Source organism: Schistocerca serialis, chromosome 8 (assembly GCF_023864345.2).
Source record: "Schistocerca serialis cubense isolate TAMUIC-IGC-003099 chromosome 8, iqSchSeri2.2, whole genome shotgun sequence".
In the NCBI taxonomy this organism is placed as follows: domain Eukaryota; kingdom Metazoa; phylum Arthropoda; class Insecta; order Orthoptera; family Acrididae; genus Schistocerca; species Schistocerca serialis.
The window spans coordinates 399,286,972-399,359,060 of NC_064645.1; positions in this window are offsets into that span (position 1 = coordinate 399,286,972).

The following is a 72,089-nucleotide window of genomic DNA, read 5'->3' on the forward strand; positions in this document are numbered from 1 at the left end:
GTCGACGATAATGGACTTGTTATCTCATTTGCACCTGATATCCAGCATGGTAGCCAGTCCGTCGTGGTGGGCCGCCATGTACCATGTTGGTTGTAGCCCCCTGACCAGACAGGGATCGCTCTGCTGATCTCTGTGCCGTTAATTCCTCATCTATCCGAAGAAGTAGATGCCCGTCACCCTGCAGCTTCAGGACTCCTGGCAATGGCCATCCTGCTAGGTGGGCTTTGCTATGGCTGGGTGGCGCCCTTGGGGAGGGCCCCTGGTCAGAGTGAGTGGCATCAGGGCGGATGAAATGCCATCAAGCGCAGTATGTCATCTCTTGCTGGTGGTCAGACACAAACAAAGCAGTCAAGGTCTAGCTTCAATCCTGCGAAATACGACCCGAAATCGTTCCTCCCCCTCTTCCCTTGCCCCTTGCCACACCATGGGAGGAACGCTAGGGATGGAGCGAAGTTTATTCACCCAAGTGCCTTGTATGTACGAGAATTAATGGGGAATCTTTCTTGTCAAAGAAACCTCAGATTTTTTTTGAACATTTAGAGGACATGTTTGGGGAGGTGAAGGGCTTGTCCAAAATTTGATAAGGGTCAGTCTTGACTAAAACAGCATCCTTTGCCGAGTCATGGGCACTACTCACCTGTGACAAGTTGGGGGATGTTTCTGTTTCCATCTCGCCCCATAAGAGCTTGTATATGGTCCAGGATATCATATTTCAAAGGGACCTAGTTTTGCAGTCTGACAATGAGCAACGCGCCAATTTAGAGTGGCGAGGTGTCCATTTTTCCCACGCGTCCACCGGGTTCGAAGGGATAATCAGGTTGCCACTGGTGCCTCGTCTTGGCATTCGTGGGTGACACATTACTCAAGAAATTCAAGGTGATGGTCTACCGCTGTGACGTGAAGCCATATGTTCCTCCCCCGATGCGGTGCTTTATGTGATGGAAGTTCGGCCATATGTCTTTGTGCTGTACTTCTAGCGTCACCTGTCGGGACTGTAACGTTCTTCACATCACAATACCGCCTGTTCCCTGGGTCCCATCTGTGTCAACTGCAGAGAGGACCATTTGCCTTGCTCGCCAGACTGCAGTATTCTCCAGAAAGAACGATAAATAATGGAATACAAGACCCTGGACCGACTGACCTACACTGAGGCTAAGAGAAAATATGAGAGGCTACATCCTGTGCATATGACGTCAGCGGTTCTACCATCTTCCATTCCGCCACATACAGTTGGCTCTCAGAGTTGTTAGACTCCACATGCCCCCTTGATGGTAGGGGGCACTTCCCTCCCTGTTGCTCCTGCACAACCTACTTCAGGAGCAACACCCCAGCAACCACTGGGGACATCAGTCCTCACTTCTCAGCTGGAGAAGTGTAAGTCCTCTCGTTCACTACACGCTTCAGTGAATCCTAGAACGCCCGATTTACAGAGGTGACCTCCTGAGCGCCCATGCACATTGCCCCGACACAGCTTCTGGGCCGGATCGGATCCACAGTCAGATGATTAAGCATCTTTCGTCTGACTACAAGCGACATTTTCTCGTCTTCTCCAACAGGATCTGGTGCGATGGTGTCTTTCCATCGCAATGGCGGGAGAGCAATATCATTCCGGTGCTCAAACCTAGTTAAAACCTGCTTGACGTGGATGGCTACCGGCCCATCTGTCTCACCAACTTTCTTTGTAAGCTGCTATAACATACGGTGTGTCAGCAGTTGGGTTGGTTCCTGGAGCCACGTGATCTACTGGTTCCATGTCAGGGCATCTTCTGCCAGGGTCGCTCTACCAATGATAATCTTGTGTCCCTCGAGTCTGCCATTCATACAGCCCTTTCCAGACGCCAACATCAGGTTGCAACCTTTTTTTACGTACTCCAAGCATATGACACGACCTGGGTACGTCGTATCCTTGGCACATTTTATAAGTGAGATCTCTGGGACCCGCTCCAGATTTTTATCCATAACTTCCTGTCGCTCCGTACTTTCTGTGTCCAGATTTTGTACGTCCGTCCTTTTGGCAGGAAGTCTCTGGGACGACGGCCGTTTACAATTGTGACAAAATAAAACACCTACTGCCGTCCTTATGATTTTATTTCATTTTGAAGCAACCTGTTTCAACTCTTCTATGCATCATCTTCAGGCTGTCGTTGATGTGGTACGGGTTGATATGATCCCTATATACATCTAATCATTTGCCAGCATTACTGGATATGCACATAATGTTGCAACAAAATAATAAGGACGGCTGTAGGTGTTTTATTTTGTCACAATTTCCGTGTCTGTGCCTCCCATAGTTCTCTCCAAAATTCAGGACAATGGCGTTCTGCAGGGCTCCATATTGAGTGTCTCTGTATTTTTACTGGCTACAACCGGTCCAACAGGAGCTGTAGGGCCGTCGGTCTCACCTTTTCTGTATGCGGAAGACTTCTGCATTTCGTACTTCTCCTCCAGTGCCGGTGTTGCTGAGCGGCGCCTACAGGGAGCCATTCACAAGGCGCAGTCATGGTCTCTAGCCCACGGCCTCCAGTTTACTACCGCGAAGTCGTATGTCACGCATTTGTGTCGGCGTCGCACCGTTCATCCAGATCCAGAACTTTACCGTAATGACGATCCACTCACCGTACCAGGACGGCTCGATGGCTGATGGTCACGTAGGCTTTGCGTGTGTTCATGGAGGACATATTGAACAGCACTCCTTGCCAGAGGGCTGCAGTGTTTTCACTGCAGAGCTGCCGGCCATATCTCGTGCTCTTGAGCACATCCGTTCATGCCCTTGCGAGTCATTTCTCCCGTGTACTGACTCCTTGAGCAGCCTACCCCTTAACCGTAATCGTGGGTCATTTTGGACCCACCGACAACAATAAAACCGTATAACAATGGAAACGCGCGGAGTTTCTATTTCGAGCGCCAGTGTAATCTCAGTACATTGTGAGGTGGACCAGGGGCCGGGAGCTCGCTGCTTGAAATATACTAGAAGTGCAGGTAAGTGCCATCTCGGGGTCCAATTTGACCCGCGATTCCATATACGGGATTTCTGAGGTCAGTGTATACCGATTTATTTTGTGGTGTTTCAGGCACTTTATTGCCACAATGCAGCGGGGTCTCACTGAAAAAGAAATCTGTGAACTATTATTAGACGAAAATTATTCAGACACAGAATCTTTAAGTGATTTTCAACTTGTGATGAAGAGAACGTAAGTGACAATGAAAATACACAACAAGAAATTTCTTCTGATTCAAGTAATTCATCATCTGGTGATTCAGTAGAGAGAGATAGCTGGCTGTCAAGTAGTGCATATTTTAGTGGCAAAAATCGATTCAAGTGGTCTACTCATCCACCAGCTAGGTCCAGAGTCAGAAGCCACAACATCATCACTTACCTGCCTGGTCTTATCGGTACAGTTCGCGAAAAACGGAACATGTCACCAATTGAATGATGGCAGTTGCTGATATCAGATGAAATGATCACAATTGTTTGCACTCACACTAATCAGAAAATAACAGAATATTCAGAAAAGTATAAAAATAATGCTACTTACACTAACCATGTGAGTATTATGGAAATGATAGCATTCTTTGGGTTGCTGCTATTATCAGGTGTATTCAAATCTGGCCATGAAGATATAGAAAGTTTATGGGCAACTGATGGAACTGGCTGAGATATATTCAGAATAACGATGTCGGTAAAGCGATTTATGTTCCTGTTATCTGATTTGAGATTTGATGATGTGAATTCTAGGGAAGAAAGAAGAACTAATGATCGCGCTGGTCTCATCTCAGAAATATTTGGAAACTTCATTTAGAACTGTCAGAAAAACTATAGCTGCTCAGAATATTTGACAGTTGATGAAATGCTTTGCCCTTTTAGAGGGAAATATTTTTTCAGGGTTTATATGAAATCGAAGCCTGCTAACTATGGCATCAAGATTATGTGCCTTTGCGACGCTAAAACACAATATTTATACAATGCTTTTATCTATACGGACAAAGGTATCACTAATAAAACAAGCCAACTCTCAGTTCCAACACAGAATGTACTGCAGCTTGCAGAACCCTTATTTGGAACAAACAGAAATACAACTGCTGATAACTGGTTCTCTTCTGTGGAGTTGGTTGACAAACTGATTGAAAATGGTTGACCTAAGTTGGAACGATGCGTAAAAATAAAAGGGAAATACCACCAGAATTTTTAGCCAATAAACGACGGGTAGTACGATCTACTTTATTTGTTTTTGTGAAGGATAAAATATTGGCATCTTATGTCCCAAAAAAGAATCTAAGTGTAGTGGTAATCTCATCAATGCACCATGACAATTCAGTCAATGAAAACAGTGGAAAACCTGAGATAATTGAATTTTACAACAGAACAAAAGGTGGTGTTGATACATTAGATCAGAAATGCGCCAATTATTCAGTCTCTAGAAGAAATCAGCGAAGGCCATGTGTCATTTTTTCAGCAATATTGAATATTGCAAGTGCAAATGGATTCGTATTATGGAAGGCATCAAATAGTGAAAAACGTATGAAACGTAGTCATTACATAAAGAAATTGGACTGAATTTCATAAGGCCATTTATCACAGAAAGGAAGATGGAGTTTTCTTCATTTTCAGTAGATTTGAAGAGTAGAATTGATAATTTTCTAGGGGCAGCTGATGAACTACAAAATGACCTACGACTAGAAAATTCACCTTGCAATCAAAGTGGCTCACGAAAACAAGGAAGATGTTTTTTATGTGGTCCTAACACTGACAGCAAACAATCACAAAAATGTGACAGAAGTCTTAAATTCATCTGTAAACGACATCCAGAAAAAAAGTGTTGTGTACCAAGTGCCATTCTTAGTTCAGGTTCTGATATAGATAACATTTGGACACTTCCAAGTTTCGTTGTCATTATTTTTGTTTCTGAGTGATGTCATAAAGAATCCCTATTTATGTTAAGGGGAAGTTATGAGAAACCCCATGCTATATCTAGGTTTTTTAATCCAAGCCTTTTTTGTAATCATGGAGCATTCCAAAGTAAGGTACTAAAAATTCTTGTAAAATATAAGACATAGGACTTAATGATTAAAAAATAATACTATGAAAAAGTTTTGCTCAATAAACGTTGATTTATGTTTGAACAAAACTTATTTTAATACAATCATTACATATTCACATATGAATTATATCTTTTATGGGGATTATGTTGAATTTTTATTCAAGCGTCCATTTGGACCCGCGATTCCAGTTCTGTTTGTAAAAATATCGATTCCGGTTAAGGGTTAAGGAGCCTACAAGCTATCGACCAGTGCTCTCCTTGACATCCATTAATAGCGTCTTTTCTGCAGCCCATCTACGTCCTGGAACGGTCCCGTCGTTCGGTGATGTTTGTGTGGATCCCAGGACACGTTGAAATTCCAGGTAACGAACTTGCTGACAGGCTGGCCAAACAGGCTACTCGGAAGCACCTTCTGGAGATGGGTATCTCCGAAACTGACCTGCGTTCTGTCTTACGCCGCAGGGTTTATCGGTTTGGGAGACGGAATGGCATAACAGTATGCACAGCAAACTGCGTGTCATTAAGGAGAGTACGAATGTGTTTAAGTCTTCCATGCGGTCCTCTCGCAGGGAATCAGTTGTCCTCTGCTGGCTCCCCATTGGCCATACGTAGCTGGTGCGTGGTTACCTCCTCCGTCACGAGGACCCACCTCGGTGTCGCTGTGGCTCACAAATGACGGTCTGCCACCTCTTGTTAGACTGCCGACTTTTTGCCCCTTTGCGGAAGACGTTTAACTTTCCTAGCTCCGTACCTTTGGTATTGGGAGAAAAAGCCTCAACAGCAGCTTTTGGTTTATGTTTTATTCGTCAGGGTGCTTTTTATCAAGTTTCAGCGCATGTGTCCCCAACCCTAGTATTTTTATGGTGAAGGTTTTAATGTGTTACAGAGTGGCTGGCTTCTCCTTTCTATTCTCTGGTCAGCCTACCATGGTAACCTGCTCTTTGTTTTGATCTCTTCTACAAATTTCTTGCGTCTCTCTGTGGTTCTGTTGTCCAGTTTTGTCCATTTTAGTGTTTGTTGCCCTTCTGTCATTCTTGTGGTGTTCTCCTTTCTTCCAGCAGTGTTTTGTATGTCACGATTATTTTACTTCCACCCTTGTGGAATTATTTTAATTGGATCGAGGGACCGATGACCTAGCCGTTTGGTCCCTCCCACCCCTCTTCTAAATCAACGAACCAACCAAGCCGAAATCCTACGATCGCATGGCCCGTGGTTTGGCGTTCTGTGCACAATGTGTACCATGTCCTCGACACGAGCGCTCATGCGGTTGGTATCTATCTGGTCGTTAATTGATAATACATGACACAACTTCGTCTACATGTCATAAAAATGACAGCTTCGACGCTGTGTCCTCGTTGTCACACGCTTGATACGGACGAACATCGACTGATGTGTGGATCTTCTGCAGACGTGTGGCAGCTGTTCCCAGATGAGACTTTTTTCCCACTTGCGAAGTCCAAAGCTGTGATCTGGATAAAAGACCTCTCGATCTCTTATATGTTCCGTGAAGGTGATAACAGTGTTCTTGATCTTTGGACGTTCTTGCAAGATCGCTTTATTTTTTTAGTGCACCATCCGCGATACCGTCAGTACTATGACAACTTTCTTGGTAGTGCCTTCTTCGATCCCCCCCCCCCCCCCTGTAGCTGGAGTGTCCCAGGTATGAGAAGGTTATTTCAGTATGATTGTGTGTAATAGCAGGACTTGGTCCATTGTAGCGACAAAATGGAATATTTTTCGCGAAGACGTGGCTGGTACATGCCTGACTGCCTTGGGATTCAGAGTGCGTCTACCCACAAGTTCGTGAGCAAAATCTCATATGTGTCTCCTCGACCAGATGGCATTACGAACCATTGTATAATGAAGACCGCGAGTCAGAAAGATCATAATACACTGAAGCGCCAAAAACACTGGTATAGCTATGCGTATTCAAATGCTGAGATATGCAAACAGCCAGAATACGGCGCTGCGGTCGGCAACGCCCATATAAGAAAAGAAGTGACTCACACAATTGTTAGATCGGTTACTGCTGCTACAATGGCTAATTATCAAGATGTAAGTGGCTTTGAAAGTGGTGTTATAGCCCGCTCCTAAGGAATGCAACACAGTATCTCGAAGTTAGCGATGAAGTCGGAATTTTCCCGTACGACCATTTCACTAGTGTACCGTGAAGATCACGAATCCGGTAAAACATCAAATCTCCGACATCGCTTAGGCTGAGAAAAGAACGTGCAAGATCGGGACCAACGACGACTGAAGAGAATCGTTCAGCGTGACAGAAGTACAATCCTCTCCCAAATTCCTGCAGATTGCAATGCGGGGCCATCAACAAGTGTCAGCGTGCCAACCATTCAACGAAACATCATCGGTATGGGCTTTCGGAGACGAAGGCCCACTCATGTACCCTTGATGACTGTACACACGACGCTTTACGCCTAGCCTGGGCCCGTCAATAGTGACATTGGACTGTTGATGACTGGAAACATGTTGCCTGGTCGGACGAGTCTCGTTTCAAATTTTATCGATCGGATGGACTTGTACGGATAAGGAAACAATCTCATGAATCCATGGACCCGGCATGTCAGCAGGGGACTGTTGGTGGAGGCTCTGTAATGGTGTGAATCGTGTGCAGTTGGAGTGATATGGGACCCCTGATACGTCTGCATACGAGTATAACAGGTGACCAGTACGTAAGCGTCCTGTCTGATCATCTGCATCTGGTACGTCGATCCCTTTTCGTACCACACTTACCCACCATGTCTTAGTTTATTGACATAGCCCCCCCCCCCCCTAAACCATGGACCTTGCCGTTGTTGGGGAGGCTTGCGTGCCTCAGCGATACAGATAGCCGTACCGTAGGTACAACCACAACGGAGGCGTATCTATTGAGAGGCCAGACAAACGTGTGGTTCCTGAAGAGGGGCAGCAGCTTTTCAGTAGTTGCAAGGGCAACAGTCTAAGTGATTGACTGATCTGGCCTTGTAACAATAACCAAAACGGCCTTGCTGTGCTGGTACTGCGAACGGCTGAAAGCAAGGGGAAACTACGGCCGTAATTTTTCCCGAGGGCATGCAGCTTTACTGTATGATTAAATGATGAAGGCGTCCTCTTGGGTAAAATATTCCGGAGGTAAAATAGTCCCCCATTCGGATCTCCGGGCGGGGACTACTCAACAGGATGTCGTTATCAGGAGAAAGAAAACTGGCATTCTACGGATCGGAGCGTGGAATGTCAGATCCCTTAATCGGGCAGGTAGGTTAGAAAATTTAGAAAGGGAAATGGATAGGTTAAAGTTAGATATAGTGGGAATTAGTGAAGTTCGGTGGCAGGAGGAACAAGACTTCTGCTCAGGTGAATACAGGGTTATAAACACAAAATCAAATAGGGGTAATGCAGGAGTAGGTTTAATAATGAACAGGAAAATAGGAATGCGGGTAAGCTACTACAAACAGCATAGTGAACGCATTATTGTGGCCAAGATAGATACGAAGCCCACACCTACTACGGTAGTACAAGTTTATATGCCAACTAGCTCTGCAGATGACGAAGAAATTGAAGAAATGTATGATGAAATAAAAGAAATTATTCAGATACTCAAGGGAGACGAAAATTTAATAGTCATGGGTAACTGGAATTCGAGTGTAGGAAAAGGGAGAGAAGGAAACGTAGTAGGTGAATATGGATTGGGGCTATGAAATGAAAGAGGAAGCCGCCTGGTAGAATTTTGCACAGAACACAACTTAATCATAGCTAACACTTGGTTTAAGAATCATGAAAGAAGGTTGTATACATGGAAGAATACTGGAGATACTAGAAGGTATCAGATAGATTATATAACGGTAAGACAGAGATTTAGGAACCAGGTTTTATATTGTAAGACATTTCCGGGGGCAGATGTGGACTCTGACCACAATCTATTGGTTACGACCTGTAGATTAAAACTGAAGAAACTGCAAAAAGGTGGGAATTTAAGGAGATGGGACGTGGATAAACTGAAAGACCCAGAGGTTGTACAGTGTTTCAGGGAGAGCATAAGGGAACAATTGACATGAATGGGGGAAAGAAATACAGTTGAAGAAGAGTGGGTAGCTTTGAGGGATGAAGTAGTGAAGGCCGCAGAGGATCAAGTAGGTAAAAAGACGATGGCTATTAGAAATCCTTGGGTAACAGAAGAAATATTGAATTTAATTGATGAAAGGAGAAAATATAAAAATGCAGTAAATGAAGCAGGCAAAAAGGAATACAAACGTCTCAAAAATGAGATCGACAGGAAGTACAGAATGGCTAAGCAGGGATGGTTAGAGGACAAATGTAAGGATGTAGAGGCTTATCTCACAACGGGTAAGATAGATACTGCATACAGGAAAATTAAAGAGACCTTTGGAGATAAGAGAACCACTTGTATGAACAGCAAGAGCTCAGATGGAAACCCAGTTCTAAGCAAAGAAAGGAAAGCAGAAAGGTGGAAGGAGTATATAGAAGGTCTATATAAGGGCGATGTACTTGAGGACAATATTATGGAAATGGAAGAGGATGTAGATGAAGATGAAATGGGAGATATGATACTGCGTGAAGAGTTTGACAGAGCACTGAATGACCTGAGTCGAAACAAGGCCCCCGGAGTTGACAACATTCCATTGGAACTACTGACGGCCTTGGGAGAGCCAGTCCTGACAAAACTCTAACATCCGGTGAGCAATATGTATGAAACAGGCGAAATACCCTTAGACTTCAAGAAGAATATAATAATTCCAATGCCAAAGAAAGCAGATGTTGACAGATGTGAAAATTACCGAACAACCAGTTTAATAAGTCACAGCTGCAAAATAATTACACGAATTCTCTACAGACGAATGCAGAAACTAGTAGGAGCCGACCTCGGGGAAGATCAGTTTGGATTCCGTAGAAATATTGGAACACGTGAGGCAATACTGACCTTACGACATATCTTAGAAGAAAGATTAAGGAAAGGCAAACCTACGCTTCTAGCATTTGTAGACTTAGAGAAAGCTTTTGACAATGTTGACTGGAATACTCTCTTTCAAATTCTAAAGGTGGCACGGGTAAAATACAGGGAGCGAAAGGCTATTTACAATTTGTACAGAAACCAGATGGTAGTTATAAGAGTCGAGGCGCATGAAAGGGAAGCAGTGGTTGGGAAGGGAGTAAGACAGGGTTGTAGCCTCTCCCCGGTGTTATTCAATCTGTATATTGAGCAAGCAGTAAAGCAAACAAAAGAAAAATTCGGAGTAGGTATTAAAATCCATGGAGAAGAAATAAAAACTTTGAGGTTCGCCGATGACATTGTAATTCTGTCAGAGACAGCAAAAGACTTGCTAGAGCAGTTGAATGGAATGGACAGTGTCTTGAAAGGAGGATATAAGATGAACATCAACAAAAGCAAAACGAGGATAATGGAATGTAGTCGAATTAAGTCGGGTGATGCTGAGGGAATTAGATTAGGAAATGAGACACTTAAAGTAGTAAAGGAGTTTTGCTATTTGTGGAGCAAAATAACTGATGATGGTCGAAGTAGAAAGGATATAAAATGTAGACTGGCAATGGCAAGAAAAGTGTTTCTGAAGAAGAGAAATTTGTTAACAACGAGTATAGATATAAGTGTCAGGAAGACATTTCTGTAAGTATTTGTATGGAGTGTAGCCATGTATGGAAGTGAAACATGGACGATAAATAGTTTGGACATGAAGAGAATAGAAGCTTTCGAGATATGGTGCTACAGAAGAATGCTGAGGATTAGATGGGTAGATCACATAACTAATGAGGAAGTATTGAATAGGATTGGGGAGAAGAGAAGTTTGTGGCACAACTTGACCAGAAGAAGGGATCGGTTGGTAGGACATGTTCTGAGGCATCAGGGGATCACCAATTTAGTATTGGAGGGCAGCGTGGAGGGTAAAAATCGTAGAGGGAGACCAAGAGATGAATACACTAAGCTGATTCAGAAGAAGCTTGCACAGGATAGAGTAGCATGGATAGCTGCATCAAACCAGTCTCAGGACTGAAGATCACAACAACAACAACAACAACATTGACATTACGCCTTTTAAGGAATTCGACAATTACAAATTGTGGACGAGCCACTAGATAAAGCTTTGCAAATACAGTTAGAAGCCCAACGTAAACAGTTCCCAGATGACCAGTCCCTTAAGAAAAAGTTACAGAAACCTTAAGCATAGCAGTTATGATTTACTTCACATAGCCACTTCATCAAACTCCTTAAAACCAGTTATTACACTAAGATGGCCACACTTAACATTCTTCACTAAAATACCCTTATAAATTTTCTATTTCAATCCGTTAAAGAAGCACTTGTTAAAATGTAAATTACAAACTTAACGTTGTCGGGCACCAATACCCCTCGATTTATTTTCCCTTGTTAAGAAAACAGATTTACTGACAAACTTCAGAAATTCAAACTACCATGTAGGATTTCCCTCAAAATACATATAATGAAAACAGTTACCAATAAAGAGTGACTTAGTGGCACTTCAAAACTAGTTCCAAGCTAAGATCGAATTACATAACATGATAGAACCACTTACATAAAAATCTATAGGAGAAACGATGATATTTAAAAATGAATGTTCACGTGCTCACACGTGTTAATAAAAGACTACTAGAAAGAGTTGCGCAAGGAACTCAGCAGATGCTACGCAATTTAAAGTTTAGTCAGTTGCCAGTCGCTAAGGAAACAGATTCGTATAAGAACAGGTTACATAAAATGTATATTTATATATCTACCAGCTTCACCCGCCTTGGTGGAAAAGAAGAAGATAAATACTAGACTTTGGAAGGCGGTATGTGAACAACTTCCGGTAGTGGCCAGGTTCTTAAACGCTGCCAGGCCTAGACCTCGGATGGCATTTCACTCCCCACCAAGGCGATGGCAAAATCAAAGGTTTTTGCGCGAAACACAAAGACATTCGAATAACTCTGAAACATAGAAAAAATCGGCCGAACCTTTGACTCGATAGATGGGTAAGCGTGTAAAGGAACACGTTACACTTCTGACAAATTCGCAACTTTGACCTTCAGCATTTTACACATGGACAACTGTATTACCAGAGTGCTGGCTATGAAAACGCCAACATAAAATCATTTCATTACAAGAAACACAGAGCACTAGTAAAACTTACGAGAAAAACTTTCAAATAACGGCCACCATTTAACTAGGTCATCTGAACTCTTCCACACCATCTTAAAGTTCGACAACGAAAGTCTCAAACGGCTCTAAGCACTATGGGACTTAACATGTGTGGTTATCAGTCCCCTAGACTTAGAACTACTTAAACCTAACCAACCTAAGGACATCATACACATCCATGAGCGCGGCAGGATTCGAACATGCGACCGTAGCAGCTGCGCGGTTCCGGACCGACGCGACTAGAACCGCTCGGCCACAGCGGCCGGCTATGAAATTATCACAATAATAGTAAAATTTAAATGCGTCTGAGTGCGTCGGTCAACAAAACACAGTTACGACAACTTATTTCATATCACGTACACAATACTAAGGAGCGGGTTCCACAGCTTACCGCTTCACTTCAAATTTTGATCTCAGCGAAGTCCCAGAACTTGTATCTCCAAGCTGCCCATGTCACCAAAACGCCCCACCAATTTCACACCACAACATAACGGTCATCATGCTTGTTCGGCCGCCGTTGACACTCGTCTCCCAGCGAATGTCACGAGATCTTGAGGGTTATCCGTCGAAGGCTAACAACCCAATCCCTTCGCCCGCCAACCCGGAAGATAAAACACGCAAAAAGTGAAGATAGCTTAGCTCAACCGCAATCGATCCCAAAGATACACGAACAAAATAACACTGGCGGCAGGTCACCACGGCTCTGTAATGGTACGGAGCGTGTGCTGTTGGAGTGATATAGGACCCTTGATATGTCTGCATACAACTCTGAGAGGTGACACGTACGTAAGCATCATGTCTGATCACTTGCTTCCATTCATGTCCACTGTGCATTTCGACGGACTTGGGCAATTCCGGGAGGACAATGCGACACCGCACACGTCCGGAATTGCTACAGAGTGGCTCCAGGAACGCTCTTCTGAATTTAAACACTTCTGCTGGCCACCAAACTACTCAGACATGTACATTATTCAGCACATCTTCGATATCTTACAACGTGCTGCTCAGAGAGATCTCCAACCGTCGTAATCTTGCGGATTTATGGATAACCCTGCAGGATTCATGGAGTCAGCTCCCTCCAGCACTACTTCATACATTAGCCGAGGTCGTGCCACGTCGTGTTGCGTGCAAGCCGGGGCGCTACACGATATGAGGCAGGTGTACCAGTTTCTTGGGCTCTTCAGTATACTACCGAGTGAGTATTTGGGATTAGTGTACTTGTGGTAAGATTTACTGCAGCACTGAAACGGACTGATTGTTGCACAGGCATCACACAGAGCAGGCATAAACGCATGGGTGCCATCATAATGGCTTCTGAATCGCACAATACGAAAGTGGTGGGGTTTGTAGAACATTTAAAGAAAATATTACAGAGGCCAACGCGTCTGCGGAATGTATGTCACTTTTACCAGAATTCCATTACTTTCTTTAATAGTGGCAAACCCACTTGCCTGCATTAGCCTTATACAGAATTCACAGGGTGGTGAAAAATGAACGATTGACATCATTGCAGGTGAAGTCAGGTAATTTACAGACCGAAAGAGTGCGGAGGCTGCTAAGCTGGTCATGTACAGGCAACTCAGACAGGGTCTGCCACTCATCCCTCTAATGCTATGTCTTACCGAACAGTTAGGCAAGCTGGTCCAGCTGCGTTGTTACGTAGGGAATCTTTTCTCATGTCTGGACGGGGATGTGAGTTCTCATTTTGTTCTTAGCCAGTTAGGATGAGCGGGGTGTTCCTCTTCAGAGAGCAGGCCGTGACGTAATGTTACGAGATCTTTCTGCATTTTTAACTCTATATTTCTAAAGAAGAGGTAGTCTCTTCTGAGTCTGCTGAAAGTGGGCAGTGCGACACCACCAGGAGTTTTAAAACGCAGGTGGTCGCCACAGCGTCTCCCCCCCCCCCCCCCCCCCAACTGATTGTCCTAGCCAGACGTCTCTTGCCTCCCATCTCACAGGCTGAGTCCGGTAGGTTCCCAGGTTCCCAAACGGAAATCTCGTCGTAAATTCCTCTCCTTCCTCCAGCACGGAACAACAGAACTAGTCTCCTGGCAACTGTATCACATGCACTGACGTTGCACTAAATGCAAGAAGAAAGTAAGCAGATGAAACCAACTGAAGAGCCCACTACACAAGTGATCTGCCAGAACATTATGACCGCCGACCTACTGTCGATATAAAGCAGTCCAGGTAATAGCTGTGTCACCTGGTGAGGAATGACTGTTGATCAGACAAACGCACGGTGCACGTACTATAGTGAGCGTGGTGGTCGTGTGGCGAATGGGGAAGGCGCGCGAACTATTTGACCGCTGCCAGTTTGTGATGGAACGGAGGCACGATCATTTCAGAAACTGCAAGACATGTCGGATGTTCGAAAAGTGCTTTGGTTAGTGTCTTCAACACGTCCTGAAACCAAGACGAAACCATGTCCAGACGTCGTGGGGTTGGGCGGCCATTCCTCATTGCAGATGTTGAACTTTGTAGGCTGGAGAGACTGTTAACACAGCACTGGCGGCGAATTGGGGAGCAGCTAACATCAGACTTTATTGCTGGGCAGAGTACAAGTGTGTCTGAACATACAGCACACCGAACTCTCCTAACGATGGGCCTCCATAGCCGACGTCCAGTGAGTGTGCCAATTTTAACACCACGACTTCGCCAACTACTACTGAAATGGACACATGATGATCGGCACTGGACGCTGACACAGTGGCAGAGCATTGCATGGTCTGATGAATGGAGGTGTCTTCTCCATCACGCAGATGGAAGGCCGCGAATCCGCCTTCTTCCAGGGGAACAACTTCTTGGCACCTGTATTGCGAGACAGAGACAAGCTGGCAGCGCCCCCATTATGCTCTGGGAAACATTCCAAGGATCCAGTCGAGTTCTTGCAAGGCACCATGACTGCCAAAGAGTACCGTACACTGGTTGCAGATAACGTACACCCATTCGTGACGATTTTGTTTCCCGACGGCAGTGACATTTTTCAACAAGACAGTGCGCTATGTCACACGGTCAAAAGTGTGATGCAGCGGTTCGAGGAACACAGTGTCGAGTTCCAATTCATATGCTGGCCTCAGTTCGTCACATCTGAACCCTATAGAACACATCTGGGATGTGATTGAACGTGGCGACAGAGTTCATCGCCCCCTCCACGGAATTTACGAGGATTAAGTGACTTGTGTTTACAGATTGGTGCCAAATCCCTCCAGCGACCTACCAAGGCCTCATTACTTCCATTCCATGACACATTACCGCAGTTACCAGCCATTGGGCATGTGGTCATAATGATCTGTCTGATCAGTGAATGAAATTCGTAATCACTCGTTCTTTGTTTGTAAATTAATCTGACAGTAAATAAGAGCAAAGTCATGTAAAACCGCTTTCGCTTTAGTGACATACTGTATTAAAACTAAGATCAGGAGCCCAAACGTAGCTGACACCTCTCAAGCGTATATACGTTATAGTGCGTTAGACAGTACCACAGCTATTTTAGCAAGTATATTGTAAGTTATTACATGTAATATAAGTAACATTTTGTTGAGTCACTGCTTTTAACCTTAACCAAAAAACAGTCTTCTGAAAATCTAGTATTGTTTTAAAATAATGTAGCATAACTAATATTCCGTATATTCACTGCTTGTAACAATAACGAATAATCGTGTGATGAAGATCTAAGATTGTTAAAAACTTTTAAAAGAGGACTTGAAAGTGGCCTAAAGGAAGAATTGTACAGCAACATGGAAATAAAACAAAATAACGAAATTAAAAATAAAGGTTGTAATCTTCCGAAAATTTCCTAGCATCTATGGATCCACGTTGAAACAGAATCTTCAAAAACTTGTTACAAGACACACTTACACAAATTGCATAATTGCTTTGAAGCTCTGCGAAAAAATCAGGCATTACATAAAATTGGTGACAAGGTATAGCTAACAATAAGTACATCAGTTCGTTCCCCTAAGAAATTCGTCAGTGGAGTAGTAGCTGACTATCAGTAAATCATATAATCCTCCTTTAAGCTGTACCTTATTAGTATCTAAACGCTTTACGGTGCTCATAAGTCTTTGAAAGTGTGTATGCCTAAATAACTGACATCTCCAGACATAAGAAAGGGATTTTACGCATTTATGAAGGCTGAACGTATTTCTAGTAATGATTCTGTGAACGTAAGCCAACTGCAATTATCAACCGCGAACTTGCCAGCATGCTGGTAGACGCTAACATCACAACACTGCAGTACCCACACATTCTGGTCTGTTGGGCCACAGTGTACAACACACAGAAACAATAATCTTGTTTTCTAGACTGACGAGCCGGGATAGAGTTCATACCTTAGTAAAGGACATCATAATACCTAAAGTGAATGTGATATATGAATGCGCTGCATGCTTGAGTGTTGGTGGGTTACCGTGAGTTGCGTTGGCGCTCTGATGACGCCACAGACAAGAACACAGCATTTGGAGAATTTCGGGTTTATGAAGTATCCAAATTAGCTCTTCAGTGGGATCCAAGGAATACAATTTGCTGCATATCATACCACTGTATATTTACAATGAATGGATTACGAGTGCACCAAAAACTCTCAATTGTTAATACACTCCTATCTGAAAGACTGTGGAACGTAAGATTATTTTAGTTCACAGTACGCATAGTTGTTGACATAGTACGCGTTTTGGGTAATTACTCTGTTCAGAATTTTTGTAATGATTATATCTCCCCCATAGAGTGACAGTGGAAGATCTACAAAACATTCTTCTGCAACTGACGTAACCTTCTGATTGGTCCAATAACTTATTAAGATGTAGCGTTTCTAAATTAAAAAATATTTGCTTGTTGTGAACTAAATCTTGACTGGACGGCTTCCCTATCTTAAACTCCGTGTATCTGTGTTGTTATCCTGAACAATGCCAGTAGTATGGTTCATATGGCTCTGAGCACTATGTGACTTAACATCTGAGGTCATCAGTTCCCTAGAACTTGGAACTACTGAAACCTAACTAACCTAAGGACATCACACACATCCACGCCCGAGGCAGGATTCGAACCTGCGACCGTAGAGGTCGCGCGATTCCAGACTGAAGCGGTTAGAACCGCTCGGCCACAAAGGCCGGTGGAACTAGCATAATTACGGAAACTCTATATTACTAGATGAATCACAATGCTATCTAAAACCGTCTTACTGTATTGTATTAAATATAACAAAACGTGAAATGCAGCAAACAGTGCCAAAATTCGTGGGTTGTAATTCCAACACACAAAACAAATAGAATGAGAAATGCTACATAGAATTACAAATCGAAGTTTGAAAGGATATATTTGCAAAATGGTTCTGTTAAAATGCCTTGTGTATTTACGTGCACAGTAAGCGATGCTGTGCATATTGTGTGCCCAGTAAGCGATGTCTGAATTGATGACAGTCTTTGGCCAACGAGAGCTCAATGCAGTTTCGCACCGGTAAGGTACCGACAGCCTTCAAATTGGAGACGGAAAGACGTGAGAGACCTGCAAGGGTCTGCTGTTCGACGCTTGGATACATGGCTTTAAGTTTGCAGATATGTGTTTGTAATTTTTCCTCCTACCTATGTAATTATGTTGTTATGTAGATCTCAATTCGTTCGAGCAATCAATCAGTCATAATAGGAAACACAGTCATAACTCAGTCACTCAAAATTATTCAGAAATTTTACTTGTTAGAATGAAATCAGGCGATGATTCTTCTTCTCTGCAGGCTCATGCCTTGCGGCAGTCTGCTAATCTGTACAAATAAAATGCCTCTTATTTTGGGAGCGTTGTATAATCAGTCGGAAAACCTCAGATCAAGCGGATATTTGGCTTTGATGAAGTTTAACCTTCCGAAGAAGTAATGGAGCTCTTGGATTATTAAATGCAGTTTCGTATCCAGTCTTTCGGAAGTTCCCTTCTGATTAACAACTACGATGAATACCATTAATTCTCAAACGTCAAATAATGTAAATTGTTACACACCTTTTGTATGAAGGAGCAATATATATATATATTGTGGTGTCACCGCCAGACACCACACTTGCTAGGTGGTAGCTTAAATCGGCCGCGGTCCATGTAGTACATGTCGGACCCGCGTGTCGCCACTGTGATCGCAGACCTAGCGCCACCACCAAGGCAGGTCTCGTGATAGAGAGAGCACTCGCCCAGTTGTACGAGAACCTAGCTACCGACCAGTTGTACGGACAACAGCTAGCGATTGCACGTGCTAAGCCTTGCTCTCATTTGCCGAGAGATAGACAGTGGAATAGCCCTCTGCTAAGTTAAATAGCGACCACCTAGCACGGCGCCATTTGTATCAGTGCCTATAGCTTACGAGTATTCAAGAGAGATGTATTCCCAGGACTAAATAAAAGATAAGTAATAAGCATCTACATACTTTTCTTCTTATTCATTTATAAGTTCTCATGTTCCAGACTTCACGCCCGTCTGCTTTATGCCGTGCGTGCACTATCGGCTACAGCGTTAGTCTAGAGTTCATTTTCAGAAATCTCAACTTCACGGTGTCGGCCCAGCTACCGACACAACATTTATTGGCGACGAGCAAAAGAGTTTGTATTAATTCGTTTACAACATTGGCGACGATTTACAGTGTTATTTCTGATTGCTTACATTTAATTGTGTCATGGCTTCGCCACATTCTCCAGATGTACTGTCCGAATTTTATCGCTTGCAGAATCAGCAGACGCAGGCGTTACTGGATGCCCTTGGACAGCTCGTCCAGGGTCAACGTACCATTCAAACCGATGCGGCCGCCGCCGCTTCTTCGCTACCGCTGCCACTAAACGCTGTTGCACCTCCCTTTCGACCATACGTGGCAGCCGATGAGACGTGGCAAGAGTGGTCTCGCCAGTTCAACTTTCACCTCGCTGCCTACAGAATTCAAGGTAATGAGCGGCAGCCGTTTTTGCTTTCTTGTGTCGGTGTGTCCACATACCGTGTGATAGTGAAATTGTTTCCCCGACGCGACGTCGCAACTCTGTCCTACGAGGAAATTTTGTCTGCATTAGATGCCTATTTCAAAGAAACAGTTAATGTGGTTGCAAAACGGTATACGTTCTTTCGTACAAAACGTACGGCCGGTCAAACTAATAGGGAGTGGGTAGCAACATTGCAAGGACTTACTAGGGACTGTGCCTTTGACTGTGACTGTGGTCTTTCTTATTCAGATACAATGGTGCGTGATGCAATTGCACAGAACGTTTCTGATGTTCGCATACGGGAGCAAATTTTGAAACTGGTTAATCCCTCCCTTCAACAAGTGATATACATATTGGATAGACAGGACACACTTGACTGTGCTCAGGAATCTTTTGAAACTTCGCCAGCCGTGTGTAACATTAACCGGCCCGCTGGACGCGCTGCGCGGCCCGGTAACCGGGCCTTGCGCACGTCGACACAGCGACCGCCGCGTGCTAAGCCAGGTGTGCCACGCCAGCCCACAAATGCAGTGAAATCATGCCCGCGGTGTGCTACTAGACATTCGCGTGAACATTGCCCGTCACGCCAAGCTATTTGCTTTTTCTGCAATAAGAAAGGACATGTTCAAAGTGTTTGCCGGAACAAGCTCAGATCAGACAATCACAATCATTCCAGGCCCTTTGCTTCGCGCCGGAATCGAACCAAGGACACTCAGGCTCGTGGACCTTCGCCTATGGACATTCATGTCGTTAATTCCGCTTCGTCCAGTGACATTTTCTCTAACAGTGACTGTGATCGTCCCACAAAAACTGTGCGTCGACGTCGCCGGAAATCACGTCAATTAGCAAGTGATTCTGTACCAGTGTCTATTCCAATTGCACAAAACAGTCGCTCTTGTCGTCAGCAGGACAATAAACTTTTTGTGGACTTAGACTTTGAAGGCAAAGTGATACCATTCCAGCTCGATACCGGAGCTGCAGTTTCATTGCTCAATCACGACACGTACAAACAACTGGGCAAACCTCCGTTGCGTTCCGCAAATGTTAAGCTAACTACATATTCCGGACAGACAATTCCTGTGTTAGGACAGTGCAGCCTTCTTGCAACATACCAGGGACAAACAAAACTTGTGTCATTTTACGTTCTTCGTTCTTCTTCTGCAGTGAACTTGTTTGGTCTAGATTTATTTAAGTTGTTTAACATGTCTATTGTAAATCAGGTCCTATCACTGAATCAGACTGTGCCTACAGACAGTGTTTCTAGTGTATGTGAAGAATTTGCAGACATTTTTGCACCGGGCTTAGGTTGCGCTAAAAACTATGAAGCACATTTGGAACTGGAAGGAAACGCGCAACCGAAATTTTTCAGAGCGCGCAATGTTCGCCACGCATTGCGTCAGGAGGTCGCAAGCACATTGAACAATGTAGATTCACAAGGTGTGAGTGAATGTGCGCAATGCCTCTTTCATTTCAGCTCCGCTTCATCGCTTACGCCGTCCAGGTGTTCCGTTTCTCTGGACGACGGAATGCGAACGCGCCTTTCGCCAGTTGAAATCGGCGTTGCTTTCTAATACTTGCCTTACGCCATTCGATCCCCAGAAACCCCTTTTGTTGATGGTAGATGCATCGGATTTCGGGATCGGTGCTGTGCTTGCGCACAAAGTTGGCTCCCATGATCGCCCTATTGCCTTTGCGTCCAAATTGCTCTCGTCTGCGCAAAGAAATTATTCACAGATAGAGAAAGAAGCTTTGGCTCTCGTGTTTGGTGTTACTAAGTTCCATGATTTCTTGTATGGTCGTCACTTTACCATCATCACAGACCCCAAACCTTTGACATCGCTTTTTCATCCGACCAAGCCTGTACCTCCACGTACAGCGCAGAAATTCATTCGCTGGTCTATTTTCCTCTCGCAGTACCGCTACGATATCTTGTATCGGTCCACTGCTAAGCACGGAAACGCCGATGCGTTGTCCCGTTTGCCTGTTGCTGAGGATAATGCATTCGATTCTTCCGAACTTGCTTGCATGTTCATTGATTCGGAAACCGATGAAGTGGTCGAATCGTTTCCGATTGATTTTCGTCGTGTCGCTACAGCCACAGCTGCTGACCCTGTCCTTGCTACTGTTTTACGTTTTGTTGCTACGCAATGGCCTTTGTCAAAGTCTCGGATCGTGGATCCGTTGGTTCGCCGATTTTTTGTTCACAAGGAGAGACTTTTTGTTCGACGTGGTGTTTTGTTGTGGCGTTCTGATAATGATCAGTCCAGAGTCGTGGTCCCACGTTCGTTACAGTCCTCTGTTTTACGGCTTCTTCACCAAGGACCTTGGGGTATAGTGCGAACGAAACAACTTGCTCGTCAGCACTGTACTTGGTTCGGAATCGATGCTGCGATTACGAATATGTGTTCTTCGTGCCCGGCGTGTGCCGAACAACAGTCCGCACCGCCGCGGAAAGTCTTTGCGTGGCCAAAAGCCACTTCCCCTTGGCAACGCTTGCACATTGATTTTGCTGGTCCATTCTGGAATGCTCGATGGTTGGTTCTGGTCGATGCCTTCAGTAATTTTCCTTTTGTTGTCCGGATGTCTTCCACGACGTCCTCCGCCACCATCCAAGCGTTGTCTGCTATCTTTTGCATTGAAGGTCTTCCGCAGACTATTGTTTCCGACAATGGCCCACAATTCATGTCCGCAGAATTTCAGTCATTCTGCCAGGCCAATGGTATTCAACATCTGACATCCGCGCCGTTTTCGCCTCAGTCCAACGGTGCCGCAGAACGATTGGTCCGGATTTTCAAGTCACAGATGTTGAAATTGAAAGAGTCGCATTCTCGGGAGGAAGCATTGTTGCTCTTTTTGTCTTCGTATCGCTCTCAGCCCCGAGATGGTCGCTCGCCGGCTGAGTTGCTCCACGGTCGTCCTCATCGCACCTTGATGTCTTTGCTGCATCCGCCGCATCAGGTTCCTGTGCAGCGGCAGACTCCTGCTTTTGCTCCAGGCGACGTTGTATTTTATCGCAACTATCGAGGTTCACGGCGTTGGCTCGCAGGGCGCATTCTTCGCTGCCTCGGCCGCGCGATGTATTTGGTTTTGGGGGCCTCTGGTGAGGTGCGTCGGCATCTCAATCAGCTGCGCCTCTGTCGTCGCTCGGGTTCTGCCGCTCCCCGTCTGCTTTCAGCGACGGTGCCGTCCGGTCAGCGCCCTGGGGACCCATCTACTGGCTCGCCTCATCCCCAGGTGTTACCGACGATGCCTTCCATTTTGCCCCATGGCGACGCGCCGCCGCCGAAGCAGCAGCAGCAGCCGCCGCCGCCGTCGCTTGTTTTCCCGCCGGCGCCGCCCGCATTCGACGCTTCGTTGCAGCCGCCAAGCGCCTCCCAGGGTCACGCGCCGCCGATCGCTTCCCGTGGCCAGCTGTCCTCCGCCATGGAACTCCCGCCCGCTCCGGACCACATGACGTCATCGCGCGTCGGGTACCCCGACGCAATGGAGATCGACCCTCCGGTCACGCCTGTCTCTTTACGGGCGCATACACCGCATGTTGACGTGCACCCTGGACTAGTTTTTCAGGCGTTTCCTAGCTCCCCTCGGACCGTATGGCCGGGTGCGGGTGGCACAGCCTCGCCTGTTGTTAGGCTCCCCACCTCATCGCATACGTCAACATGTGGTCCTCCCCACGGCGGGCGGAAGCCTTATCACACGACCGTTCGCCGATTTGCGGGGGAGGAATGTGGTGTCACCGCCAGACACCACACTTGCTAGGTGGTAGCTTAAATCGGCCGCGGTCCATGTAGTACATGTCGGACCCGCGTGTCGCCACTGTGATCGCAGACCTAGCGCCACCACCAAGGCAGGTCTCGTGATAGAGAGAGCACTCGCCCAGTTGTACGAGAACCTAGCTACCGACCAGTTGTACGGACAACAGCTAGCGATTGCACGTGCTAAGCCTTGCTCTCATTTGCCGAGAGATAGACAGTGGAATAGCCCTCTGCTAAGTTAAATAGCGACCACCTAGCACGGCGCCATTTGTATCAGTGCCTATAGCTTACGAGTATTCAAGAGAGATGTATTCCCAGGACTAAATAAAAGATAAGTAATAAGCATCTACATACTTTTCTTCTTATTCATTTATAAGTTCTCATGTTCCAGACTTCACGCCCGTCTGCTTTATGCCGTGCGTGCACTATCGGCTACAGCGTTAGTCTAGAGTTCATTTTCAGAAATCTCAACTTCACGGTGTCGGCCCAGCTACCGACACAACATATATATATATATATATATATATATATATATATATATATATATATATATATATATATACCCTAGCCGAGCCTCAGGTACAGGGCGGGTCGCAGGTGGCGGATAGCGAACGATCCATCAGATATGGTGGACAGCTGCGAATAAGGGGAAACCCAAATAAGCAGTCCCGGACCGAGGCGGCAGCATCACGAGGGTGTGGGAGGGTGACTTTTGGCAAGGGTCACACTCATTCAAAAACCACAGAACCTGAAGACGTTGCTGTGTCATGGCTAGTAAGTGCCGCCATTACAATAAGCACTGTCAACACCCAAATCCAGGACGCGTCTGAAGTGGGAACCATCGGCATCCTGGTCAGCGTCTGTTCACACAATGTGCGGCTGGTCATAATGCGCCAGGAACTAACAATCCCTGGTTCTAAACACCCAGTGGAAACACTGGACCAACGTGATTACAAGCAAGTATGACTCGTGCAAGTAATAACAACATTAGCCCAGGTGGTAACCAATCCACCCATCAACAGATGGCAACCAGGAATTCGGCTTCTGGGGAACCTTGACTTACACGATTACATCAGCGAAAGTCGGAGCTCTCTGGCAAACTTCCACTTAAAACACCTACATACATTGGAACCTTTAACATAAATACATTAATCCAACCAGGAAAACTTCTAAACCTTACAACAGAACTTGAAAAGCAAAAGATAGTAATACTAGCCTTACAGGAGACACGTTTTACAGATGAAGAAACATCATATTATGGCAACTATCGCATCTTTAAGAGCAAGACGGATAAACGAATCGGAAGAGGAGCCCCCCATCTCGGGATGGCGTTTATCATACACAAGAGCGTGCTCAGCTCCATCAAGGAAGTTACTCCCGTAAATAATAGGATAATGACGATGCGCTTACAATGTGCCAACAAAACATACACAATGGTTAATGTTCATGCTCCCACAAACGGAGACAACAAGAAAAACCCCATAGAAACAGAAAAGTTCTGGGAAAATTTGGAGAATATAATGGCCAAGATTCCAAAAGATGATACAAAAGTTCTACTCGGCGATTTTAATGCCCAAATTGGTAGAGAGAAAATCCACCAAAAAACCGTAGGCAAATATCCTGCACATAAATTTACCAATAAAAATGGTACATGGCTCGTCGAACTATGTAAGCAGAATAACCTGAAGATAATGTCAACATCTCTAAGAAAATGTCCAAGAAAACAAAAGACATGGAGATCTCCTATACAACAAATTGGCGAGTTTCAAATAGATCATGTGGCGATTTCATACCCAGTACAAAAAGAAATTTACGACGTCCAAGTACGCAGAGGAGCAAACATTGATTCAGACCATTACCTAACTAGAATTAAAATCAAGTTTACAGCACGAAGAAGTCATCAGAAGAAAACAGAAATACAGAAATATGACACCAAGAAGATTAAAGAATCTAAAGTAAAAGAATAATGGGAGGAGGAAAAGGCAAACACATGGGAAGAATTTCATTCTAAAATCACGCGAATAGCTAAGGAAACTATTCCCTCGAAAAAGATATTCAAACACCCTTGGTGGGATTCAGATTGTGAAAATGCATTGGAAAGGAGAAAAAAGGCATTTCAAGAATATACAGTAAAAAATCACAAGAAAGTCTACATTTATTTAACAAGGTTAGAAAACAGGTTTCAAAATCTATTAGGCAAGCAAAAAGGAAGTACACAAAGGCACAACTGGATGCCATAGAAGAAAATTTCCAAAACTATAATACAAGAGACTTCTACGGAACTTTCTCAGATAAAATACGAGGATATATCCCTCAAAATTTATGTTTCAGAAAACCAGATGGTAAATTAGCCCTAACAAACCAGGAAAACTGTCAAGTATTGGCTCAATATTTTTCTAACCTACTAAATTGCCCAGAACCTAGTTTAAGGTTTCCCAAAGAAATCTGTGCCAACGCTCAACCGGATTCATTACCACCAACACAGGAAGAAATCAAATGTCACATTAAAAACTTAAAAAATAATAAAACATCTGGCGAAGATGGCATTGTTGCATAGCTATTAAAAAACCTAGGACCAAAGACGTTGCAAGAGCTCACAAAAATAATAACAAAAATATGGGAAACAGAAAAATTACCAGAGGATTGGAAATGTGCCCTTATTCACCCGTTACATAAAAAAGGAGACAGAACAAATGTCAATAACTACAGGGGAATCTCACTTTTACAAGTCACCTACAAAATTCTCTCAACATGCCTGCTGAAAAGAACACAAGAGCAGCTGGAACGCCAAATTGGTGATTATCAAGCAGGCTTCCGCCCCGGTCGCTCATGCATAGAACAAATATTTAATTTAAAGACAATATTAAAACACAAAGCAATTAGAAATGCCCCCATAATTTGTACATTTGTAGATTTTAAGAAAGCCTATGACTCAATTGACCGGCAATCTTTGTTTAACATTTTAGAGGAATTTGGAATTGACTCCAAAACACTAAGGCTTATCAAAGAATCACTGACAGACACTGTATCTAAAGTTAAATTCAGGAGAGAAATCTCTGAACCTTTTCTCATAAAAACTGGAGTACGTCAAGGTGACGGGCTATCTCCACTTCTGTTTAATATAGTCCTGGATAAAGTCATTAAGGAATGGAAAAAAGAACTAAAAAATCAATCCTACTGGAAACCAATCATCTTGGTAGAACCAAAGACAACGTGGAGATATCTTGTTTAGCATTCGCGGACGACTTGGCCATACTTGCAGATGATGAAGAAATCGCCACCAAACACATAGAGATCCTTAAGGAATGCGTGGATAAAGTAGGTTTACAAATTTCGTTTCAAAAGACAGAATTTTTCTGTACGAAATTTCATATACACAGTTTGAACACAAAATATGGAAAAATAAATAGAGTAAAACATTTTAAATACCAAGGTAAAATTTTGGAGCCAACCGGAGGAGAGGAAGTTGCACAGAAGATCAGACAACAGAAAATGAAGAGAGCATATGGTATGACACATGAAATATACAATAAAAAATGCATCTCCTCGAACACAAAAATCAGACACTACTGCGCAGTAATTAAGCCAGCAGCACTATATGCTAGTGAAACGCTCACACTCCACACAAAATGTGATTTAGAAAAAATACTAAAAGAAGAACGCAAAATTATGAGAAAGATTTTAGGTCCAAAATTAACAGAAGAAGGATACCGGATACAATCAAGAAGAACCACAGAAACTATATCAAACCTGGCAGCAGACATAAGAAGGCGAAGATTAAAATTTTATGGACATGTCACTAGACTTCCCCCCACACGACTCACCAACAGAATTCTCACTTACATAGAAAAAGTCAAATCAACAACACCATGGATTAGCCAAGTAAAATTAGATTTACAAAAAGCAAATACTGAACTTACAGATGTCAAAGATAGAAAAACTTTTAGAAATAAGGTGGAAAAGTGGATTGTATTGTCGGAGAAGGAAGCACTAAAGAGACCAGGAACAAAATGGACAGAAGAAAGAAAAAGAAAACATGGAGAACGAATGAAAGAAGTATGGAAGAAACGACGTCAGAAAGCTTTGCGTGATCCTTCTGGGTCCATTCGCGATAAGTAAGTAAGTATATATATATATATATATATATATATATATATATATATATATATATATATATATATATATATATCCCTTTTAATCGTACAATTTCGTATCAGTTATCTTTTGTTATAAATCTCAATATTCAGATTACAATTCTTCAAAAACTGCTCAGGCTAATCGGCACGAAGACAATCTCGGAAGCTTTCTTTCTAACAACCCCCAGAGAGAGTACTACAAAGAATAATTATGCGCTCATGGCATAGCTATTGTATGAAACTACTTTGCGCATGGATTCTGTGGGTATGAAGATAGAAAATTAGTAAACGTCATTCAAGGGTAGAATTGTATCAGAATAATTCATCGAATATAAAGAGATATTACATGTTGATACTTGCTTAATGGAGCAGAGTGATGGGATAATTTGGCATGAGACTGTTTTTTGCAAACTTGTTGTGGAGTCCTGCCCACTCGTCCAATATAGGGCGCCTAGGATACAATTCAAACAAATCTTATTAATGAAGTTTATACAATAAATTGAATTGACAATGCTTAACTTTGCCTTTTTACAAAGAGGTGTCGCAAGCAATTGGCGACATGCGAATAACCAATATCCGCCGATATACACAAGTTCCATGCAATCAATTAACACAGATCACAAGTCACGGCTAAATCGTTTCGATCACGGCTCGTCTTCTACTGCCGGTCTTCTAGAGCGGCCGAGGCTAGCCGAAGCGGTGCTTACACTCTCTTCGTATAGGTGCTGCTCCTGTCGTGGTGTTGTCCTAGTCAGCGTTCTATTGGCTGGCGTCTCATAGCCTTCTCTGGTGTATAGTTCCAGGCCGACGAGCCGGCGCTTAATGTTACGCCGGAACACTTATGTTACGAACTACGAGTTACGGTGAGGTGAAACCTATCGGGACACAGCCTAGCGTATCACTTCACTGGAACGAGACATTACAAAAGGTAGGATGTAATGTGCCTTGTGCTGTGGGATAGTATCGATTCACGTGGGTCAGATATGTGTTTCTGAATACTGCATCCAAATCGTAGGTTAGCTACGTAAATCACATTCTCATTCATTTAACTTTTCTTGGTAGCTTCGTAGGATTCTTGAACAATGTCTGCGAAAATTCTCTATTACGTGTTGACATAGAGTTTCACGTGCTTCCTTATGAATAATTGCATTCTACCTTGTACTATGAGCTGTCTTGAGATGGAACCATCATTAACTTGAGTACAATTTCTTCGAATTTATTTGCATTCACTTGCCATTGTCAAATTGATTGTATTGTGTTGTATTGTATATTAACCGGGGGCCTAGAAATGACGGAGTGGATCCGTCCCCGCCGCAGCTACAGTGGTCCACAACCCCTCGACGACTACCGTAGTCCACTTCAAACCTCCGCCGCCCCACACCAAACCCAGGGTTATTGTGGCGTTCGGCTCCCGGATGACGCCCCAGGGAACTTCTCACACCAGACGAGTGTAACCCCTATGTTGGCGTGGTAGAATATAGTGGTGTACGCGTACGTGGAGAACTTGTTTGCGCAGCAATCGTCGACATAGTGTAGCTGAGGCGGAATAAGGGGAACCAACCCGCATTCGCCGAGGCAAATGGAAAACCGCCTAAAACCTCGACACAAGTCCGCCGGGCGGATTCGTACCGGGGACCAGGCGCTCCTCCCCTGTCCGGAAAGCCGTGCGTTAGGCCGCACGGCTAAGCGGGCGGGCGTGAAATTGATAGATGAAACACAACTATTCAGAGTGACATGCCCTGGTCTCGGACACTTCATAACTGCTGTAAAGGCTCTACTACGATCATTTTACTTCAGCAGACGTGTTTATTCATATGATATGCTTTCGCAGTCAACATTTATTTCGTTAGCAGCATGATTACTTCTAGCTTCTTTGCGAGATCTTTGAGGTTTTTGAAAATGAGTTACGTCGAGATTTTCGACGATATCTTAGGCTCCATTCAGGAGCTTAAACGTAGCGTCCAACTTTAGAGAAGTCGACGGCTGTCAGTCAATTACTTATAAGCTCTTTTGACTGGCTAGTTGAAGAGCAGAGGTGAAAGACTGACACCCTGACTTACAGAGTTCTTAATAAGAAATCAACGGCACAAATCAAATACGAGAATTCTTATAAACCAAACTAATTATACATTAATTTCTAGTACCGACAGAACTCCCAAACCAAAGATTTTTTGGCTACATTCTATTACAATTTCTGCATAAGAACAAATCACACACGCTATACGCAGGTCTAAAAGTTTTACCAAGGAAAAAATTAATAATATCGAGTTAAACCTTCACAGTGTTTATAGTAATATGAAGAAAACAATATTTCGCTATCAGCGCCGTAACTCGGGCTAGAAGAAAGCTTTTCTTTTACCTTTTGTGAAGCCATATCTCTGAATAACAGCAGCTGCTCATATAGCAGGGATTTACTGCTTGTCAAAGTATTTTCGAAGATCTTCAAAGACATTGCCTCTTCAGGATTGAACTTTCGTGTTAGGAAAATATTCTAGATGTCTTTAGGTAGCTGATAAATGGAAAACGCAAAGATTGAGCGAGTGATTCTCAGTGATGCCACTGAATGGGATATTTTGTTATATTTCACGATTCTGGGGACAGTAAAGTATCACAATGGCAACGGAAATGAAGACTAGTACTTAGCATCGCGTCGTTAGGGATCGTTACTGAGGTCGAATTGGGTAAGAAAGTGAGCTGTGCCGTTTCATCATTCTCGCATTCACTTTAAGAAGTTAGCGCAAAGCACGCGTAATAGTAACCTGGGTGGTCGCACAGAGATTTCAACAGTCGTCCCGGCGGATAGAAATCCACTGTCCTACACAGCACGACGTCATTCAGTATTATATAAAGTAGTTCGCCATAGGGACGGCTGAAATAGAGATGGCGTATCAAGTGGAACGATGAAAGACATTTATCGATCGGTGTAATCAGAACCAGATACCGGCCTGGATTATAAGGTCTCTCCTCCTCTTCCTCATCTCCTACATAATGTCTTTCAGTTACATGGTTAACTCAAGTTCCCGGTACCACAACCGCCAGCCGACGCGAAAGCCAGCTGAGACTCACGGCGGACTTACGGAGCCACCAGATGGACTGAATCTAGGGCAGGGCAGTTGTGCCGCATTGACCTGTGACCCGGTAATTGCTATTCCCGCTGCGTGTTCCGGGGGATCAGGGGCGGCGGCTCTGATGAAGGCGACCGCCGAGCGACAGCGCCAGACAAGGAGAAGGACGGGTAGCGGTGGGTGGAGGGCTGAGGAAGGGTCTGTGGGCAAACAGTGGCCCGGCCGCTGCCCTGCCCTCCGGCTGGCTTGTCCCGCTACCACCAGGGATGGGGTCGGGCTGTGGTCTCCTCGCCGAGGTGCGGCCGCCGCGTCAAACAGCGTCCTCGCTGGCGTACAAACACTTCCCCTCTGCTGCCTTCGAGCGCTTAATTAGCGGACGGAAGCTACTGACGCAGCCACAGGCTCTCGCCTAAAAGCATACGACTGACAAGCTTTAGTTGCATTTCTTCCCGTTACATTTCAATGCTACAAAAAGCGGAATGGTAACTTCTTTCTGAAGGTAATTAAACAGTTATTCTCCTCATACAGTGTTCGTTAAGTAAAAAAATATTGATTTCCTCAATGAACATTTAAATACGTCTGTAACATTTCGTGGCCGTCTTCAATGAAGGTAAGATCTCCTAGGCTGTTCGACCGCGTCATGATACTACCGAAATTTCTTCTTCACACGTCGACGTTTGAAACCCTCCGTAGAAAATCTTCAGAACTCAGAACTGGTAAGCACAATGCTCAACTAACAGGGACAACAGAAAAGTCCAGCAGATTGGTTCAAATGTCGACTTTGCAAGCAGATATTTCAAGAGAAAGATGATGCGGTAAGATTTTACCTTCAAATATTAAGGGGGGATGTAAGTAAAATTAGTCAAAAATATTGAAGGTCTTTTCCTTCAGCTAGTTCTGTAACATGTTAGATATATTGTTTCCAATTTTCGGAGTTTAATTCATGTTGCAAATCATGTGAGGGACATCTTGCTTCTACCAGTGCACGCTGCTTTCTCCTGCCATCAGAGAATTCACCTGTTGAATATAGAAGACTGTGAGTTTCTTAAAGATGCGGTTAAGTACGGTTTATTAACGAAATGCACTTACAGTGGAACATAAAACGCGAACGAAAGCTTTAATAACCCTACTTATAGTGGACGACCGAGGACGTTTTGCTCATCTAGCACCGCTGAAATTTTCTTATGTCATACATGTCTCTTGTTCAACGGTTTTAGGGGTGGAAGAATCAGCACTCTTACGAGACTAATAGAGGTTGCGTCACTGAAAAACTTTGAAGATTCGAGATTAGATTAGATAAATTATTCATTCCATCGACCCGAAAAAGAGGGGATCCTAATGGGTGTCGAACATGTCAGATAAACACATTACAAAAATGAAATTAGTGAAACTTGAGTTTCATTAACTTTAATGATCCTCAGTCAACAAACAATAAAGTTATATACATGAATTAAAATTAAACTTCTAATATTTACAGGTTAAATACTTACATCTGCTAGCATTAAATCCAACATTCACGTTGTAGCTAGTTACTTGGCTATTACAACCAAGTATTGTCAAAAAATTAAAGTAAATTATTCATTTAAATGACCCTCAGTTAAGAACAGTCAAATTATGTACAAGATTTAAAATTAAACTTCCACTATTTACAGACTTAAGACTTATATCTGCTTTCTAAACATCTATCATTCACACCCTTCCCAAGAACCATGGACCTTGCCGTTGGTGGGGAGGCTTGCGGGCCTCAGCGATACAGATGGCCGTACCGTAGGTGCAACCACAACGGAGGGGTATCTGGTGAGAGGCCAGACAAACGTGTGGTTCCTGAAGAGGGGCAGCATCCCTTTCAGTAGTTGCAGGGGCAACAGTCTGGATGATTGACTGACCTGGCCTTGCAACATTAAAAAAAACGGCTTTGCTGTGCTGGTACTGCGAACGGCTGAAAGCAAGGGGAAACTACGGCCGTAATTTTTCCCGAGGGCATGCAGCTTTACTGTATGGATAAATGATGATGGCGTCCTCTTGGGTAAAATAATCCGGAGGTAAAATAGTCCCCCATTCGGATCACCGGGCGGGGACTACTCAAGATGACGTCGTTACCAGGAAAAAGAAAACTGGCGTTCTACGGATCGGAGCGTGGAATGTCAGATCCCTTAACCGGGTAGGTGGATTAGAAAATTTAGAAAGGGAAATGGATAGGTTAAAGTTAGATATAGTGGGAATTAGTGAAGTTCGGTGGTAGGAGGAACAAGACTTTTGGTCAGGTGAATACAGGGTTATAAACACAAAATCAAATAGGGGTAATGCAGGAGTAGGTTTAATAATGAATTGTAAAATAGGAATGCGGTTAAGTTACTACAAACAGCATAGTGAACGCATTATTGTGGCCAATATAGACACGAAGCCCATGCTTACTACAGTAGTACAAGTTTATATGCCAACTAGCTTTGGAGATTATGAAGAAATTGAAGAAATGTATGACGAGATAAAAGAAATTATTCAGGTAGTGAAGGGAGACAAAAATTTAATAGTCATGGATGACTGGAATTCGAGAGTAGGAAAAGGGAGAGAAGGAAACATGGTAGGTGAATATGGATTGGGGCTAAGAAATGATAGAGGAAGCCGCCTGGTAGAGTTTTGCACAGAGCATAACTTAATCTTAGCAAACACTTGGTTCAAGAATCATGAAAGAAGGTTGTATACATGGAAGAATCCTGGAGATACTAGAAGATATCAGATAGATTATATAACGGTAAGACAGAGATTTAGGACGAGGTTTTAACTTCGAAAATATTTCCAGGGGCAGATGTGGACCATGACCACAATCTAATGGTTATGAACTATAGATTAAAACTGAAGAAACTGCAAAAAGGTGGGAATTTAAGAAGATGTGACTTGGATAAACTGAAAGAACCAGAGGTTGTACAGAGTTTCAGGGAGAGCATAAGGGTACAATTGACAGGAATGGGGGAAAGAAGTACAGTAGAAGAAGAATGGGTAGCTTTGAGGGATGAAGTAGTGAAGGCAGCAGAGGATCAAGTAGGTAAAGACGAGAGCTAATAGAAATCCTTGGGTAACAGAAGAAATATTGAACTTAATTGACGAATGGAGAAAATATAAAAATGCAGTAAATGAAGCAGGCAAACAGGAATGAAGACATCTCAAGAATGACATCGACAGGAAGTGCAAAATGGCTAAGCAGGAATGGCTAGATGGTTAAAATGGCTGTGCGCACTATGGAACTTAACATCTGAGGTCATCAGTCCCCTAGAACTTAGAACTATTTAAACCTAACTAACCTAAGGATATCACACACATTCATGCCCGAGGCAGAGTTTGAACCCGCGACCGTCACGGTCGCGCGGTTTCAGACTGAAGCGCCTATAACCGCTGGACCACACCGGGTGGCGGATGGCTAGAGGACAAATGTAAATATGTAGAGGCTCATCTCACTAGGGGTATGATAGATACTGGGTACAGGAACAATTAAAGAGACCTTTCGAGAAAAGAGAGCCACTTGTATGAATATCAAGAGCTCAGATGGAAACCCAGTTGTAAGCAAAGAAGGGAAAGCAGAAATGTGGAAGGAGTATATAGAGGGTCTATACAAGGTCGATGTTCTTGAGGACAATATTATGGAAATGGAAGAGGATGTAGATGAAGATGAAATGGTAGATACGATACTGCGGAAGAGTTTGACAGAGCACTGAAAGAGCTGTGTCGTAACAAGGCCCCAAGAGTAGACAACATTCCATTAGAACTACTGACGGCCTTGTGGGAGCCAGCCCTGACAAAACTCTACCATCTGGTGAGCAAGATGAATGAGACAGGCGAAATACCCTCAGACTTCAAGAACAATATAATAATTCCATTCCGAAAGAAAGCAGGTGTTGACAGATGTGAGAATTACCGAACTATCAGTTTAATAATTCACGGCTGCAAAATAGTAACGCGAATTCTTTACAGAAGAATGCAAAAACTGGTAGAAGCTGACCTCGGGGAAGATCAGTTTGGATTCTGTAGAAATATTGGAACACGTGAGGCAATACTGACCTTACGTCTTATCTTAGAAGAAAGAGTAGGGAAAGGCAAACCTACGTTTCTAGCACTTGTGGACTTAGAGAAAGCTTTTGACAATGTTGACTGGAATAGTCTCTTTCAAATTTTAAAGGTGGCAGGGGTAAAATACAGGGAGCGAAAGGCTATTTACAATTTGTACAGAAACCAGATGGCAGTTATAAGAGTCGAAGGGCATGAAAGGGAAGCAGTGGTTGGGAAGGGAGTGAGACAGGGTTGTAGCCTCTCCCCGATCTTATTCAATCTGTACATTGAGCAAGCAGTAAAGGAAGCAAAAGAACAATTCGGAGTAGGTATTAAAATACATGGAGAGGAAATAAAAACTTTGAGGTTCGCCGATGACATTGTAAATGAGGAGATTGAAAGCTCAGAAGAAATTAAATCGAGAATAGGACAGGCCAGAAGTATCTTTAATAAGATGAAAAATGCATTCTGTTCGAGAGACATTTGTTTAAACACAAAAATAAGGTTGCTAAGATGCTATGTATTCTGAAAATTATTATACGGAATGGAAGCGTGGACATTGAAAAAGAAGGACATGAACGGTTTAGAAGCTTTTGAAATGTGGGCATATAGAAGAATACTTAGAATTAGTTGGGTGTCGCGGATTACTAATCAAGATGTCCTAAGAAGAATGGGAAAGGAAAAAGAATTAATTAAAATTATTAAAGTAAGGAAGCTACAATATTTAGGCCATGTTATTAGGGGAGTAAATTACAAAATATTGCAAATAATACTAGAAGGGAAAATTTGTGGGAAGAGAACGAGGGGTAGAAGACGGACATCCTGGATTGACAATTTAAAAAATTGGTACAACTGTTCAACGTCAGAACTCCTTAGATCAGCCAAATCAAGATCAGAAATTGCCATGATGACAGCCAACCTTCTTAGAGGAGGCGGCACATGAAGAAGAAGATGACATTGTAATTCTATCAGAGACAGCAAAGAACTTGGAAGAGCAGTTGAACGGAATGTACAGTGTCTTGAAAGGAGGATATAAGATGAACATCAACAAAAGCAAAACGAGGATAATGGAATGTAGTCGAATTAAGTCGGGTGATGCTGAGGGAATTAGATTAGGAAATGAGACACTTAAAGTAGTAAAGGAGTTTTGCTATTTGGGGAGCAAAATAACTAATGATGGTCGAAGTAGAGAAGATATAAAATGTAGACTGGCAATGGCAAGGACAGCGTTTCTGAAGAAGAGAAATTTGTTAACATCGAGTATAGATTGAAGTGTCAGGAAGTCGTTTCTGAAAGTGTTTGTATGGAGTGTAGCCAAGTATGGAAGTGAAACATGGATGATAAATAGTTTGGACAAGTAGAGAATAGAAGCTTTTGAAATGTGGTGCTACAGAAGAATGCTTTAGATTAGATGGGTAGATCACATAACTAATGATGAAGTATTGAATAGAATTGGGGAGAAGAGGAGTATGTGGCACAACTTGACAAAAAGAAGGGATCGGTTAGTAGGACATGTTCTGAGGCATCAAGGGATCACCAATTTAGTATTGGAAGGCAGCGTGGAGGGTAAAAATCGTAGAGGGAGACCAAGTGATGAATACACTAAGCAAATTCAGAAGGATGTGGGTTGCAGTAAGTTCTGGGAGATGAAGAAGCTTGCACAGTATAGGGTAGCATGGAGAGCTGCATCAAACCAGTCTCAGGACTGAAGACCACAACAACAACATCATTCACACAGTAGGTAGTTACTTGGCTGTTACAATCAAGTAATGTCAAAAATTAAAGTATAATAAATTTCCATTAAAATGGTCTACCGCACTTGTTGAGAAATTCGTGTAAAATTTTTTTCTCCGTTTGTGGAGTTAGCCCAAAATATGACACCATATGACAAAATGGTCAACAACAACAACAACATGCCAGTTTTTTTAATATTTATATCTCCTGTGTCTGACATCATTCGCACTGCAAACACAGACTTGTTTAGGTGCTCTAGCAGTTCGTTAGTATGTCGCTCCCAACTTAATTTATTATCAAGTCGTAATCCCAAGAATTTTACACTCTCAACATCTCCTATTTCCATGCCATCTTGTTTTATACACACACTAGGAGGAAAACTCTGGGATGTTCTGGACTGGATATAGTGGGTCTTTTCAAAGTTTAATGACAGTGAATTGGCTATGAAACACTTATTAATGTCAGTAAAAATTTGATTAGCTGCCCTTTCTAAATTTATATTTGATTTACTATTTACTGCAATGTCTGTATCATCTACAACTAAGACATACTTGGCATCTGGTAATGTAACAGATGACTGGTTATTAATATAAACAAGAAAAAGTAGTGGACCTAGTATGGAACCTTGGGGACACCACATGGAATTTCTTCCCAGTCAGATGATGTCTGATTGCCTACTGCTGATGTGTTATGTAATGACACCCTTTGTTTTCTATTAGTAAGATATGGCTCCAACCACTTTGCAGCACTACCAGTGATACCATAATATTTTAATTTACTTGAATGAATGCTGTGATTCACACAGTCAAAAGCGTTTGACAGGTCACAGAATATGCCGGTTGCTTCTAATTTGTTGTCTAATGAATTAAGGACATTTTCACTGTAAGTGTAAATAGCCTTCTCAATATCAGAACCCTTGAGAAACCAAAACTATGACTTTGACGGCATGTTATTTTCACTGAAGTGGTTAAGTAGACGATTGAACATAACCGTTTCGAAGATTTTTGAAAAATCTGTCAAATGTGAGATCGGTCGGTAATTGGACGGCATTTCTTCGTCCCCTATCTTATGGAGAGGTATAACTTCAGCGTATTTAAGCCAGTCCGGGAATGTTCCTATGATAAGTGATTGATTAGATAAATAATTTAAGATATGACTAAGCTCACATGAACACTCTTTTATTAACTTTGTTGATATGTTATCATAAGCACTAGAATGCTTTGATTTCAAGGAATTCATGATGGATTCTATTTCTTTGGGTGAAGTAACTGTCAATTCCATTTTACTGAGATTGCTTGTGTGCAGACGTGTTGAAGCAGACTGATGATGTGCGTATTGCTAGTTTTGAAACGTCAGGGGAGGGTATTGCCAAAAGGGCACGGCAGAAGGACCAGAATAGAAAAAAAATAGCTACATGAAGACTCAAATAACCAATGCTTCATTATGTGCAATATTTCTGCAACATTTCAGCGTTTCTCGCAACTTTCATTTCTCAGTGTATTATAACTCCTACTGCTGAGTACTTGCAGATGAAAAGGTGAAATTTGCTGTAGACTTTCTACGTACATAACATAACTTCCTGCGGTACAAAATATTTCAAAGTACGTTATTGTCCAAATTTTCTAATTTTTATGAAATAAAAACTGCTCTGTATCATGCACATACATTTACAAAATTGTTGTGAGAGTTCTAAGACTTATATGGAGAAACTGGAACACAAATTTTATTTATCGAATCGGTAGAAGTAACCTATTGCATTAAAGTGACAAATAAAGTTATCTTTAAGAAAATGTTTCTCGTGTGGTAGCTTGTGTACTACAAGTATGCAGCAACGCCCTGATCAAATTATTTGGCAAGATGATCGAAAATTCAAATTATAGCGTATAAAGTAATGACAAGAAATGAAAAATTTGGTTCACTTATATCTCAAACATTGAGAGTTACATTAGCTTATAATATTCCCATGTATTTCCTCATACGTCCCCCCTTAATAGAATAGATATCCAACTCATTGGCATATCCTAACACGGAACTATGAAGTAAACAGGATGACAAATATTTAATTCCCGTCCGCGTTAGTGACATAAGCACAGATTAGAGAACGATGCAGTAGGAAGTAGACCATGTCATTTGCGATTAAATAATCTTAGCGCTGTCCTTAAGCGATTTACGCAAACCTCAGGACGCGTAAATATGGAGGGCCTGTACCACCCTCTCGCCTAATGTGTGTTCCAGATCCTTAACAATGCGTCGTGTTGTCCGGTACAATACTACGGTATAGTCAACACTCTGATCCATAATGTGAGCCGTGAATGACTAGCTGAGTTAATCTTCAATCTCAAATAACAAGCGAGATGAAAGTTTTGTTTACACATATGATTCGCAGTCGTCTTTACGCTTACAAGATACGTCTTTACGCTTACAGCATACGTACCATTCTCCCCAAAAACTGCAGCACAGCAAAGCAGAGCAATTAATGGAATTTTGCTTCTTGTGCGTATCAGTATAGTAACGAATCTTTATTATTAAAATTATAGGGGATTTTTGGGCATACAGGAGTCCGGAACAGTAATATGGCCGCAACGTCTCTGAGCATCTAGTCTAAATGAGCTCCAATGAAGAGATACGCTTATAACATTCTGTGCCGTTAGAGTTGATCAGTCGCAGTGCCCGGCGAGTGGTGGCATGCGAGTCTCTCGACAATCGATAGCTGTATGTTTTCAGTGGGGAGGAGATCTGGAGAACGTGCTCCCAAGGCAACTGTCGAACTTTGTGTCGAGGAAGGTCGGACAAACCTGTAACGGCGCAGACTTAGGTTATACTAAAAGATATTTTCACAGGGGTACTGAAGGCAGGACGCAGCTACTGGCCTAATAGTTAAGAACTATAACACTTGCTGTCCCAATCTCCCCTATGCGAACTAGAGACGATTGTGTTGGCGTGCCATAATAGTATGTCAGGCACTGGGTCAGTACGACGTTGACGAATGCTATTTGATAGCCTCAGCTCCAGGATACATTCCTGTCAGGTGGCTGATGTAGAAAAGAAGTCCATGTGACCAGCAACCTCTGCTGGCGCTTCGGTCACTGTCTGGTGGCCGTGTGCCAAGTGTGTCGACTGTGAGGTAACTGGATGAACGGATAACTTGGATGTAATGTGTGCTGCTGGCTGAGCAGGCGTTAACCCACGATATACCGAGAATAATGTGTCCTCGTTTGTTTACTGCAGTTTGTATGTCGCGAGTAATAGCAAAGAGCTTGCAATACAAGATACGTGTTTCACAGTGGCGAAGGTAAAGAAGTGCTCGTTGCTCTTAGGGTATAATTACTTTTGAATACATTATGGGAGTGAACAGTGATCAATGTGTTACAAATATTTACTATCAAAAACAGTCTTGATCACAATTTATTTATTACGGTGACTGATTTCGACCATTACTGTGATCATCTTCAGAGCTACAAGTCGCGTACAAAGCTTTAATTAGAAGACTACATACATTAAAGAAAATATATAAAATTATAGAGCTATAAAACGATGAATTAACAATGAGTAAGAACCTGCCTCTGCTGGAGAATTACTACTGGAGAACGGAGTGCACGTCTTACTGTATATAGTGGAGGCTCCGCCCACTTCTGACGGAATGATGTCCTTATTAACCAATGGGTCATAGGTCGAATAACAATGTAAAATTTTTTAGTTAAAAGAACATTGTCAAGAAAGAAAATATACACGCACTAAACGTAGGTTATCTAACAGCTATTGTCAATTAAAATGCGTTAAAAATATTTAAACATGTAGGATAAATGAACCTCCTTTTGACAGAACGTGGGTTGCCCTCTCAAGGCCTGTTAGTGAACCATTTGGAACCACTGGTTGCCATGGTGAAGTTGGACGCCGTTCCAAAGATGTGGCAGCACGCTTCTTTGTAACTAAGTTGTTGCGAAAGTGGAATGGCAAAGACTGTCACGTCATACGATGTACTATTGAGCAGCAACATGTCGCTGTTGAAACGGTTTTCAATGAGTAGGCTGCAATAATTTTTAACTGACGTGTATGGTACACGCTGCAGAGATGCGGTTTATTGGTGTAAGGAGAAACTTTAGACTTTCTCTTACATAGATAACTTAATAATTCTTACAAATCAATACTAAAAAAAATATTGTCGACGAAGTTCATACGTAGATTCCATTTTTTTTTACCGCAGCGGCGCAGTTCTTTCCGTCCCTTTACGACGTACCTGCACCTACCTGTGGACATTGTCTCAGCAGATCATCAGTAGGGAAGCCGAGTGAAACCTAATGTACTTCGAAGTGAACCAGGCTGCAATGTAAGTCACTAATCTACGTTTCAGGAGGAAGTTTTCACACAAATGAAAATTTGGAAATTTTGTCCTCAATTAATATATTCTGAAACTTAGGTGAACAAGAATTACTGCCAAGCCCGTGCTAGTCTTAACACAGTCACTCACAATCCCTTTCACTCACCTTAGCAAGTTTATGGTGTTGCATTTCCCGAAAACGTAATAGCTACAAAAATACTGATCGTTTTTGATTGAGAATGCTCGCTAAATATTAAGTCTGTCGGTACCTAATACAGTCACAGTTTTTAGCCACCGACCTGCTCAATACGCCACGCGGAATATATGTCTTTTGTCGTCACAAAATTCACTTAAAAATTCCGAAATTCCTACACACACAATGGAATAATTATGCCGTCAGTTTCCAACACTTTTGATGTATGAAACACTGTTAGATCCGGCAACTTATAGTTTCCAACGGAACTACTACTACTCACGTCTGAACTGTTTCATGGCTAGGCTCCTACTCCTCTCTAGAATACTGTAAGTCTTCTCTACCAGCAGAGAAAGGCGCGCGAAGAATATTGCTTTACCATTGGTCAGTTTACTCAACAGCCAATAACAAAACAACAGTCTCCCACGTCAGTCCGCGTTTTTATCAATAGTCAATCGCAAAATAGTAAACCTAATGAGTGCAATTTTTACTGACGTAATTATCTAATATTCTGAAGTTTTGCTTATGCATAATGTTGTATACTATTGTTATTAATACCTGAATGAACTCTCCCTTTAATTTAAACTTACATTACAAATCTATTTACAAGGGTCCCCTTTGTCCATATCCATACTTCTTCGAAATGTTCCCACACTAAATCCTACTACATAACTCGTTAAACAGTTATCTTCATATTAACCTTAAACCACACTCAGGCATCATTCATACTGCTAAAACACATTTATAACATTTTACATACAGAAAAATACATAATAACACTTTATGAAAAAATTAGAACAGTTTATGAAAAACATTCTATTACTTTAGTGCACTGTAGTGGGCACAATCGAAACTAAAATCACAGTCCCCCTATCCAATACTGTCCTCTGTCGGCTGATACATAACTACGTGAGTGTCCAGTCTCACGTCACCATCTGTCACTATCCAGCTCTGATGTCACATCTCCCACTTAACCGCCTCCAAGACAGGATCGTTATACGGCACTACGCCTCAATGTGACAATTTTTAAAAAAGGCATTGCTTGTCTTATGTTGCACCAATGTTATGAACAAATAAAAATAATGAAAATGCAAGGAATTTAAAATTGTAATACTATGAGCCATAGTGTCAGAAATAAAAGGACGTGAATTAGCAAATGCGGTCTAAAAGCATAAAAGCAAACATTCTAATAACAGATAGTTAGTCATAAAATAGTATTTGATGAAATAAAATTACAAAGTAAAGACAAAATATTTCCTAAATGTCTTAATAATTTTAGAAAACGAAGGACAGTAGAGTGAACATTCTAAAGCAGTTTTATAGCTTCATAAGTTAATGTTTTTCGTTAATGTATGTAGCCCTCTAATTAAAGCTTTATATACGACTTGTAGGTCTGAAGATGATCACAGCAGTCACCGGTCACCGTAATAAATAAATTGTGATCAAGACTGTTTATGATAGTAAATATTCTTAAGGTGTACAATTTGGAGCTGGGCATTTTTCCCTTGTTTTGGGCCTTACTACGACGTCTTAAAATATGGAACATTTCCTTAATTCCCTGTAAATGTATAGGTAGTCAGCATGGTAAGATGCCATTAGCTTTCATTTACGATGGCAATCTCTCTGTTCCGTCAAACTAGGTAATTTTTAAGTCGTCTCGCACAAGCAAGAACTCTGTTTCTCTTTGTGTAGGCGTATAGGTCGTCTGAACGGTGTTTATGCGCACACGGGTGCCCGCACAGCGCGGACCTCGGCGGGCCGTACATTAATCTGAGAGGAGGGACGCCGGCCTAAGCTGTTTTGTCTCGGCCCGGCCCGGTGGCCCTGCCCGGCTCCGGACGATATATGGCCGGTGGCCGTCGCCGCGACGGCCGGCTTTCTTCCCGGGCCTGCGGCCAGGCGGCGCTGATATATCGAGCGATCCGCCGCAGCTGGCCGCGGCCGAGATTAACGTCCGCTCTGATCCCGCGGCCGCCCGGCCCTGCGGGGACGCGGCCGCCGTCCTGCCGGTGCTAGGGGCTTCCCCGACAGTCGCACGCGACCGCGGCCAGAGCTCGTCACCAACGGCGCGTCTCCGTCATTTCGACTCGACTTTCTGCGGGACGTCTGGCACCCGCAGTCATTACTTTATTGCTGTAGATTTTAATTTGAGTTGAATGAGGCTGTAACAGCAGTCTTGTGACGTCATGAGGTGTGATGAGCCAACCACGGCAGTAGGTGCTATAGTGATGAAGCTCCAACAGAAACTACTTGCTCTCTAGTTGACAGCTGTATTGAAACATACACGGGGTTGTCCTGTTCTCTGCGAGCCAAACAGAGCACTTTCATTTACTATTAGTAACTCCAGTGGTGTGCAGATCTTAAGGACGAAATTCGAAATTAACTTTCTTGAGTCGTGCTGCTGCTCGCGTTGGTGCTGTTTGTAGGTTTCCGCCCTCTCTTGGAGGCCAGACTGTACCGTTTAGTTGGCATGGTTGCGGTTGCTTGTCTTCTTCTCGTGTTGTCTGGCGCCATTCGCTTTCGCAAGCGTGTCCTGACCGCTAGTGGCAGCAGCGGCGGTTATCGCTATGTAGTAACTGTTGCCATATCTTTGGGGCGACGACGTTGATGTTCCGGGTCGTGTGAGTGAGCCAGTTCGATTGGGGACTCAGGAGGAGCCAGGTCTGTGCAGTGTCAGACCACGCCCGGACCGCTAGCGGCAAGCGTGGACTGTCGGATGGAAGGGCTGTGGTCACGAGGGTGCACGACCTCGTCGAAAACTGGATTCAGCAAGCTTTAAGATCAGTGCTTTTCAATCCATGTAGAGAAACCTCCATCACTGTGATATCTGGCGATTCTTCAGTGACTTGGCTTCGTGTTGCTGCCCGTAGTGTCGCCGAGGCGAAGAGCAGCTAGTGGAGTGCTTGGGGAAGGCGGATCTGATTAGCTTTCCTCGACTTCTTATTACTATTGACTATGTCCAACATGTTACAATTTGTTAAGTTCAACCAGCGGTAATTTTTCTTGCCTGGTGGCCGCTAAAGCCCCAGTTACCTACCCTGGGTGTTAGTGTATGTAATGGCAGTGTACGTTCCCCGCCTGGCCGTTGCTGTCCGGTAAGGCGTATAGTTTTGACAGCTTTCTTGATAGTGGGCCAGTTGGTGATTCTTCTGCTCTTGAGTAGTGGTTCCTTTCTCGTTTCAGGCGCTCTAAAAACAGTATTCTGGGGACGTAGCGCAGAGGAGGAGGAGATGTAGTGTTTAACGTCTCGTCGACAACGAGGTCATTAGAGACGGAGCGCAAGGTTGGGTTAGGGAAGGATGGGGAAGGATATTGGCCGTGCCCTTTCAAAGAATCCATCCCGGCATTTGCCAGAAGCGATTTAGGGAAATCACGGAAAACCTAAATGAGGATGGCCGGAGACGGGATTGAACCGTCGTCCTCCCGAATGCGAGTCCAGTGTCTAACCACTGCGCCACCTCGCTCGGTACGTAGCGCAGACCACCGGTTCCGGCTTTGGTGTATTGTTCCATCGTTGCATTTGGTTTATCGGACGTCAGGTAGCTTTAGCAAGATTATCATTAGTCATTCGTTAGGCTGCCCCTACTCTGAGTTACCATTTTTTGAAGTTAATGCAACTCTTGGCTGCCTATCTCAGAGGGAGTCGATTCGTGAAGCACAGTCTGTGGCCGCTTGGTTCTTGTAAGACGTGTGTTCTAAAACGAGGTCTGATGGGCAGTAGTTCAGTGCAACGCTCCTTCAGCCCACGCCTTCTGCGGGTACAATCTGCCTCAATACCCTTTAAGGAACTTACGTACTGGTCCTTGTGTTTTATTATTGTATTATTTATTACAATACCTTGTAATGTCTACATTAAAGGTTATATATGTCTGGTTAATAGATCTGGTCGCCTTCTGCAGTAAATCTAGCAGTGTAGTGTTCAGTAGATGTTAAGGGTTGTGTTATAAAGTTTACCATCATCTTATATCACCCATTTGGTGATAACTTGTTTTTTTTTTTTTTTCAAATTAAACTTCGCTATTGTATCTGCTGTTTTACACCAGGTTTCTAAATTTTTTTATATATTGCCGTTCCTGGCGTGTAAGGCCTTCAGCCGTGATTGTGGTCATTTGCTTTAAAATTCTAAATCGGTATTTGTATTTTAGCAGTAAGCCTTAAAACCTTATTTACTACCATTCCTGGCGTCCGATGCCTTCTGCTGTGTTTGTGACGACCTGCCTTTAATATTTCAATACCTGTAATTTGTAAGTTGCAGCGAGTTTTAAACAATTCTTAATTTATTGCCATTCCTGGCGTGTAAGACCTTCTGCCCAGATCACAGTGGTTTGCTTTTAAAACATTATCTGCTGTATCTGAATTTAATGGTGATTTGTTAAATTGTAACTCACTGAAAAGCACTATTATTCCTTCATTAATAACGGGTGGTATTTTTATTTATAGTTGAGTCTGGAATTACTGGTTTAAAACAAATTGTGTGTAACTGTAAAAGGCAAGGAATAGTAATTGCTTACGGCGCCGTCCACAATTGTACCTGAATCCTGCCTTCCCTTGACTACCAGGTTTCATTTCTCACGATTTGTCATTGCCAACTAATATAGCTCAATGAAAATTGGACCATGAATAGAAAGAAATGCTACAGTGCAGTATAGAAGCTAACTGAAAGAAACACACAATGAAACATACAGAAATGGCTCTATTATTCAGTGATAATAATTACGGAGAAATCACTTTCATTTATGATCTCCCATGGATATTACAAAACGCTCGACATGGTTCTCACTATGATACATGATCACCACGGAAGGCAATGGACGCTCTGCAACGTGATGCCATACTCGCCACAAAGCTGGATAAGAGATGTTTTTGTGGGACGTTCCAATCCTCTAACAATGCTGCTAACAACTGCTGGATGGTCGTTGGTACCGGTGGATGCGCTGTAATACACTATGTTATCAAAAGTATACGGACACCCAAAAAACATACGTTTTTCGTATTGGTGTAGTGTGCTGCCACCTTCTGCCAGGTACTCCATTTCAGCGAACTCAGTAGTTATTAGACATCGTGAGAGAGCAGAATGGGGCGCTCCGCGGATATCACGGACTTCGAACGCGGTCAGGTGACTGGCTGTCACTTGCGTCATACGTCTGTACGTGATATTTCCATACTCATAAACATCCCTAGATCCACTGTTTCCGATGTGATAGTGAAGTGTGAACGTGGAGGGACACGTACAGCACAAAAGCGTGCAAGCTGACCTCGTCTGTTGACTGACAGAGACCGCCGACATTCGAATAGGGTTCCACCACACAGGAATTCCAAACTTCATCAAGATCCACTGCAAGTACTATGACAGTTACGTGGGAGGTGAGGAAACTTGGATTTCATGGTCAAGCGGCTGCTCATGAGCCACACATCACGCCGGTATATGCCGAACGACGCCTCTCTTGATTTAAGGAGCGTAAACGTTGGACGATTGAACGGTGGAAAAACGATGTGTGGAGTGCCGAGTCGCGGTACCCAACATGGCGATCCGACGGCAGGGTGTGGGTATGGTGAATTCCCGGTGAACGTCATCTGCCAGTGCGTGTAGCGCCAACAGTAACATTGGGAGGCGGTGGTGTTAAGCTGTAGTCGTGTTTCTCAAGAAGGGGGCTTGCACTCCTTGTTGTTTTGCATGGTACTATCACAGCAGCACTGATGTTTTAAGCAGCTTCTTGCTTCCCGCTGTTGAAGAGCAATTCGGGGAAGGCGATTGCATCTTTCAACACGATCGAGCACGTGTTCATAATGCGCGGCCTGTGGAGGAATGGTTACATGACAATAACATCCCTGTGATGGACCGGCCTGCACAGAGTCCTGACCTGAATCGTATAGAGCACCTTTGTGATGTGTTTGAACGCCAACTTCGTGCCAGGCCTTACCGACCGTCATCGATACCTCTCCTCAGTGCAGCTCTCCGTGAAGAATGGGCTGCTACTCCTCAAGAAAGCTTCCAGCACCTGATTCAACGTATGCATGCGAATGTGGAAGCTGTCATCAAGAGTAATTGTGGGCCACCGCATATTGAATTCCAGCATCACCGTTGAAGGGCGCCACGAGCTTGTAAGTCATTTTCAACCAGGTCTCCGGAAACTTTTGATCACATAGTGTACGTCTCCGCAACGCATCCCACACCTGCTCAATGTCATTTTACAGAGAATGGGCTACAGACAGGCCAGTCCACTCGCCCAATAATGTCTCGTTCCAAGAGCTCCTCCACGTTCGATGCGGTCGCGCATTGTCATCCACAAAAATGAAGTCAAGGCCATATGCACCCCAGAAATGGATTTTCTAGGAGGAGTAGAGTGCCACAGTATTGTTGGCCGGTGGTGTACCGTGTTAAAGATCAGGACGTCAGCACGCCCATGCAAAATTTTCATCGCCATGCCACAACCGCTGAACCACTGAAACGATCTTGTTCGGCAATGTTCCTGGACGCTTCAACTGTTCGCACCTCTCGCCATATGAAGGTACGCCGAGAAGACTGCTCAGACTGAATTTACTCTCCTAAGAGAATATCACACCGCTTCATTCTTTGTTGGTTCAATTCCTATGCTAGTGGCACTAGGGCAAATGGTGCCGCCAAGGGAACACAGAGTACTGGGTGTAGAGCAAATAGACCATCCCCATCCAGTCACTGTGGCGCTGTGGACAGTGTGATAGCGTGCCCAGCAGTTCTGTTAAAAGTACATTCAATTGAACCAGCTGTTTGACGACGGTCCCTTCTTGTTGCAGCGGTCATCTGCTGCCGTTCCTCACTGATGTCCGCCATCTTCTCTCCTCCTACATCGACATCTACATCTACATCCATACTCCGCAATCCACCTTACGGCGCGTGGTGGAGGGTGCCCCTACCACTACTAGCCATTTCCTTCCCTGTTCCACTCGCAAATATAACGAGGGAGAAGCAACTGTCTATATGCCTCCATATGCGCCATAATTTCTCGTATCCGACTTTCGTGGTACTTACGTACGATGTGTCTTGGAGGCAACATAATCGTTCAACAGTCAACTTCAAATTCTGGTTCGCTAAATTTTCTCAATAGTTCCTGGAAAACAATGTCGTCTTACCTCCAGTGATTTCCTGTGGAATTCCCGAAGCATCTCTGCATCAGTTGCGTGTTGTTCGGACCTACCAGTAACAAATCTAGCAGCCCTCCTTTGCACTGCTTCGATGTCTTCCTTTAATCCGACCTGGTACGGATCCCAAACACATGAACAGTACTCAAGAATATGTCGCACTAGCGTTCTACATGCGGTCCCCTTTACAGATAAACCATACTTTCCTAGAATTCTCACAATAAACCCAAGACGAGCACAGTCCATACTTGCTCATTTCATTTCATATCCCTTTGCAACGTTGCGGTCAGATTTTTAAACGACAAGACTGTGTCAAACAGAACACTACTAATGTTACATCCGAACATGACGGGTCTGTTTTTCCTACTCATCCGCATTGACTTACATTTTTCTACATTTTGACCTAGCTGCCATTCATCGCACCAACTAGAAATCATCTTGTATTCTCCTACAGTTACTCAACAATGACACCTTACTGTACTCCACAGTATGGTCAGCAGACAACCGCAGATCGCAGCACAACCTGTGCAGACCATTTATTTTAATATTCCCTGAGGCACTCCTGAAGATACCCGTGTCTCCATATGCTCTTACTTTCTTTAAAAATCTGAAATGAGCCCCATGTCAAAATTTTCCAAATATATGGGATCTGTCTGTTTCCCTTCAACCATAGTTCACAATATCTCGTGTGAAAAATGGGCAAGCTGAGTTTCGCACGAGGGACGCATTCTAAAACCAAGCTGGTTCGTCGACGTAAGGTTCTCGGTCTCAAGAAAATTTATTATATTCGAACTGAGAATATGTTCAAAGATTCTGCAGTAAATCGATGCTGGAGACAATGGCCTGTAATATTCAGGCACCTGTTCCGGTGCTTCGTTGAAAAGCTTCCATAAACGTGTAACAGTGCTGTGAGGAATACGTAATACCTGGACCACATAGCCACACTCTGTCCTTCTTCCAGCTTCCCGATTATTCTTCTCCATGTGAAATCATCGCAATGTTGTCTTCACATCATTTTGTAATGAAGAACACCACCATAGTACACTGTAATCTCCTGCTAATTGACATACACTCCCTCTTCCCGATCGTTTAGGAGCCTTGTGTTGAGGGGCCAATTGCCCTCGGAGTTGACCTCACGCCATGTGATTTCCTACTTACTGTTCACGACAGGGAGACCTTTGGTAACATGCTCCTGCACTGTTATTCATTTCCACCTAGTAGGTAATATGTTATGTTATTTTATCTAGTTGAACGCCACATTGTGGAGAACATCGTAATTTAATCACGAGATATGTTCCTCAATAAGCTGGGAAATCCTCTCAGTACTGTACTAGAAAGTTTGACAAGAACTTCGACGGGGCCCCGTGTGAGTTGGTACACGTTCACGCTATCACCGGGTTCACGAATGTAGTTCTCTGTGAGCTGTAGAACAGCCTCGAAGTGCACTGCTGTTGTTTCTGTTTATTCTTGTTACCGGGCCCAGTAAGGTACGTAAGAGGCTTCAACAGCGTCAGATTTCGAATGGTCGCTGTGGAGGACGTGGATAGGCTGTGTATTCGTGGAAGACAGCACCATCAGTACCAGGCAGAGTTTGAAAGGGACCTCATCTCGCTTCTCCATTTGGTCAGCTGGTCGAAGTGTGCGATCTACAGACTTCTGGGTTATTCACAAATGATACCGACCCTACGTTGCGCTATGTGGGAATGTGAGGGCAGGTGTTCTCATCGCAAAAGTTGTGTGTGACCACGTATGTCCATTACAAGGGCTGACCTCTATATTGCGCAACAAGCAAATCTTAACAACTCCACATCTGCGCCAGCTATCAGGAAATACTTAACGCACATCATGTAACACACGTCGTCACCAACACCATTAGTCAGGGACTAGCAGCAGACGGAATACGGCGTTTTTTCCCCGTGCATCAACACCACAGTACAAACGACTGTGTTTGCGGCGGCGCCGTGACCGGGAAGCATGTCGTCGTATTTTGCTCAGTGATGAATCGCGTTACTTCTGAAACTACCCCAGATGAGCATCGTTCAAGACTTTGCTGATGACGTGAGGAGAGGCTCTTTCTTTCAATGTTTTGGAGAGACACAGCTGTGTTACTCTGGCGTTATGATATGGCGAACCATAGGATATGATTTCTGTCGTGGATGGTGGTGTTTGAGGAAATTCTGACGCCACAACAGTATATTCCAGACATCCTGCGTCCACATTGGCTACGTCCCATGTGACGGTATCGTAGCGCCATCGTTCAACAGGACAGTGCCCATCCACATACGGCACGTGTCTCTATGAACTGTCATCGTGATATTGAGGAACTCCAGTGGCCAACAAAGTCCCCATTTATGTGCCTGATACATAATGAGTGGGACCAGCGGGACGTCAGCTCCATTCCAAGGGCAGTATCGAGGATTTGAAGGACCATTTAGAGCACTTGTGAATCAGCTTTCCTCAGCTGAGGATACAACAGCTTTATTACAACCTTCCTAACCGAACCAGCACACGTGTCCAGCCTAGAGGAGGTGTGGGATCTTACTACCAACTGCCTTACAAGTTCCGGTCCATATTGTATCAGTGAAATAACATCATATAGCCTCTCACCCGCCGATACTTTGTCTCCTCCTCCCCTTCTGAGTGCTTCACTTATCTCTCAGGCTTTGTATTATAGCATAAACTACTGGCCATTAAAATTGCTACACCAAGAAGAAATGCAGATGATAAACGGGTATTCATTGGACAAATATATTATACTAGAACTCACATGTGACTACATTTTCACACAATTTGCGTGCATAGATCCTGAGAAATCAGTAGCCATAACAACCACCTCTGGCCGTAATAACGGCCTTGATACGCATGGGCATTGAGTCAAACAGAGCTTGGAAGGCGTGTACAAGTACAGCTGCCCATGCAGCTTCAACATGATACCACAGTTCATCAAGAGTAGTGAATGGCGTATTGTGACGAGCCAGTTGCTCGGCCACCATTGACCAGACATTTTCAATTGGAGAATGAGCTGGCCAGGACAGCAGTCGAACATTTTCTGTATCCAGAAAGGTCCGTACAGGACCTGCAACATGCGGTCGTGCATTATCCTGCAGAAAAGTAGGGTTTCGCAAGGATCGAATGAGTCGTAGAGCCACGGGTCGTAACACATCTGAAATGTAACGTCCACTGTTAAAAGTGCCGTCAATGCGAACAAGCGGTGACCGAGCCGTGTAACCAATGGCATTCCATACCATCACGCCGGGTGATACGCCAGTATGGCGATGACGAACACACGCTTCCAATGTGCGCTCACCGCGATGTCGCCAAACACGGATGCGACCATCATGATGCTGTAAACAGCACCTGGATTCATCCGAAAAAATGACGTTTTGCCATTCGTGCACCCAGTTTCGTCGTTGAGTACACCATCGCAGGTGATCCTGTCTGTGATGCAGAGTCAAGGGTAACCGCAGCCATGGCCTCCGAGCTGATAGTCCATCCTGCTAGAAATGTCGTCCAACTGTTCGTGCAGATGCTTGTTGTCTTACAAAGGTCCACATCTGTTGACTCAGGGATCGAGACGTGGCTGCACGATCCGTTACAGCCATGCGGATAAGATGCCTGTCATCTCGACTGGTAGTGATACGAGGCCGTTGGGATCCAGCACGGCGTTCCGTATTATCCTCCTGAAACCATCGATCCCATATTCCGCTAACTGTCATTGGATCTAGACCAACGCGAGCATAATGTCACGATACGATAAACCGCAATCGCGATAGGCTACAATCCGACCTTTATCAAAGTCGGAAACATGATGGTAAGCATTTCTTTTCCTTACACGAGGCATCACAACAACGTTTCACCAGGTAACGCCGGTAAACTGCTGTTTGTGTATGAGAAATCGGTCGGAAACTTCCCACATGTCAGCACGTTGTAGGTGTCACCACCGGCACCAACCTTGTGTGAATACTCTGAAAAGCTAATCATTTGCATATCACAGCATCTTCTTCCTGTCGGTTAAATTTCGCGCCTGTAGCACATCATCTTCATGGTGTAGCAATTTTAATGGCCAGTAGTGTAGTTAGACCGTCATTTTACATTTTATATTAGTTATACAACTGATACACTAGGATCACACAAGTCCCTTCACGTATCATCATCTTACTTAACGAATGACTTCCAGTGATGTGGTTCGCGTCAACCTAGAAGTACTGAGGATGATACCATGCTGTCAGAACGAGTGCGGCTTAGCTCAATCATTCATAAGCAAAACAGACTGAGAGTTTACGAATTTCTGATTGGTCTTGTGAGACAAATAATTTTCTTCAAACAACTTACGGGAATTCAGCCAAATAATGTTTACAGCGACCGCCGATATTTCGGCGGGAGTACAGCCCGCCATTTTCAAGGCACAAACTGCAACGGACAGGCGATGCACAGACAAATTTAAAACCTCGGTTCCTGTAATAATTCAGGAGAGATATCACACACACACACTGAACACCAGTGCCACCAAAGATGACCAAATTCAGAGGTATCGATAGGCAAACACTACGAACTAGCGAGAGAGGTAATATTGACTCTGTCCCTCTGTTTTTTGACAAGGGAGAAACCAGGATTCGAAGCAGACTTTAAGCAAAAACCTCCGTCCATGTTTGCAACGTTGCTCACTAATTTAATCCCAACAGCCTCCTTAATAACACTGTCCCAATAGCTGGACGTGCATGCCAATATCTCGGCAGTGTTACATAACATAGGGTGACCAGTATCCAAACAATGTTCGGCAACAGCAGATCCCCTTGGCTGCTGTAATCGTGTGTACCGTTTATGCTCAGTTCATGGCTCCTCCACGGTCCTGATAATCTGACCGATATATGTACCGGTATATATACAAGGAATGCGATATACAACCCGTCTTACGCTAACTAAGATCATCCTTAACAGAACCCAAAAGCACTCTAATTTTAGATGGAGGTCAGAAAACACATTTCACGTCGTATTTCCGTAAAATACGACCGATCATGTTGGAAGTGCTTCCTGCGTAAGGGAAAAAGGCAGTATACTTAGGTGTCGACTCAGTATTATCATTAGTCACCCTTTGCGCAGTTGGTCGATAGCGCAACGCACGTGCAATCTGTCTTCCACTATACCCATTTTGATGAAATGTAGCTTCAAGATGGGCCAGCTCTGCTGGTAAAGTCTCAGTGTCGGAAATGACATGTGCCCTGTGGACCGAGGTAAGAAGTACCCCTTCACGCTGAGCCGGTTTATGACAACTATTAGCCTGTACGTACATGACGGTGTGAGTACGTTTCCTGTAGACTGCATGGCACAATCATCCATCAACCTTCCTCCTAACTAAAACATCAAGAAAGAGAAGGCAATAGTCTTCTCGCAACTCCATCGTAAAACGTATGTTCCGGTGCATCGAGTTCAGATGTTCTAAAAAGACATTCAAATTCTTCCTACTCTGAGGTCACACAACAAAAGTGTCATCAACATATCTGAAGAAACAGGCAGCTTGCAAAGGCGCCGACTCCAATGCACATTCCTCAAAGTCTTCAATAAACAAATTTGCAATCACAGGAAACTAAGGACTACCCATCGCAACTCCATCCATCTGCTCGTAATACTGGTCGTTGAATAAAAAGTAGGTGGATGTCAACACATGCCGGAAGAGATTAGTTAATTCAACACAAAATCTAATCTCAATTAACCACAACGAATCAGACAGAGGAACACGAGTGAAGAAAGAGAGCACATCAAAACTTACTAAAATATCAGAGTCATTTAACCGCATTCCCTCCAAACGACGTAAGAAATCGGCTGAGTTCCTGATATGATGTTCACACCGAACAACTTCAGGACTTGACAGAGAAGCAAGATGCTTGGCTAACGATACGTCGCAGCGCCGATATTGCTCACTATAGGACGGAAAGCATTCCCTTCCTTATGTACCTTGAGAAGTCCATATAACCTAGGGTGAACAGCACTGTAGGTGTTTAGACTCTTGATAGTGTCCTGCGACAAACCATTTTTCTTCAGGAGGCTGTTGGTCTTTCTCTCAACACTTTTCGTGGGGTCAGCATCGATTCTGCGATAAGCTGAGTCAAATAATAAAACTTGCATCATTTGTATATAATCTTGTTTGTTTAAAACAACGGTGACATTGCTAGTCTGCAGGTAATCAACGTTTATAGCATTTGTAGACTTAGTGAAAGCTTTTGACAATGCTGACTGCAATACTCTCTTTCAAATTATGTAGGTGACAGCGGTAAAATACAGGGATCGAAAGGACATTTACAGCTTCTAGAGAAACTTCGTAACTGTAAGAGTCGAGGGGCAGGAAAGGGAAGCAGTGGTTGAGAGGGGAGCGAAACAGTGTTGTTGTCTATCCCCGATGTTATTCAGTTTGTATATTGAGCAGGCAAAGAAAACAAAAGAAAATATTTGGAGTAGGAATTAATGTCCGGGAAGAAGATATAAAAACTATGAGGTTTGCTGATGACACTGTAATTCTGACGGAGATAGCAAAGGACTAGGATGAGCAATCGGACGTAATGGATTGTGTCTTGAAAGCAGTACATAACATAACCATCAACAAAAGCAAAACAAAGGTAATGGAATGTAGTCCAATTACATCAGGTGATGCTGAGGAAATCGAATTAGGAAATGAGACACTTAAAGTAGTAGATGAGTATTGTTATTTGGGCAGCAAAGTAACTGACTATGGTCGTAGTAGAGACTTTATAAAATGTAGACTGGCCATGTCGAGAAAAGCGTTCCTGAAGAAAAGAGATTTGTTAACAGCGAGTGTAGGTTTAAGTGTCAGGAAGTATTTTCTGAAAGTATATGTACGGAGTGTAGCAATGTATGGAAGTGAAATATGGACGATAGTCACTTTAGACAAGAAGAAAATAGAAGCTTTTGAAATGTGGCGCTACAGAAGAATGCTGAAGATTAGATGGGTTGATCACATAATTAATGAGGAGGTACTGAATAGAACTGGGGAAAAGAGGAATTTGTGGCACAACTCGACTAGAGGAAGGGATCGGTTGGTAGGACGCATTTTGAGGTATCGAGGGATCACCAATTTAGTTCTGAGGGGAAGTGTGGTTGGTAACAATCGTAGAGGGAGATCAAGAAATGAATATAGTAAGTAGATTCAGAAGGATGTAGGTTGCAGTAGTTACTTGGAGATGAAGAGGCTTGCACAGGATAGAGTAGCATGGAAAGCAGCATCAAACCGGTCATTGGACTGAAGACAACAACAACATCAACAACACATGTAAACAAGATGTTCAGAGTTGATCTTGACAATATCCACTTTCAAAATTAGTGATAAATATATTTTTATGTGGAATGGATAAGCACAATTATTATTATGACAGGTAATAGCAGTAATGTTGCAGTGGACCTGTATTGAAAATAATCTTGAACATGATCTGGGTGCCACAGGCCATGCCACCCTCATCTATCATCTCTCTTCCAAATTAATCCAGTAATAGTAGTAGTAGTAGCAGTAGTAGTGTGTTTTTATGGTAGCTTTATTTCCTTTTCCGTCACACACACACACACACACACACACACACACACACACACACACACACACACACACACTCACACGTACACACACACATAATGTTTATACCATGAAATTGTAGGTAAGCAGCAAACATGAACCTGGAAAGATCGATATTTGTGAAACGCCCGCTAAACCCGCTGGGCTGAACAGGTGATTAGGATTGTGGAGAGCGCCAAATAAGTCTGGAGTCAGTTTCACCTTAAAATTGTAATTTATTGTAATTTCATAACACATTTACAACCCAAGCGGCACATAGCTGAACTTTTACAACGACAAGTTTCAAACTCCAAATCATTCAGGGCTGAAGGCCTCCACGTAAGAAATCTTAAAAATCAACAAGGTAAATTGGAAGTGACTGAAAACACGCAGTTACAATTACAAATAAAATTGAAAGCCTGAAGGCAAGGGTGGATAGGCAAACATAAACAAGATGCATTACAAACGACTGAAGGCCCACTGTAAAATTTTCAAGATTTTAAAACAAATACCATAACATTTGAAAGGCAGTAGGACCCAATGTTTAAGCCTGAAAGGTAATTTTAAGAATAACATTTCAAGCCGCAATGTTTAAACTTGAAAGGTAATTTTAAGAATAAGGTCCCAAGGCTGAAGGCCCACAATTAATTTTCCAAAATTAAAAAAAAATTACCATAAGCCTTAAGTTTTAAGTAGCTGAAACCAGACTAAAAGAAAAGACAACACAACGGCAACAACTTTTCAGCAAATATCCACTTGCCGGAATTCAAACTTACATAAAACACCATGTTTTTGTAATCATTGGGTATGATAGATTATAAACAGACAATTAAACACCGGTGACAAATACAGTAAAGACAACAGCACTCAGAAGCCTCCAGGGGGTCGGTCTGCCCTCGTTCACTTAGGTGAGACAGGTGGTGAGCCCAACTATACTTGATGCGTCGGAACCCAAACAAAGGACAGCCACGGATCGACCCACAAACAACTTGCTTGCCACCAGTCGGTACATGAGAATTCAAACACAAAATGTTACGGCCGTGATTATCCACAATCAAATATTTATATGTATTAAGCTGTCAAAATTACACACCGTGTTGGACAGCGACAACCGGTGAGGAAAGAACACTGCCTGAAATTACGTTACTGGCCAGGGCAGGTAACCGGAACACTAACGGCCACAAGACAGAAAATTCCGCTGGTGCACTTGAAATGTAGTCAACCAATATAGTTAATTCCACCACATGGCGGCTAAATTTCAGCAATACAAACACTCGACGTTGTTCATAGGAAAACCTCCCCAACAGCGAACCACCGAAACGAACCACACAACATGAATGGACGTGGCTTGGGTACTTAAAACACCACTCAACTTTGACGTCCTGGATCGGTGGACCACGAAGCTCGTAGCGATCGGACAGCTCCACACACGCTCCAACACTAAGCAGGAACCGCCAGCGGACCCAGCTGACTGCACCACGTGTAGATAACTTCCCTGGTCCACAGCAACCGTCCGACTGTCCGCAGACCCCCTAGCCGGAAACTATATGCACAAAACCAAAGATGGTACACGGTGCCAATATCGATACACATCGCTGCTGCCACACGTAGAAGGAAGAAGAACCACGGCGTAACTACAACAAGAGCGGGAAACCAAACACAGATAGGCAGCCAAGTTCACGAAAACGCATAGTTGGGAGTGTGCACGGCTCAATTTGCACCATACCTAGTGTAACAAAACGAAAATAAAAAATAAAAAAACTCGGCAATTAGGTCTTAAAGGATATGTGATGGCGACCAGCCGCCGTGTCATCCTGTGGCATGTGGCCTCCTGCTGATGCGATATGTAGGGACACGGGGACAGCACACCGCACTCCTAACCGTTGTCGAAGTTTGGACCTTGGAGCTGCTATCTCTCAATCAGGTGACTAATCAGCTGGCATCGTAAGGCTGGTTGCACATCAGTTCAGTCCTACCAGCAAGGATAAATCCTTGGCACCACTTGGAATCGAACTCAGGTCCTCGACATGGCTTCCAACTACTCTGACCACTCAGCTACGTAGATGCGCAGGCACAACAGATCCTCGAATTGAATATTTTCCGCAACTAAATTGTCCTTCGTTCTATGGTGGTTGTCATTTCACAGTCTTCTTTCCAGGTCTGAAATATTTGCAAGAATACACCAGTATCGCAAAAATACAATATTTTAATCACATGCCACAATGTTATTTTCTACACACACACACACACACACACACACACACACACACACACACGCACACACACGCACACACACACACACACACACACACACACACATCCTTCAAATTTATTTTCAACATAAATCTAGCATCATAACATAAACTCAGTAGACTGCTTAGCTGACTTTAATGCCTAACGAGCATTTAGCGAATTTAAACTTGGGATTTATATTGTTTACTTTGGTAATTCTTGCCGTGACGAGCACTTTAAGTTGTAAGTTTGATCTCCAGTAGTTCCCCTGCGTGTTGAACAAAGCCACAGAACCATTTTTATGTATTTAAATGAATTGAATGTGTGGTAAAAAAGGTCGAACACAGCTCATCTGCTAACCTGCATATAATTTGCTTCAGTACCAACAAGCAAGCCACATGTGCTTTAATATTTATGCACACAATATTGACATGTAATTATTTAATTTTAATTTCTGTTATTCTAGCAAATTGTGGTAAATCAATTCAATTTTGATAGTTAGTAAGTGCTAATTAATCTTTAGGTTCTATCGGTAGTGCCAATATGCAAGGCATACGTATTTTTTAATTCTTATAGAATACTTAAATTACGACAACAGTACTGTACTTGTGAATTTACAACTTGTAGGAACCCATACATATAACAGAGAGCTTCCGAACAACATCTACTTGACCAAAAATATGCCTCCTCATTTATTAAAATAAGGTGTTTCATCTGTCTTGATTTTTTCGAAGAGAACACCAACACAATACTTACCATTTAAATAACAAATTTTAAATGTATACAATATATAATACTGTTTACATTTTTCAAAGGCTTTAATCGCACCGTAATCTGCTGGGATGAGAACAGTACTATGTAGTCTTCCTTCTTTCTTTTCCTGCCAAAACATTTGATGATTGCTATTTTTATTCACCTTACCAAACTTCCTTTCTCATTTAGCCGAAACAAAAGAGAGAATGAAGTCTCCTTTAATATTGAACCTCTGGTTAACGCAATAGAATTGCAAATTTTCTTTCTACATACTTACATTAAAAGAACACAATTTAGATACTTACTGAAAGAGTTTGAAGTAAGCAAACTGAGCACTGTGCCCATTGTTTGTCATACACTAAGAAAAACACCAGCTGACAGTCACCAAATTAACAATTCATTATTTCATTGTTAGATGGTTTCCCTATGAATCTAAGCCGCGCGGGATTAGCCGAGCGGTCTAGGGCGCTGCAGTCGTGGACTTTGTGGCTGTTCCCGGCGGAGGTTCGAGTCCTCCCTCGGGCATTGGTGTGTGTGTTTGTCCTTAGGATAATTTAGGTTAAGTAGTGTGTAAGCTTAGGGACTGATGACCTTAGCAGTTAAGTCCCATAAGATTTCACACACATTTGAACATTTTTTTTATGAATCTGAACAAACAAATCTTCGAATGATATTCCCATTTCTCGTCCAAGATGATAGCTTAGAACTAGTGTGGATTTCGTATCTATTTGCCCTGCTGTATGTATAACACTCATTTTACAGAATTTGTGCACATATTTCCTAAAGGAAAAGATCATCAAACACTTGATAAGCAACGAAGAATAATTCAGATATGTGATGTGGTCTGTTGTGCCATAAAATATGTATGGTAAAAAGATCAAACTTCGCACGTTCTCTAGCGACGCTTACTGTTAAGTTCATGGTGTAAACACTGTGAACGTGTGCCTGAGTGTGTGTGTGTGTGTGTGTGTGTGTGTGTGTGTGTGTGTGTATTACTGTGAGGTTGCAATGAGGTTAATTGTTTCATTTTAATGGACTGTAAAGAACTAGAATGTGATTTGGGGAGAGGGTCATGGTTCATCACAATATTCATTTGTGGCATCATAAATAAGGTATCGGGGCCTGTGACATGGTAGAAACGGTTATGCGGTCTGTAACGTCACGCGTAGTAGAACTCTGGAATTATAGTACAAGGTCAATGAGTGAATTCAAGGTCATTGTCGATCCAGATCAGGTCGCCCTTTCCTCCCAGTTATACACATATTTTTGGAAAACGGAGAACAATTAATTTAGGAAATAATGTGAAACACGCAAATATCATTGTTTTTAGAGCATGGTCCAGTAAAGTACATATCATATGGACCTGAAAACATACATAAAAAGACTTCCAAGACAGGCTACAGTTGTGATGTCCTTTTAGGTGGAAGCGGCCTATAGACGTAGCAGTTGACCCCGATAAACTTACTTCCGTATAACAATTTAGATGACATTACATAGTCAAGTCGCAATCCAGCTGTCTTCCGATCAAAATCTCGACTTCCTCTAAAAACCATTCTTAACTAGTGCTTGAACTATAAGAAACCAAAGGATGGATGGTGATCGACTAACGAAAAGAATATGGAGTTTCATCCAACGTAAGAAAACAAGGCCCAGATGGTTCAAATAATGTGAAAAATATTTTAGGCGGTTTGGTATCTCAGATAGTGAAATTCCTGACAGGAACAAATTTAGAAGATTGGTGAACAACTACGAAGGCTTGGAAATGGCCTCAACGCGCAAAAGACGGAGAGGACCATGATCTGAAGATCATAAACAGGTGCTTCTTGGAGGGCTCAGAAGATAATTGCTGGAAGTCAAAGCTGGAACAAGAGCACGGCCTGGACACTAGAGCGAAGTTGGTTGTTACCACGCAGCCCATAGAGGCTCAACTCGATTAATATATATATATATATATATATATATATATATATATATATATATATATATAGGTGGCGGCTGCCCGTGCTTTTTCTAATGTCCAGCTTCGTGCTGAGGGCGTTCATTTATATTCATCGAGCATGCCCACAATTTCTTCGTATGGATGGTCCAGCGCTTCTCCCTTCTTTGTATTTCTTAATAAGATTATTGTAAAATGTCACATATTAAATCACAATATACAAAAGGACTAACCATTTTACGCAATCGAGAGCAAAAAAAGTAATTATTATTCCAGTTAATGCCTAAGAACATGTGATGACTACTCAAATTTGGCGAATCGAAGACTCTCCTACATACAGGTTGACAATCGTTGAAGTATATGATAAAAGCGTAAATTAGTTGCAAACTACGGCGTGCTCACACTTTAGTCAACATGTAAACGTCACCACAGATGGTGAATTCTTCTCGGGTTATCAGCCGAGTGGTGGCGTCGTCTTGTCGCAACGTTTCAATGAGTTTCGTACCAATCATCTTCGCCAGAATAAACTCATTGGAACGTTGCGACATCTTCTGGCGAAGATGATGGATACGAAGCTCATAGAAACGTTGCGACAAGACGACGCCACCAGTCGGCTGATAACCCGAGAAGAATTCATGAGTGGAATACGCCGAGAAATACTGCAATCCCATATGTCACTACAGATATTGGGGTTTAGGTTATGATATATTCGATATGCCTGCCGTCACTGGCGATGACGTGGCGCTGACTAATAACGAAATTCAGTATGACCCGCTTAAGTCTCGGAACACCGATGCTGTCGATGACCTCCTGAATGGTTGTATTCAGGTCAGCAAAGGTTTTGTGGTTATTGCCGTACACCTTGTCTTTAATATAGCCACACAAAAAGGAGTTGCATGTGTTCAGATCCCGAGAATATGGAGGCCCACGCCAGTGCGGTCCCCAACGTGCTCCTCCAGGACATCAAACACTGTCCTGCTTCGATGGGGTCGAACTCCGTCTTGCGTGAACCACATCTTATCGAAATCACGCTTACTTTGGACAATAGGGATGAATTCATCTTCCGAAATCTTCACGTAACTTTCGATAGTCGCCTTGACAAGAAGAAATATCGCACTGATTATTCCGTGACCGGAGATTGCACACCACACAGTCACCCGTTCGGAGTGAAGTCTTCTCGATCGCGAAATGCGGATTCTCAGTCTCCCCAACGCGCCAATTTTGCTTATTGGCGAACCCATCATAATGAAAGTGGGCTTCATCGCCAAAGCAAACCATGCATGCCCATACTAATTCTCATAATGCCCGCGGCCAATCGTGCAGTTCACGCAAACCGTTCAAAGATTACGTCGATTTTAATTCATATAGTTCAGTAATTGTCACCCTGTACTTATTCCCCTAACAAGAACAAAAAATACAGTAATCATATTCCATCTTTACGAACTGATTACCTGTATTTCTAAGATACATTACAGAGAATTCATAAAATCTTTCTTGTTTATATTCTATAACATAGTAGCATGGATATATGGTATTGGATAGTTTTTCAGCTTCAGTTCCTATTTGGTTGATGGGTTTACGAAACGCCAATTATTACAGGTAAATGAAAGAGGTTGTCCTCTCCTAAGCCATTAGAAAACGTTTTTCAATAATAAACATATAATGGTTTCCTGGCTTTTGGTAGAAGTCTTCTCGCTATTCTTAATTGTCTACCTAATTTTTCTCCCAGATATTTTAAACGACTTTTCAGTATTTACAATATGTTTTATAGATATTAAGATAACTTTCATCGTTCAATAACTTTTATATAAATGTAAAATCTGTCTGTAACCACTTTCACTCTGTAATTCGTCTCATTGTAATGCATTTGCATGTCTTGCACATTACTGACAAGAAGTTATTCATTTAATGTTTCGTTCATTTTTTATTACATTGAAATGTTTACTTGAAGCGTTTGTGAACCATAACTTAAAGCATAATTTACTGGTTTATTCAAATTTTATTTCAGTTTTTGACATTTCGTACAATTTGTTGGTAAAATTCAGGTGTTATATAGGACCCGCTGTGAAGCCAGTTGGCTTCGACTAATCAGGGAAAAGTTTGTGCATTTTCATTGGTGAAGCGTTTAGACCACGAAGAGAGGAAAAATTAGACGGGTTAGTGCTGACTAGAGTTTGTTTACGCCTGAAAAATGCTCACACTTCTATATCTGAAATTCAACTTGTTTATCTCTTAGGTGAATACCAGTAATACTTTTTGTTTAAGGGTTGTATTGTTATGTGAGCCTCACTGCCCCACTTGTTTTTAACTAATCTGTGTCTGATTTCATTCTGAGAAGCTCAGTAATGTATGTAAATACCGTAAATGTAAATTTGATTCAAAAAGTACTTGAAGTGAAGTGAAGCGCAGCTGGACAGCAACAAACTCTCTAGCGCGCAATCCGCGCAAATATAGTAGTTGTGAACCTTTGAGTACGGACTCTAAAAAAAAGACAATTGATATATTAAAAAATAAAGAGAACTCTTAATCTGTATCTTGTGGAAAGAGGGCGTATTTCTAGGCCGTCGCTCAGAACGTATTATTACATTTAATAAAAACTGGTATTTTATTGATAAAGTATGTGTTAGACTTGCCAAACATTTATGTATACAAATTTTCTGTAAGTGAAGAATAGAAATATCTTGTTTTTGGAAAAGGAGGTGAACTTCATTGTCGTCGCCGTCTATCAATAGACAGACTTGTAAGTATACAAAGTTCATTAAAATAGAGGAAAAGAAATGCATTCTCTATAGTTTTCATTCAATAAGTAACAACCTCTCATAATTTCTTAATTACAGTAATTGGGTTATGTTCTTGTACAATAGTATGGTGCTGAACTCCACTGACCAATTTTGATGTAGCAGGACGTGTAGATTGAAGGAAGTTTGCGTGCTAAGCAATCTCCGTTTCTCACCAAAAGCAGATTGCTGTTTGATCTTATTTACTTACAACAGTGGTCCCTTAGGTATGAAAAGCTACGAAAACTTGGGCTCAAAGCTATCCGCAATACGGCCACGTAACTAACAGAGTCGTATTTTAAACCTTAAAGAACAAAAACTTCCTCCAAATTGTAATATGTCACCAACTGGTGCAGAAGCTGATAATTCAAGGAGGCAGCAACCAAAATTCAGGTACCACTTACGACTTAAAGTAAAAATCTCAATTAAAAATCAATCTCTCTCTCTCTCTCTCTCTCTCTCTCTCTCTCCAAACACATATATAAATATTCATATTATAAAAAAAAATATAGAGTGTGTACCATACTGCCACTTACAATAACAGTTATATTGTTTATTTTATATACCTTATTTTTTTATTTAAGGAAATGTTACCTGCAAGAATGGAATGTTACGCTCGATAGGAGAGTAATGCGTCGGATTACCTCTCCCTAGCAACATTTTTGACAGAATGTGGGAAGATAGTTTTTATTTTTAAAATTTTTGGTGAATACCGTCATTTTTGGTGGAAGTAATACTAGGTGGGATCCTGTTTCGCTACAGTTTTGTGTTCTGTACGTGAAGGAGTCAGAGTCGAAATATGTATTAATTAATAATCTCCTTAATGATCCATACAGTAAACTGTAATTGAAAAATAGCACTCCAGTCAAAGATTTTCTTTTTTTACCCATATCTCTCCAAACTTGTAAACTACAGGGTGATTCAAAAAGAATACCACAACTTTAGGAATTTAAAACTCTGCAACGACAAAAGGCAGAGCTAAGCACTATCTGTCGGCGAATTAAGGGAGCTATAAAGTTTCATTTAGTTGTACATTTGTTCGCTTGAGGCGCTGTTGACTAGGCGTCAGCGTCAGTTGATGCTAAGATGGCGACCGCTCAACAGAAAGCTTTTTGTGTTATTGAGTACGGCAGAAGTGAATCGACGACAGTTGTTCAGCGTGCATTTCGAACGAAGTATGGTGTTAAACCTCCTGATAGGTGGTGTATTAAACGTTGATATAAACAGTTTACAGAGAATGGGTGTTTGTGCAAAGGGAAAAGTTCTGGACTGCCGAGAACGAGTGATGAAAATGTAGCACGCATCCAGCAAGCATTTGTTCGCAGCCCAAGAAAATCGACTCGCAGAGCTAGCAGAGAGCTGCAAATTCCACAATCAACTGTATGGAGAGTCCTACGAAAAAGGTTATTTATGAAACCTTATCGTCTGAAATTGGTTCAAGCACTGTCTGCAGCTGATAAGATTAAAAGAATCGATTTCTGTCATTTTATCCTTGCTCAAATGGAAACAGATGAATCTTTCGTTTCAAAGATTGTGTTTAGTGATGAAGCAACTTTCCACACTAACGGGAAAGTCAACCGTCACAATGTCTGTATATGGGGCACTCAGAATCCGCGGGAAACAACTCAGTATGAACGTGACTCGCCTAAGGTGAACGTTTTCTGTGCCATTTCAGCCGATAAAGTTTTTGGTCCCTTTTTCTTCGAAGGTGCTACTGTAACTGGACTACAGTATCTGGAGATGTTAGAGAATTGGCTGTTCCCTCAGCTCGAACAAGAAGCACAACAATTCATATTTCATCAGGATGGAGCGCCACCACATTGGCACTTATCTGTCCGTAACTACCTGAACGTAAACTACTCGAGGCGATGGATCGGCCGCCAGGCAGCCCGTGACAGAGCACTTCATCACTGGCCTCCAAGAAGCCCTGATCTTACCCCCTGCGATTTTTTCTTATGGGGGTATGTTAAGGATATGGTGTTTCGGCCACCTCTCCCAGCCACCATTGATGATTTGAAACGAGAAATAACAGCAGCTATACAAACTGTTATGCCTGATATGCTACAGAGAGTGTGGAACGAGTTGGAGTATCGGGTTGATATTGCTCGAGTGTCTGGAGGGGGCCATATTGAACATCTCTGAACTTGTTTTTGAGTGAAAAAAAACCTTTTTAAATACTCTTTGTATATTATGTTTCTTTCATTAAATACACATTTTTAAAGTTGTGGTATTCTTTTTGAATCACCCTGTATATTCTAAGCACTTAATAGATATCTGATTACTCCCACGGGTGCTTAATCCGTGCAATTGTGTGTCTGGGTTCCCCGGAAGCTGTTCGGCAGAGAGGAAGCAGCCCAAAGCCGAGGAGCAAACAGGCGCGCTGCAAGGCGCGGACCGCTATTGTAGCAGCCCGCCCGCCAAGTTGTGCTCCGGGCAGGGACGGCGGAAGCAGACCGCTTCCTCCGTTCTGCGCGACGGCCGTCAGTGGACGCCTGCCGTTAGGCAAACAGAAATCGGCGTTCTTTGCAGAGGTACGGCGAACTCGGAGCGTCTGGAGAGCAACGAAACTCACTGCCACAAATGTAACGACGTTTCGCCGTGGCCGCATCTGTGACGACGCTGCCTGAAAGTTTTACTGTGAGATTTAATGTCCACAAGTTGCTTCATGTGGGCTGGGAATGAGGAACCCACTAGGATCCTTTTCACATATCTGCGTCCGAGTCGGCGGGATTTGTCTTCAACGTTTCGGCTATCAGGAAGGCTATCAGCACACATGCAGAGTCCTTCAACTCCGTAATACGAAAGTCCTTAGCATTTGTTTGAGGAAGCCGGCCGAAGTGGCCGTGCGGTTAAAGGCGCTGCAGTCTGGAACCGCAAGACCGCTACGGTCGCAGGTTCGAATCCTGCCTCGGGCATGGATGTTTGTGATGTCCTTAGGTTAGTTAGGTTTAACTAGTTCTAAGTTCTAGGGGACTAATGACCTCAGCAGTTGAGTCCCATAGTGCTCAGAGCCATTTGAACCATTTGTTTGAGGAGCTTCTGAGCCAGTCGCTTGGCATAAAAAGTAGTGACGTTCTAGCATAGAAGGCATTCCAAAATTTAAATTTCTATGTGGTACTGAACTTCCATCGATAATACTAAACCGCTTTCTCGGAAAACAAAACCAGTTGAAAACCGCCTATCTCACGTCTTCCAGGGGTAACAAAATTTTGATCTTCAATTTCTAAACTTGTGGTGTAATTATTGACGAAATTAAAAAGCTTGAAATGCTATCATAATCTTCTCATTAAGAGGTATAGTCTAATGTTACCATTTTAATACAATAACACAAGTATTATAGTTAGAAACTGCCTTGAGGCAGAGTAGCTGATGGCGCAATTACTCGGATTGTATTCATCCAGTATTTACACTACTGCTCATTATAGTTGCTACAACACGAAGAGGACGTGCTACAGACGCGAAATTTAACCGACAGGAAGAAGATGCTGTGATATGCAAATGATTAGCTTTTCAGAGCATTCACACAAGGTTGGCGCCGGTGGAGACACCTACAACGTGCTGACATGAGGAAAGTTTCCAACTGATTTTTCATACATAGATAGCAGTTGACCGGCGTTGTCTGGTGAAACGTTGTTGTCATGCCTCGTGTATGGATGAGAAATGCGTACCATCACGTATCCGACTTTGATAAAGGTCGGGTTGCAGCCTATCGCGACTGCGGTTTATCGTATCGCGACATTGCTGCTCGCGTTGGTCGAGATCCAATGACTGTTAGCAGAATATGGAATCGGTGAGTTCAGGAGGGTAATACGGAACGCCGTGCTGGATCCCAACGGGCTCGTATCATTAGCAGTCGAGATGACAGGCATGTTATCCGCATGGCTGTTACGGATCGTGCAGCCACGTCTCCATCCCTGAGTCAACAAATCGGGGCGTTTGCTACACAACAACCATCTGCACGAACAGTTCGACGACGTTTGCTGCAGTATGGACTATCAGCTCGGAGACCATGGCTGCGGTTACCCTTGATGCTGCATCACATACAGGAGCGCCTCCGATGGTGTACTCGACGACGAACCTGGGTGCATGAATGGGAAAACGTCATTTTTCCGGATGAATCCAGCTTCTGTTTACAGCATCATGATAGTCGCATCCGTGTTTGGCGACATCGCGGTGAACGCACATTGGAAGAGTGTATTCGTCATCGCCATACTGGCGTATCACCCGGCGTGATGGTATGGAGTGTCATAGGTTACACGTCTCGGTCACCTCTTGTTCACATTGACGGCACTTTTAACAGTGGACGTTACATTTCAGATGTGTTACGACCCGTGGCTCTACACTTCATTCGATCCCGGCGAAAGCCTACATTTCAGCAGGATAATGCATGACCGCATGTTGGAGGTCCTTTACGGGCTTTCTGAATACAGAAAATGTTCGATTGCTGCTCTGGCAGCACATTCTCCAGTTGTCTCACCAATTGAAAACGTCTGGTCAATGGTGGCCGAGCAACTGGCTCGTCACAATACGCCAGTCACTACTCTTTAAGAACTGTGGTATCGTGTTGAAGCCACATGGGCAGCTGTACCTGTACACGCCATTCAAGCTGTGTTTGACTCAATGCCCAGGCGTATCAAGGCCATTATTACGGCCAGCGGTGGTTGTTATGGGTACAGATTTCTCTGCATCTATGCACTCAAATTGCGTGAAATATAATCACATGTCAGTTCTAGTATAATATATTTGTCCAATGAATACCCGTTTATCATCTGCATTTCTTCTTGGTGTAGCAATTTTAATGGGCAGTAGTGTATTACTTCTTTACTACAGACTCTGCTCGCAATACAGTTTGCAGACAGTAACCGCATATACCACTGGTCGTACTTACCGGTATATAATTATATCATTTCACGGCACACCGTTCAGGAGATATCACGTCATAAACCAACGTTCTGGCAGATTAAAACTCTGTGCCCGACCGAGACTCGAACTCGGGACCTTTGCCTTCCGCAGGCAAGTGCTCTACCATCTGAGATACCGAAGCACGATTCACGCCCGGTACTCACAGCTTTACTTCTGCCAGTATCTCGTTTCCTACCTTCCAAACTTTACAGAAGCTCTCCTGCGAACCTTGCAGAACTAGCACTCCTGAAAGAAAGGATACTGCGGAGACATGGCTTAGCCACAGCCTGGGGGATGTTTCCTGAATGAGATTTTCACTCTGCAGCGGAGTGTGCGCTGATATGAAAATTCCTGGCAGATTAAAACTGTGTTCCCGACCGAGACTCGCACTCGGGACCTTTGCCTTTTGCGGGCAAGTGCTCTACCATCTGAGCTACCGAAGCACGACTCACGCCCGGTACTCACAGCTTTACTTCTGAAAGTATCTCGTCTCCTACCTTCCAAACTTTACAGAAGCTCTCCTGCGAACCTTGCAGAACTAGCACTCCTGAACGAAAGGATACTGCGGAGACATGGCTTAGCCACAGCCTGGGGGATGTTCCCAGAATGAAATTTTCACTCTGCAGCGGAGTGTGCGCTGATATGAAAGTAAAGCTGTGAGTACCGGGCGTGAGTCGCGCTTCGGTAGCTCAGATGGTAGAGCACTTGCCCGCGAAAGGCAAAGGTCCCGAGTTCGAGTCTTGGTCGGGCACACAGTTTTAATCTGCCAGGAAGTTTCATATCAGCGCACACTCCGCTGCAGAGTGAAAATCTCTTTCTGGAAACACAGGAAGAGAGAGGGAGGATCAAAGTTGGTAGGAGGGGTAGATGGAGGGGAGGAGGGCATCAACAGGGAGAGGGAGCTGGCGGAAGCCACCTTGGGAGAGGGTAAGGAGGGTGGAGAGATGGAGACTGGGTGGGATGTGAGAATACAGGCGCGGCAGCGGGAGAGGGTGGGAGAGGGTGGGGGAGACAAGTGGGTGAGGAGGATCGAGTTTTCAGGAGGTGTACAGGATCTGTATCCATTCGAGGAAAAGGAGGAGGTGGGGGAACGGAATGAGGTCGTACAGGATCCGCGTGGGGGAGGGGAGAGGGAGAGATTACAAGACTTTATGCTTTAATTTAGAATGCTAAAATGAAATTTTAGCTAAGTTTTTCAGTATCTCTTATGGGATATGGAGAGAAGTTCGGAGACACTAAAATTACTGCATGCAGGGGAAGGTGTGCATTATCTTCCGCGTTTACACGGTAATAGCTGCTCAGAGCGGCGGCCGGCTGCCCTGGACAGGAGTGCCTCGGCAGGGTCCCCCCAGCCCGCCTTGGGGCCAGCAGGGCGCCCCAGGCTGCCGCGGCTTTACCAACTCGTTACTCAAGTTCCGCGGCGCGGCGTGGCGGGCGCTGCCCTCCTGGCGGGCCGCGAAGCGTGCATAACTTCGTTATTTCATACAGAGCGCGCCACCTAACACGGTTACAACTTACACAATACCCACCTCCCCGCGTGGCGGCAGCCTGCGTCACACAGGGACCCGGACACCCAGTCCGAGTGCGCTGGAGCTTGAATGCCTTGGCTGCACACGGCTGAACGAGCAGGAACAAAATCTACGCAGTGTGAGAATCTGTTTCACAAAAAGTAGATAAGTCCTGAAAAGGAAATTTATATATCCTATGTTTAAAATAAGTAGAAACACTATATCACACCGAAGAGCAAAGGAAAGTGGTACACCTGCTTAAGATCGTGTAGGGCCCGCGCGAGCACAAAAAAGTGCCACAACAGGACGTGACATGGATTCGACTAATGTATTAAGTAGAACTGGAGGGAGCTGACACTATGAATCCTACAGGCACTCCGTCTTCAGGCCACGAGTGGCCTACCGGGACCATCCGACCGCCGTGTCGTCCTCAGAGGATCATGCGGATAGGAGGGACGTGGGGTCAGCAGACCGCTCTCCCAGTGGTTATGATAGTATTCTTGACCGAAGCCGCTACTATTCGGTCGAGTAGCTCCACAGTTGGCATCATGAGGCTGAGTGCACCCAGAAAAATGGCAACAGCGCATGGCGGCCTGGATGGTCACCCATCCAAGTGCCGACGACGCCCGACACCGCTTAACTTCGGTGATCTCACGGGAACCGGTGTATCCACTGCAGCAAGGCCGTTGCCATGAATCCTACAGGGATGTCCATAAATCCTTAACAGAACGACGGTGTGGATATCTTTTCCGAACAGCACATTGCAAGGCATCCCAGATATGCTCAATAATGTACATGTCTGGGGAGTTTGGTTACCAGTGGAAGTGTTTAAACTCAGAAAAGTGTTCCTGGAGCCACATTGTAGCAATTGTGGGCGTGTGGGATGTCGCATTATCCTACTAGAATTTCTCAAGACCATCGGAATACACTATGGACATGAATGGATGCAGGTGATACGGCAGGGTGCTTACGTACGTGTCACCTGTCAGAGTCGTATCTAGACGTATCAGGGGCCCATATCACCACAACTGCACACGTCCCTTACCATAACAGAGCCTGCACCACAGTGAAAAGTCCCCTGCTGACATGCAAGGTCGATGGATTGATGATGTTGTCTCCATACACATACACGTCCATTGGCTCAATACAATTTGAAACGAGACTCGTCCGACCAGGCAACATGTTTCCAGTCATCAACAGTACAATTTAGGTGAGCACTGGCCCAGGAAAGGCGTAAAGCTGTCATCAGGGGTACACGAATGGACCTTCGGCTCCGAAAGTCCATATCAATGATGTTCCGTTCAATGATTCGCACGCTGTCACTTGTTGGTGGCCCAGTGTTGAAATTTGCGGAAGGGCTGCAGTTCTGTCACGTTGAAGGCTTTTCTTAACTCGTCGTTGGTCCCGTTCTTGCAGGATCTTTTTCTGGCTGCTTCAATGTCAGATCTGATGTATTACAAGATTCCTCATACTCACAGTACAATCGTGAGATGCCCGTATGGGAAAATCCCCACTTCATCGCTACCTCGGAGATGCTGTATCCCATTGTTCGGGGGCCGACAATAACACTAACTTTGAACTCACTTAAATCTTGATAACCTGCCATTGTAGCACCAGTAACCGATCTAACAAGAGCGCCACACACTTCTTGTATTATATAGGCGTTGCCGACCGCAGTGCCGTATTCTACCTGTTTACATATTTCAGTATTTGAATACACATGCCTATACCAGTTTCTTACGTGCTACAGTGTATAATCTGGTGTGATATCATGCGGAAGCAGATCTGCCAGCAACCGTATTACATTTAGTAAAGGTCGCGGCAATCAGTCGCAAATAATGCTCATTGCGTATCCAGATTTCGTGATTTGTTATAAGTACAGCTGTATAGGCTTCAAATGTGAGTCAGTCATAAAATACATACCAATAAATCAAAGTTAGAACCTTATAAGCACTTATAGATTCGCATAGTCCCAACTGAGTTCATACTGATGCCACTGTCTACAAAACTGCATTTTGGAGTATACTGTACGTTCGATCGAACTCACTTGGCATTTGGCGCTATCTCGTGGGCCCCACTTGATGAGCAACGGAGCACCAGGAGTTCCCAATGTTAGCAAGCGTCTAAAAACCATTGAAGTTCAGCTACTACAGCATCTGGAGGGTTGGTCCCCTCACTTCGAAGACAACAGATTACAGAGCCTAGGCTACCCTCAGGGTGCAATGTACGGTTTCGAAGCACCTGTTGCTGTTGCTGTTGCTGTGTCCGTCGATCTGTCTGTTCCTCTGTTCGTCTGTCTGCCTACCAACCGCTGTCGTTCGTCCGCCATTGTCGCAGCCTGCTAGCCGCTGGCCTGCCTGTTCGGCACCGTCTGGGGCTCGCCATCATCGCCGACACCGCCTGGTGCTCGCCGCCGCCTGCCGTCCGTCTGTCCGTCGCCGTCCGTCAGTCCATCGCCGTCCATCGTCGCCGCCACCGGCCGTCCGTCTGTTGCCGTCCGTCCATTATGAGCCTTCCCACCTCCACTGTCATCTACACCTACCCCTCTCCCTGTTCCACTATCACTTCCTGGAGTGCTGCCCCTGGCCTCTCTCCTTTTACCTCGACTCCCCTTCCCCCACTCACCCATTCCCCCATCTCCTCCATTGCTGTGTACCCCCAAATTTACACCCTTTCCCCAGCCTCCATAATCACAACAGCTCCCATTCCTGTCCCCACCCTCAAGTATGTCTCTGCTGCCATCCCTCAGGTGGTTGGCTTCCCCTCTCTCAACCCCCCCCCCCCCCACCGATCACTTCATCATCTGCGTCCCCTGCACACATCAAGTCACACTGGGCCACCATCGCCGCCACTGACCCAGCTGCTTCTCCCAGCTCCTCGACCACGCCTATGGGATCTGCCACCCGCCATCTCTCTC